The sequence below is a fragment of the Azolla caroliniana genome, unplaced genomic scaffold (assembly GCF_043228905.1).
Source record: "Azolla caroliniana isolate FFs.n. ecotype wild unplaced genomic scaffold, voAzoCaro1.0.p SCAF_18, whole genome shotgun sequence".
Lineage (NCBI taxonomy): Eukaryota > Viridiplantae > Streptophyta > Polypodiopsida > Salviniales > Salviniaceae > Azolla > Azolla caroliniana.
In genome coordinates, this window is record NW_028230453.1 from 6,629,051 (window position 1) to 6,701,139 (window position 72,089).

Genomic DNA, 72,089 nt, shown 5'->3' on the forward strand with positions numbered 1-72,089 from the left:
CAACCGATTTCTATTCAGAGGTCAATTAGACAAGGATGCCCGGTAAGTTCTTTACTATTCACTATTGTGACACATCCTATTCTTGTTAAGTTACACAATATGGCTATGGAGGAAGAATTGCTTGGACTAAGGTTGCCATCAGGGAAGCCATGTATTGTTCAAGCTCTTGCAGATGACCATATTATTGGCACCTAATCGGGAAAATATTAGTAAGACAAGAGATGTGTGGGAATTGTTTTCAAATGCTTCAGGGTTGAGAATTAATATACATAAATCTGTCCTCATTTCATGTACGGAACAAGATGTGTTAGGGTTGGGGTGGTCAGGAAGGATAGTACATCGTGGTATGATTTGTCGTCACCTTGGATATCCAATTGGGGTGGAAGTTTCTCATGTGAAACTTATTGAGTGGGTATCCAAAAGGTTGGAGGATAAGTTTATGTATTGGAGGTCTCAGTTTTGGCCTTTCCATGTATGACTTAAGGTGGTCCAATTGATTATGGTCTCTATGGTATCTTATTATCTTCCTTTGATCCCATGGTCAAAGAAAGCTCTTGAAATGGTGTCACGCTCTATGCGAATGTTGTTATGGAAAAGGAAAGGGAAAAGTACCTTGTCATGGTTGGCATGGGATCATGTTTGTACTCCGAAGCGTCTTGGTGGGGCATCAATATTGAATCTATATGAGCATATGGTGGCTCATCGATTTACTTTCATTCAATTCATGTTTGAAGGTGTACAACCTTGGACAAAATTGGTGGCATACTTTATAGAGAAGAACGGAATAAAGCTTGGAAACATGAAGGTTGAAGCGAATTGGTGGAATGTAATTAATTCTAAAAGGGATGTCAAATGTACAGGGTCTATGATAGTTAATCATTTGTTGACATCTTGGCAAAGTATGTTGGATTTTGTGGAATGGGATCCCCCACAAGACAAGGGATGTGCCAATTCATTACAAATGGAGGTTTTGGCAACATCAAGGTTGTTAAGGTGGGAAGGTAAACAAATTCTTAACCTTCAATTTAATCGGATGGCTAGATTGGGTTTGGTAACAGTTAAGGATGCTATGTTGGTTTCACAAAGAAGAGTAATGGCTTTTCGAACAATAAGATCAACATTTCGTATTCCAAAAGGTTATAAATTTATTTGGGATAAGTTGCAACAAATACTATCTTCGCATGAGCCAATTCCTAATTTAGATGGGCGATCTCAAGAGCTTGATTGGAGGTTTGTTGGAAATAAGAGATTGATTATGATCTCAATGAATGTTGCTTATCACAAGTTGATTGACAAGCATAAGTGGTTGGAAGAAAGGATTATAAAGATATGGGGTTTTCATAATCCCATTAATTGGTGGTTTCATGTGATCAAGGCAGGTTGTTCTCGATTGATGCTACGAGCCAAGGTATTTATTTGGAGAGTTATGGTTGGAGCTTTACCATTAGGGGATGCATTAAAAAAAAGAAACATTACTAAAGGATTGTGTTTCTTTTGTTCGGTGGAATTGGAACATAGTAGGCATCAATTTATTTCATGCCCGATGGCAAGGATGGTTTGGAGGTGTATCCTAGGCCTTGGGTTTCAAGGCTCAACTTTCACGCCTTTATTATGACATATACATTTTCTTAAATTATTGGATGTCATCGTGGAATGTTACTATGAGCATAATTGTAATCGTAGTTGTGGGTTAATTTGTGTTGAGCGAGCAAGCTCAACCGGATCCGGATTGGCTGAATAAGCTAGAGCCGGATCGATGTCCGCATGATATTCGGAACCAGGAGCCGGATCGGAGACCTAGATCAGATTGAAACGGGTAGGCTGTTAGAGGCCTACGGATCCTTGGGAGTTAGTTACAGTCGCTCGTGTGAGCATTGAAGTACCTGTTAGTCCTTTATGGACTTGTATAAAAGTGCTCTCTAAGCACAGTCTATGTACAAAGTTATAGAGTGTTATTTTTTTAATAGAGTTTTATGTTCTGCTCTCTCTCTCTCTCTCACTCTCTCTCACTCTCTCTTGTGTATGCTTATTCTCTATGTTAAGCTTCCATTAAAACTTCTTCTCTTTACTGTTACTATCCGGCAGAGCCCGTTTGGCATACGCTTCCGCACAGTAACTTTCACATGGTATCAAAGCGCGAGGGTTGAGAACTGTAGAAAGTAGCGTACGGAAGCAAGTATGAAGACCGAACTGAAGGAAGAACGCTCAGGTTTAATGGAGAGCTTGAGCTTACACAGTATACGCGGGAGAGACAGAGAGAGTGAGAGAGAAAGCACAAGAACTATATTCAACAAAAACAACTCAATCTCTATTCACCACTCTTTACATATGTGTGTTCAATGAACACTTTTATACAAGTCCTAGAAGGACTGACAAAAGTACTGATAGTACTTCAATGCTCATTAAGAGCTCCTACACTAACTCCCAAATATATTCCTCACGGAATATCTTTCCTAATGGCCTCCCGGTTTACGCACCGATCCAGCCCTACCTATGCACCGATCTGCGTACCGGTTTACGCACCGATCCGGCTCTACCTACGCACCGGTCTGCGTACCGGTTTACGCATTCGGCCTAACTGATCGGTCCCAACCGATCCGGTCCTCAGCTTCTTCAGCCGATCCGGCCGATGTTGAGCTTGTCTCTCAACACTCCCCATCAAGCTCAACTTGAGGCTCTTCGGGATCTTTGGGCTCACAGCTCCGGTTCCTCCTGGCTTCACGCCTCGCTCGCGCTCCTCGACCTGTTCGACTCCGCGCGCTTCGACCCTTCCGGTCGGCTTGTCTGCTCATGTGGCCCTTATCAGCTCTTCTGTTGTTGCGGTGTTGACGCTTCTCCTGCTGCCTTTTCTTCCGTTTGGGCCTCAGTTGATTCAGCGTATCTAAATCAAACATCCGAATCGACTCGTTTACCTCTGATCGGTTTTCGCTCTCGTCCGAGTTGGCTGTCTCCAACTTGTCTTCGGTCTTCTCGCCCTCGATGACGTCATCTTCCCCATGCGTGGTTGGCTTCGGCTCTCTCCTTCGGCTGTTCCCCTTCTGTCCGCTTCCGGACTTTTCCGCGGGTCCGCCCTCGGCTTCTTCAGCCGATCCGAAGTCGAACTCGACAACCGAGTCAACCGACTTGGTGTCGCGGTCTCCGCTCCTTTCTTGCTGCCTTGCTTGGTCGTTCGGGACTGTTCTCCCCCTCAAGTTTGGCACGTCGAGGTGACGCAACCCGAGCGCACCTGAGAATTGCCGCAACTTGTCCAGACCAAGAGGCTTGGTGAAGATGTCGGCAGTCTGCCGATCCGTCGGAACGTACTGAAGTTCGACTTCACCGGAAAGGACACGCTCACGGACGAAATGGTAGTGCACCTCAATGTGCTTGGTCCGTGCGTGGAAAACGGGGTTTTTCGCGAGCTGGATGCTGCTGAGGTTGTCGCAGTAGATCGTCGTCGGATCTGACACCTCCTCTTGCAGGTCCTTAAGTAGCTACTTCAACCATATGGCTTCGCATGTCGCGATAGCCGCTCCTCGGTACTCAGCTTTGGTGCTTGACAGTGCAACTGTCGGCTGCTTCTTACTGCTCCACGCGATCGCGGCACTCCCAAGGGAGAACGCGTATCCAGACGTGGATCGGCGATCGGCGGCGTTGCCAGCCCAATCAGCATCGGTGTAGCCAACTAACTGTGCGACTGCACTGGTCCGATATAGCAATCCCCGGTCCTTAGTGCCGTTGACATATCGAAGTATGCGTCGCGCACACTGAAGGTGCTCCTCGGTAGGTCGCGCCATGAACTGACTGATCACCCCGACCGGATAACTGAGGTCGGGTCGGGTGATGGTCAAGTATATGAGGCTTCCGACAATTTGTCGGAACCTCATCGGGTCGCATACCTTTCCCATATCGGGACGAAGCTTGACGGTTCTGTCCAGAGGAGTCAAGACGGACTTACAGTCGGCCATCCCGAATTTGAAGAGCATACTCAGCACGTAATGACGTTGGCTGATCAATATGCCTTCGGGGGTACGAATCACTTCGATCTCGAGGAAGTAATGAAGGTCCCCTAGATCCTTCATGTCGAACGATGTCGCAAGCTGGATCTTCACGCGGTCGATTTCACCTAGGTCGGCGCCGGTGATGACCAAGTCATCAACATATAGTAAGATACTAACCGGTCCGAGTCGACCTTTCCGGATGAACAAGGAGGAGTCCGATTTGGACGTGCCGAAGCCCATCCAACGCAGTTGTTGCATGATCTTCGCGTTCCAGGCACGCGGGGCTTGCTTTAGTCCGTAAAGGGACTTCTTCAGTCGGCATACTGCCGAGGAGTTCGTTCCGGAGTGAAATCCGGGGGGTTGTACCATGTACACCTGTTCCTCAAGGTCACCTTGAGGAACGCATTCTTTACATCCATATGATGTAAGTGCCACCCCTTCACCGCAGCTACTGCGAGCAAAACACGGACGGTCGTCATTTTCGTGACCAACGCAAATGTCTCATCGTAGTCGATGCCGTGTTTCTGCGCGTAGCCCTTTGCCACTAGCCGAGCCTTGTACCGGTTGACCGAGCCATCGGTGTTGTACTTGACCTTGTACACCCATATACACCCGATTGGTTTTACCCCTCTTGGTGCGTCAACCAGGTCCCAGGTGTCGTTCTCCGCCAATGCATGCATCTCTTCCTCCATCACGGCACGCCAATTCGCGTCTTTAGACGCTTCTACGTAGCTCTCTGGCTCATGCACTTCCGCTACACGGGTCATGTACGCATAATGATGCGCCATGTACTCGTTGTATCCGAACCGCAAAACAGGATTCTTCTGGCGGGTAGATCGGCGTAATCTCGCATTAGCCGATGTCGAGGCCTTCTCGGTCGACGTGGACTTCACCTTTAAAGACCCGTCACCGGTTCCCTCGGAGTCGGGCTCATCCGGAGGCATCTCGGCCTCGCTGACCTCATCGTTAGAGCTCGGATTGGAGTCGGGTTTCGGAGTCGGGGGCTGGTACCAGGACGCGGACTCGTCAAACACAACGTCGCGGCTAACACGCGCTTGTTTGGTGCGAGGGTTATAGCACTTATAACCCTTCTGCTCGTCCGAGTTACCAACCAAGATGCATTTCTCGGCCTTTGCATCCAGCTTCCTCCTTTTCTCCTTCGGTACATGCACATGCGCAATGCTACTGAACACCCTCAAGTGTCGCAAGTTCGGCTTCGTTCCGAAATATAGCTCGTGCGCCGACACTTTGTCTCCGATCCGGTTCTGGATGTATACCGCGGTCCTTACCGCCTCGGCCCAGTAGAACTTGGGCAAGCTCTTCTCCTCCAGCATTGCCCGTGCCGCTTCCACAACTGACCGATTCTTCCTCTCGGCCACGCCGTTCTGCTCCAGCGTGTATCTACAACTGAATTCGCGCCGAATTCCCATTTGTTATAGATAACCGTTGAATTGACCGGAAAAGTACTCTTTCTCGCCATCCGATCGCAGGCACTTGATCTTTCGTCCCGTTTCCGTTTCCACGAACCCCTTGAGGTCCCGGAAACAGTCGAAGACTTCGCTCTTTCTTTCAATGAGGTAGATCCACGTGTGCCGCGTGTGGTCGTCGATGAAGGAGACGAAATATCGGCTCCCGCCAAGACTAACGTTTTGTGCCGGCCCCCACACATCGGAGTGTATAAGGTCGAGCTTGTTCCGGCTCCGGTTTCGCTCATTGGGGAAAGGAAGTTGGTGTTGCTTCACGAGCTGGAAGGCTTCACAAATTTGTGCCTTTCGGCCACTAAATTTGGGCAATCCGAACACTACCTGTTTCGATTGCAGATCTTGAAGCCGCTGGTAGTTGATGTGGCCTATCCGCTTGTGCCACAAGTCGATGTCCGACTCGGATTTTCGTCCCTTCGCGAACATTGCGGTGCTGTCGTCACTGGAGTCGAGGATGAATATCCTCCCGTCTCTGTGCCCTTGCACAATCACACGGCCTTCTTCCTCAATGAAGCACCCGAGGTGTGTAAACCGAACCTCCATCCCTTGGTCGACGATTTGTCCGACCGAGACCAAGTTCTTCGTGATTGTCGGAACGTGCAGCACGTTCATGAGTTTCCCTTTCTGCCCGACATGGAAGTGAGTGCCCGAGCAGGTACTGGTGCATCTTGTAGGACCAAGACGTGTAGTTGGTTCTGTCGAGCTTCTCTGTTGGAAGTGAGCTCGCCATGCCTCTAGCCATCGTTCTTCTTGTTCTTCTTCGTCAAGCTGTGTCGGCTGCAGAGAGGTTCTCAACCCTCGCGCTCTGATACCATGTAGAAAGTAGTGTGCAGAAGCAAGTATGAAGACCGAACAGAAGGAAGAATGCTTAGGTTTAATGGAGAGCTTGAGCTTACACAGTATACGCGGGAGAGACAGAGAGAGTGAGAGAGAAAGCACAAGAACTATATTCAACAAAAACAATTCAATCTCTATTCACCACTCTTTACATATGTGTGTTCAATGAACACTTTTATACAAGTCCTAGAAGGACTGACAAAAGTACTAATAGTACTTCAATGCTCATTAAGAGCTCCTACACTAACTCCCAAATATATTCCTCACGGAATATCTTTCCTAACGGCCTCCCGATTTACGCACCGATCCGGCCCTACCTACGCACCGGTCTGCGTACCGGTTTACGCACCGATCCGGCTCTACCTACGCACCGGTCTGCGTACCGGTTTACACATTCGGCCTAACCGATCGGTCCCAACCGATCCGGTCCTCGGCTTCTTCAGCCGATCCGACCGATGTTGAGCTTGTCTCTCAACAAGAACCTTTGTAGTCGATGAACAACTAGTGAAGACAAATCCTAACACCCGGTGAAGAACAGAAGAGAACCGAAGATGGACAGAGGAATGACAAGTTCACTTCTGACAGAAACGCTCGACCGGAGCAACTATGCATCCTGGTCATATAAAATGCACCAATACCTGTTGGGGCATGGATATTGGAGCTATGTTGAAGGAACCAACGAGATAGCACCGTAGCCGACACACAAAGACTTCTCGGCATGGGAGCAAGAAGCGAGCCAAGTATTGTACTATCTCGCTTCTAGTGTGCACAATCAGATGCTCGGCTACATCAAGGATGCAAAAACGCCAAAGGAGGCTTGGGAAAAATTTCGGAAGATTTTCACCGCAAGTACCACAACCCATTGTCGTGAAGAAAACCGGCCAGAAGCGGAATCGGCGAAGCAGGGCACATGAACCAGCCCTACACTTTTCCACACTAGTTAATACCTTGTACATAACTAGGAGTAGGATAGGGGGGAGGTGTAAATGGACTAGATGTGATGCATTGAATGTCTAGGAAATCAAAGAGTATCTCTGTCCAAAAGGACAGAGAATAAATTGATGAAAACGAGGGTGCGACGGCCTGCCCCTAAGGCCTATAAAAGGGAAGGAAGAAGGCGGATGAAGGGATCGCGTTTTAGGAGCGAAGACGAGGTGCTGTCGGATTGGGACTGGGCTCTCTCCTCCATCGTTGGTCATTCTCTGCAACATTTTGGATTGAGTTGCCTCTGCTTCGTGGACAGCCCGTGTGCTTCCGGCAGAGGCTCCATAGTGCAATTGGTGTTGTGTGCGTGCGTGAGCATCGTGTGTGTGTGTGCTCGCTTGAGTTGGGTCCATTGCCGGCTTGCCGGTTGTAATGGTTATTGATTTTGTAATTAAGACTTTGTTCTCTCTTTCTCCCTCTGTGTTTCTGCAATCTCTCTCTCTCTCTTCTTTCTCACGCTCCTTGGTTCAAGGCCCCCACGGTCCCCCCTCTTTCCACACGCGAAGAGTGTAACAACTCGATATATTTGGTGAACCTGACGTGAAACAGGCGGCAAAGGAGTGAAGGATGAGGGGATCCGAGCTTGCTGAAGCTATGGCCATAGCCATCGACCGGCTAGTGAGCGCTCGCGAGGGAACGGGTGGCCTCGACAGGGCCATTGAGTTGATCATCGGCACCATAGGTCGATTCGGTGGGAAGAATGTCACGAGCTACTTGGAGGCCTACCAGGCCGAAATGATCATGAGGGATATCTCGGTGGACAGGCGGCTATTCGGATTCCCTCGGGTGGTGACGCCGAGCATCTACACAGAGGTGCTCGAGGTGCTGGCCGGATGCCAAACTTGGGAGGAGTTCGAGTTGCGGCTCCTCGAGAGGTATGGTTTTGATGACTCGCTTCGGATGTCGAAGCGACACTTCATGGCATGGGTTGAGAGCCCTAGGAAGGGGAGGAACATGTCGGCGCTCCTCCAGAAGTTCGAGAAACGGTTCGCATGGCTGTCAACGCTGGACCGGACCGTGCTCGACACAAGCCGAGTACTACTATTCGTCAAGTTGGTGGATGCCGTGGACCGGGAGAAAGTGGGTCTCCTGTTGGAAACGGATGAAGGGCTCACGACAGACTGGGCCATTGTAAGGAGGGTTTGCGGTCGTTTCGATAAGCGGCGCGAATGGAGCGACGAGGGCTCCTCGGCGCCAAGGCCGGTCCCAACGAGGGAGCTCGAGGAGCCGGTGACGGTACCGACTAGGAAGGAAGAAACTTGGAGTTGGCTTGAGATGGGGTCAACCCTGAGCGGAGTGGTCAAAGATCCCTTTGGAGGCGCAGCTCTAGAAGAGTTGTCGCAGATGGTGCGAGATCTCCAAATCGCACAGGCCCGGAGGGACAACGGCGAACAATGTTGTGACCGAAGGACGCCGCCGGGGCAGCGGTGCATGTGGTGTGACGCGATCGGCCACATCCGGAAAGAATGCGTGGTTTTCGCCAAGCACTCAGGACCAACGTGGTGTACCTCTGGAATGGGCGGGTGCATGCCAGCGAGACCCGGAAAGCCCTAGAGTTGAATACGGGGCGCGGCAGAATGAAGTGATTGATGGAAGAGGCCGCGCCACAACATGTAGAGGTCGTTAACTACTTGGCATCGGCGGGAATCCGGGTCGGGGGTGATGAGGCCCGGAAAGCGAAGGACTCCGGATTCTGGCCATTGGTGCTAGAGGGTCTCTCTGGAGTACGGCTGAAGAAGGAGGAGGCAGACCGCGCGGAACAGCAGGTCCGGGAGGTCACTGGATGGGACGACCCGGTGGAAGAAAAGACTGGCTTCATGGCAGCCGCATGCCAGAACTACAAGGTTCTGGTAGAAGACAAGTGCGTGGGAAAAGCCGGAGGGGGCAGCCCCTTGCAACGGTACGAGACCCGGTTCAGACTGAAGCCGAATGAGGCCGCCAATGCCGGTGCACCGGAGAAGAAGCAGCAAGTCGGTTTCCGGCTAAGCACCGAAATTGAACGAACAACGGACCTGCGGAAGGTCCTGGAAGAGAGAATTCTCGACAACAAGGTCGAGCTGTCGTTATGGGAGGTGCTGGGAATCGCCAAGAAGGAGTTCCACGACTCCATCGTGGACTTGGTGAAGCGGAAGAGGCTCTTGACGGAGCCGGAACCGGAGAGGCCGGTGGAAGTGCAGAAAGCCACTATGCGAAGCCGCATTGGGCTAGGGCTACTACGGAAACCCCTGTTCGGATCGACGACGTCTAGGAGCTAGTGGTGGCATTGGTAGACCACGGTTCAGAGATCAACTTGATGTCCATGGACTTCTATAAAAAGGGGAAATGGCCGATTAACATTAAGCACGGGTGGAAGATACGTGCGGCGACGCGCGCTACAGAGGAGCTGCATGGTGCGTGCCCGAACGTACGCGTGAAGATCGGTGACGTCGAGATAGATCAACATTTCTTCGTGCAGGAGACTTCCTCACACCTTGTAATTCTCGGCGAACCGTACATTACGGCAACACGCATGGAGATGAAAGTACTAGACAATGGTTCGACGTATGCGCGCGTCAAGAGCCAAGACGGTTGGCATTCCGTCCAATTCATGACAGTGCGACCCAACCACGAGCGGAACCGCGGGACCCTCGGCGGCAATAGCCGAGGGGATTTTTAGAGAGGGCTATCAAGGCGTGGGGCCACGATAGTCTGGACACCCTAGAAGAACCCCACACATGTATTATAGGTAGGAAATTTTGGCTCTCTGAAAACGGAGGTTGTACGTTAACCGGCATCAGTAGCCAGGAGAGGAAGCGGGCGGAGAAACGACTTAGGGCGTGTGGAGTGCTCTCCCCCGACGAAGAAATTAGCGGCGTCGTGGAGGCGGTCTCTTTTGATGACACCTTGGGTGAATTACAAAAGGTGGTCGGTGAAGGCATTAATGAAGATCGGACCGTTCCGGTTAGCTCGATGGGAATGTACGAAGTCATCGCGAACTTCGGGGAAAGGATCGGGTCGGATCGAACGACCCGGGTGGATATGAAGTATAAGACTGTGGACCGGAAGGTAAGGCCAGTTGCGGCACCCTTGCTGGAGGGCAACGGAGAGCGGATAAAAGGGGTCGCGTCGGACCCAAGTTTACGGAATCCAGCCGGCATAGGGCACCAGTTCACCGACATAACGCTACGGGAGCTCAAGGTTGGTGGGGGTGGCTTCCTACTGCCGGAGGAGGAGGACCGGTTTCGGAGGATGCTCGGAAGGCACGGGAAGGCCTTCGCGTTCTCGCCGGAGGAGATCGGGTGCGTAGACCCGACAATCATTGAGCCAATGGTGATCTTCACGGTACCGCATGTGCTGTGGAATCTCAAACCGATTCCAGTGCCCAGAGCTCACATTCCGATGTTGATGGAGCTACTGAAGCAGAAGGTGGAGATGGGCATCCTCGAACCGTCGAGTGCCCCATACTCGAATCGGTGGTTCATGGTGCCAAAGAAGAACGACACGTTGTGCTTCATACAAGACCTGCAACCGGTCAACAAGGTGACCATCTGTAACACAGGAATCGGGCCGACCGTAGATGAGTTCGCGGAGGCCTTCGCCGGAAGGTCGATCTATTCGGTCGGTGACTTATACTCGGGGTACGACCAGTTCCAACTAGCCGTAGAGAGCAGGGACATCACGACAATGCAGACTCCTCTCGGCTTGGTGCGGATGTGTACCCTACCGCAAGGAGGAACGAATTCGGTGGCGCACGTGGTGAACGCAATGAACAAGGTGCTGAGGGACTGCATCCCGGACATCACTGTGTCGTTCCTAGACGACATACCGATAAAAGGGTGTCCGGTGGAGGATGCAGACGAGACGGTCGGGCCGGACGGATGCCGGAGGTTCATCGTGAACCACATCAACGACTGCGATAAGGTGTTGCAGAGGCTCGAGAGTGTGCGGCTCACCTTCTCCGGAGAGAAATCAGCGTTCGGGCAGATGGAGATCCTGGTAGTCGGACACCTGTGTGGGCCCTATGGCCGGAAACCATCCCCGGCAAAGGTAGAAGCCATCCCCGTGATGAAGGACGATTGCGGGTTGGTTATGGAGGTCCGCAGATTCTTGGGTGCGTGCGTGTTCTACCACATCTGGATTCCGCACTCGCACATGTCGCGGAACCGCTCTACGGGCTATTGAAGAAAGGGCGTAGGTTCGGTGGAGGACGGAGCACACGGAGTCGGTCCGGTGACTAAAGGAGACGCTTGTTACGGCACCGGCTCTCCGGAAAGCGGTTTACGGCAAGGAAGTCCCCATCTACGTGACGGTGGACATGAGCCCGACCGGGATCGGGTGGGTGATCAATCAGGAGGACAAGGACGGTGTACGGTTCCCGATCCGGTTCGGGGCGAAGGTATTGAGTGAGCGGCAGCGAGGATACGCCCAAGTTAAGTGCGAGCTATGGGGTATCATTTCGGTAGTCAAGGCCGACAAAAACTATTTGATCGGGACGGAAGTAATCATTGAGATGGATTGCCTACCGATTCTCGGTATGGTCTCCGGATGCACGACGTCGGACCTCGCAATGCTCCTATGGATAGCGTACGTCAAGTCCCTGAACTCGGAGATGCGACACATTTCCGGAAAGGACAACGCCATGGCCAACATGCTTTCGAGGGCACGGTTCAACGACGAGGACGACATGGTTTCGGAAGACGAAGAAGTCGGTGAGGACTTCTTCGGATCAACTGGCGTGACAACTGGGACGGGGAGCACTCCGGCGCTTAACGAGTTCGACGAAAGCGAGTACGACGGAGAGTGGCTCCGAATTGGGAGGTTCCTACGGACGATGACGCCGAACGCGGCGTGGATGAGAGAAGAGGCTTGCCGGGTGCGGAAGAAGGCGTACCGGTTCTTCCTACGGGAAGGGCACATATGGAAGCACCCAAAGAAGCGAAGCAACACCCCACTCCGCGTAGTGGCAAGGGAGGACGAGCAGAAAGCGTTGCTTATGGCGTACCACGAGAGTCCTTGGGCCGGACACCACAGGACATGGGCCACATTCGAGAAGCTGAAGGGGAAGTACTGGTGGCCGGGACTATACCGGGACGTGCATCGGTTCGTAACGACTTGCGAAAGCCGCCAGATGCACTCCATAGTCCAACATCGAGACGAGCTTCACCCAACTTACCCTCCGACCCTCCACTTCAAGTGGATGGTGGATTTGGTGACGATGCTGATTGGGGTAGGATAGATGCGATATCTGGTGCTGGCTCGGGAGGACCTAACGAACCAGGTGGAAGGCCGAGCGCTGCAGAACAAAACGACCGCGACCGTGTGCCGGTTTCTAATCAAAGATGTGGTATGCCGGTACGGGTGCGTCGGCAAGATTGTGGCCGACCGCGGAGAACTAGACGCGCAAGAGGCTGAAGAGGTGTTTGACCGACTAGGGGTTAAACTCTCACTCACCACGGCGTACAATCCGGAGGCTAACGGGAAGGTGGAACACAGACACGGACCGATCGTCAAAGCGTTAGTATGGGCGTGTGTAGGCCAAGTCGGAAGCTAGCCGCGGCTCCTACCCTATGCGTTGTGGGCGGACCGGACTACGCACAGTTCGGTAACGGGGTTCATGCCGGCGGAACTAATGTATGGGCAGAAGTGGATCATGCCGGTGGAACAAACAATTTCTTCATGGGCCACAGTGGGCTGGAAGGACGAAATGAGCCGGGAAGATTTGTTGGCGACGCGGATCCGGCAACTTGAGCGGAGGCCGGAGGACGTGGAACGGGCGAAGGAGAAGCTGCGCGCAGCAAGGGAACGAAACAAACCCCGGTTCGACCGGACGCACCGGCTACGACCGAGGAAGATCGAGGAAGGCAATTGGGTGTTGCTTTACGATAGCAGCCTCGACAACCAGCACAAGGCGACCCGCAAATATGCGAGGAGATGGTTCACGCCCTACACGGTGACGAGCACAAACAACAACGGCACGTACCATCTTGCGGAGCTCGACGGGACACGATTGGCGGTGCAAGTAGCCGGGAAGCGGATTAAAGCGTTCAAGAAGCGGTACGAAGAGGAGCCGAAGCGGGGGAGCGACAACGACGACGATCGGTTCGGGGACGCCGATAATTCGGAAAGCGACGAGTGAACGCGAGCCGGTTTTCTCTGGTGTCTATCCCTCTCCGGCGCATACCGGTGGATGCGCGGTTTGGTGGGGGTGGATGTCGTGAAGAAAACCGGCCAAAAGCGGAATCGGCGAAGCAGGGCGCATGAACCGGCCCTACACTTTTCCACACTAGTTAATACCTTGTACATAACTAGGAATAGGACAAGGGGGGGGGGTGTAAATGGACTAGATGTGATGCATTGAATGTCTAGGAAATCAAAGAGTATCTCTGTCCGAAAGGATAGAGAATAAATTGATGAAAACGAGGGTGCGACGGCCTGCCTCGATGGCCTATAAAAGGGAAGGAAGAAGGCGGATGAAGGGATCGCGTTTTGGGAGTGTGGACGAGGTATTGTCGGACTGGGACCGGGCTCTCTCCTCCATCGTTGGTCATTCTCTGCAAGATTTTGGACCAAGTTGCCTCTGCTTCGTGGACAGACCGTGTGCTTCTGGCAGAGGCTCCATAGTGCAGTCGGTGCTGTGTGCGTGCGTGAGCATCGTGTGTGTGTGTGCTCGCCTGAGTTGGGTCCGTTGCCGGCTTGCCGGTTTTAATCGTTATTGATTTTGTAATTAAGACTTTGTTCTCTCTTTCTCCCTCTGTGTTTCTGCAATCTCTCTCTCTCTCTCTCTCTTCTTTCTCACGCTCCTTGGTTCATGGCCTCCGCGGTCCCGCCTCTTTCCACACGCGAAGAGCATAACAACTCGACACCGTAAGTTGCGGCTCCGATAGGAGCTGAACAACATCTGGCAAAGAGATATGTCGGTTACTGACTACACCACTAAGATAAAGGAGATTTGTGACACACTCGGGTTCATCAATGTGATGGTGGATGAAGACAAGATGGTCCAGATCTGTCTCGGTGGTCTAGCACAACGGTACGGGCCAATCCGGATGGCAATTTGCACCCGGGAGAAACCACCATCCTTCTTCGACTCACAGTCAATGTTGATGGTCGAAGAAAACCACGTGAGTGGGTCGAGGACCACTCAATCAGACACCTGGATGCTGTACACAGAGGTGGATCCGCCCCGTGGGCGTGGAGGACGAGGTGGGTCGGCACGCAATGGAGGCGGCGGGCAAGAGCATAACCGAAGGCACAAAGACAATGCCGACAGCAGTTCCGGACCCTCCACAAGCAGGGGGAGTCAAGCCAGTGCCGGAAACCAGCAAGGAAAGGACGACACAAAATGTTGGTATTGTGGTAAGAAAGGCCACAGAGAAAGCGAGTGTTGGAAGAAGCGCGCCGATTCGGATAAATCTGGATCTAGCAAGGCGGGACAGGGAAACCAACAAAGCTCCCACTACACAGAAGGATCCGGAACCGGGAAGAACGAAAAGGGGCCAACCTTTGTGATGAAGCACAAGGCCAACTCGATGAAGAAGACCACTTCCGGACCGGAGGGACTGTGGTATGTTGATTCCGGAGCATCTAACCATATGACGAGCCATGAAGAGTGGTTCTCATTTTTAGAGAAACCAGAACAACCGAGGATTGTCGAAACCGGAGACGACACCCTCACCCAATTGTGCATGTCGGAGAAGTCCCTTTAAGCCATGTCGGACAAAAGGGAAAGCTGATGAACGTACTACACGTTCTGACAATCACAAAGAACCTGGTGTCAGTCGGACAAATCGTCGACCAAGGAATGTAGGTGCGGTTTACGCACCTCGGGTGCTTCATCAAGGAAGAAGGCCGGATAATTGCGCAAGGGCGTAGAGAAGGGAGGATGTTCATCTTCAACACAAATGACGTCGGCACTACCATGTTTGCCAAAGGACAGAAGATTGAATCGGACATTGATCTCTGGCATAACCGGATCAGCCACGTCAACTACTGGAGGATTCAAGATCTGCAATCGAAACAAGTCGTGTTCGGATTGTTGAAGTTTAGTGGCCGGAAGGCCCATGTGAAGCCTGCCAACTCAAGAAGCAACACCGACTTCCATTCCCCACCGAACGAAATTGGAGCCGTAACAAGCTTGTGAAAAGAACAACGTGCGGAAGCAATAGAGAGCAGAACGCAGGAAAACACAGGTTTAATGGAGAGCTTGAACACACACAATATGCGGGAGAGAGAGAGAGAGAGAGAGAGAGTCAATACACACAAATATAGCCCCAATGGGCTCTCTGGAACATATTTACATATATGTCCCTTCATCCAATGAGAGGTTCTCACCGGGTCTTCCTTGCCGGGTACTCATCATCCGGTTCTCACCGGGCCTGCATCATCCCATCCGGAGGGACCAAAATCCTAACACTCGTGCACACAAACATATGTGGGCCCATGCCAGAGAGATCACTAGGAGGCTCCTAGTACTTCATCACATTCGTAGATGACTGTACACGGAAAGTTTGGGCATACTCCATCAAGTCCAAAGATGAAGCGCTCGAGGTCTTCACTCAATGGATATCTGAAATGGAAAACCGGTCGGGACACAGAGTGAAGACACTCCACTCCGATCAGACAACGGAGGAACCAACAAAAAATAGTGGGCAAGAAGGTATCCTTCGAAGATGAAAGCATTGACGTAGAAGAACCGACCCAGCAGGCCGACTCAGAGAGTCAACAGACAGTCGAACTCCAACCCGCTAACTATCTTTCTGCCAACACCGAATCGACAACAAGTTCCAACGTCGAACTCAAAGACAAAGTCATCAAACACAAAGCCGAGTCGACAATGATCGACAAAGGCAAAGTCACCAAGAGACAAGTCAGAAAAGAGTTGACGATACCCATAGGGGAGAACACCCAGACACCGTCGAAATCCCAAACCGGGGGCGGAACACCTAGCAAGACTCCTGACACAGATGGTTCATGAAATGCCGATCGTCAAACAGAACCGATCAAAGGATGTGAACCAAACATTTCGACACTTAGGAGATCTGGATGAGTGCGAACACAAATAGAGTTTTATCAACCGGGCCTCGACTACGTCAACTACACGGATGCAGGCGAACCAAGCACATATGAAGAAGCTATGGCCGCACTGGATGCCAAAACATGGCTACAAGCCATGAAATCTGAAATGGACTCGATTCATCAGAATCAGACATGGGAGCTGGTCGAACTACTAGCAGGACGAAAGCCGCCACCTTGCAAATGGGTATTCCGATACAACTATGTGTCTGATTCAAAGAAACCCAAGTATAAAGCTCAACTTGTCGTGAAAGGGTTCAAACAAGAACATGGGGTTGACTACGAAGAGATATTTTCACCAGTAGTAAAGATGACCACCCTCTGACTCCTACTAGGAGTTGTGGCGACAGAGGACCTAGAGCTAGAGCAGATGGATGTAAAGACAACATTCCTCCACGGAGATCTGGAAGAAGACATATACATGTCTCAGCCGGCATGCTTCACGGTGACGGGGGAGAACAGTCACCTCATATGCCGATTGAAGAAAAGTCTCTATGGCTTAAAACAAGCACCGAGGATGTGGTACCAGAAGTTTGACTCCTACATACGGTATCTTGGATACAATAGATCATACTTTGACCCATGCATGTATGTTTGGCAACTGGCCGACGAGTCTAGGATCTATCTCATCCTATATGCCGACTACATGTTGATTGCAGGAAGCAATCAGGCAAAGATCGGTAAGCTGAAGCGGAGCCTTCATGCAAAATTCGCGATGAAGGAACTAGGACAATCCCGACAGATACTAGGCATGAGGATAGAGCGAAATCGGACGACCAGGACTCTCCGACTCTCCTAATCTGATTACATCCGCAAAGTGCTGATGTGCTTCAACATGGAGAATGCGAAGCCAACACCGACACCGCTTCTGACGTCGATCAGACTATCAGACAGAGATTCTCCTTCGACGGACAAGGAGAGAGAGCTAAATGGAAAGATACCCTACACATCGGCAGTAGGAAGTATCATGTACGCAATGGTGGCGACTCGACCCAACCTAGCCTATGTTGTAGGGGTGGTCAACCGGTACATGTCAAACCCAGGAAAGAAGCATTGGGAGGTCGTCAAGCACATCCTTAGGTATCTGAAAGGAACCACAGATGCACATTTGACTTTTGGACTGATAAACTTAGTCGAAGTCGAAGGCTATACCAATTTCGACTACACTGGAAATAATGACAATCAAAAATCGACATCAGGCTACATCTTCACCTATGGTGGCGGTGCAATATCATGGAGGTCAAAACTTCAGGAGTGCACGACTCTGTCTACTACAGAAGCCGAGTACATAGCAGCATCGGATGCAACGAAAGAATCGATCTGGCTTCACCGACTGATTGCCGATTTCGGAACTACAAGCGGAACCAACCGATCAGCGCTGACCATCCATTGCGACTCATAGAGCGCTATACACCTCATCAACAATCTCGTCTACCATGCGAAGACGAAGCATATTGAGGTGTGGTATCATCATATCCGGGAGCTCGTAACCGAGAAGAAGCTCGAAGTCCGGAAGATTGACACCAAGGTGAACATCGCTGATTGCCTGACGAAGCCACTCCCAGATCAACGCTTCAGAGCACTAAGGATGAAGATGGGACTACAACAAGTGACCGAACAGAAGAAAACCGAACGAGAAGCAAAAGGTAAGAGTTGATTGATAATCATACCATACCTCTGCCGACTTGGCTACTTGCCGACAAACTTGTAACATAAAATCTAGTTAAATTTGTAATCTAGGTTTACGGGGGAGACAACCCCAAACATTTCTAATTGTACAGAAGAGTAGTCCTTTTACGGGGGAGTTTGTTGGCATAAAAGGCCGACTCCTTCCACTTTGTATCCGTCCTAGTGTGAACACGTTAACAAGTTAGGGCTTAGTATATAAACGAATACCTAACATTGTATTGAATGATGAGTGTAATTCTGAGAGAAAAGAAAAGAAAAACACTCTATGCAGAAACAAGAAGCTTTCCATTAAAGCTCGTATCTGTGTAAGTCTAAATTTTCCCTTTCTACTTTTTGTTTACGTTGTTTGCTGTTCATAGCCGAACGATCCGAACAAACACTTCCGCATAAACACCAGCACTCACAACAAAATGAACAAGATATTCTCTGCACTTGTAACAACGGCTAAAGTACCCTTTTCATCGGGAATCTTCCTAGGTTCGACACCATTACTGACACCTTTGTCCTTCCTCATGTGTCGGCAATACTTCTGAAAGTGTCTAGGATTTACACAATAAAAGCATGTCAGCTTGCCTCTAGACTTGGACCTAGCTTAGGACTTGTCCCTTCTTTGTGGAATTCTTTACCGGTTCCTTCCTCTGCATGTATGTTGAGTCAAGTTTGACTCTGATTGGGACAAGACACTCTTGACCTTCATTCTTGTCTCCTAGTTCAAGATGCTTGTCTTTACCGCTTGTAGACACAACTTCTCTTCTTGACATGAAGTGTTGAGAGTCACCGCTAGATTCTCCCAACTATCTGGTAGGGTGCACAATAGGAGGATGACCTGCATTGCATCCTCAAGGGGAAACTTGGTTGCAGCAAGTTGGTTCACATACCCCATGAATGTGCTTACATGCTCCACTATGCTTTCTTCGTCCCTGTATTTTAGCCTCACAATCTTTCTCATCAAAGATGTTTTGTTGAGGGCGTTCTTCCTCTCATATAGACCTGAGAGCTTCTGCCACATCTCGTAGGCATTTGGATCGTTCTCCACATGCTGAAGGACACTTACATTGATGCATTGTCTGATGGTGACCACCACCTTTTTGTTTAGAAGTTTCCATTCAGACTCTAATACCCTCGTGGGTATTTCTGCTCTGTCGATGGGCTAGTATAGGTCTTTGACTATGAGAAGGTCTTCCATCTTTATCTTCCAGTCTGCATAGTTCTAAGAGTTTAGAACTATCATACCTAGGACGCCGTTAACACCTCCTTCCATGCTTGCACCTCAAGCTCTGATACTAGTTTGTTGAAATAGGATCGTAGATCTACAAATAGAACGCGCTGAAATGTACAGGCGAAAAATGCAAAACATCAAAGTACACAATGATACGCATAGTTTTACGTGGAAACCCCTAAACTAGGGAAACCACGGGGAACAGAGATCCACTATACAAGAGAATACAGAAAATGGTTACAAATCTTCTCTAATGATCTTAGAGGATAACCCGCTTAGGGTTCTTAGCAAGTTCATTGAACTTTGTCGCTGCTCTCTCTCGCTCACGCACCCTCTCTTCTCTATCACACACAGTATACAATAGAGGCTCACAACAACACTATCTGTTCTACTCTTTGCAGTACTATTCTATAGTTCTCACAGTTCTACATTTTCCCTAAGTGTACTTACACTTATACGTTGTATGTGTAAAGAAAACACCGCTTGGATTCACCTTCTTCAGTCGGCCACAGCCTATTAATCGCGGATCAATGTAGCAGAAAATAAGAAATACAGAGAAAGACGCGATACACAGGGATTAACGTGGAAAACCCTATACGGGAAAAAACCACGGGAGTACGAGACTCCGAACCAAACTATGCACAGAGAAATATACAATGGCGAGCTGCAAGGCAACGACCTTGAGCTCGCTGTCCTCGCCACAGGCGGCGGAAGTACACAGAGGCGTCTACCTCTTCGTCTCTCTCTCGCTCTATCTCTCTCTCTCGGCTGCACTCACTTCTAATGAAAAATAAGCAACAACATAAACTGTTTGCCCTAAGTCATATTTATACATATATGACTTTCGGGCTATTTACAAATATAGCCACAAGGGCTCTTAGCAAACATATTCACAAATATGTCCCCGCATCCGGATCCGTATCCGGGTACTCTTCATCCGGCTCCGTAACCGGGGTCTTCATCATCCGGATCCGTATCCGGGTACTCTTCATCCGGCTCCGTAACCGGGGTCTTCATCATCCGGATCCGTATCCGGGTACTCTTCATCCGGCTCCGTAACCGGGGTCTTCATCTTCCGGATCCGTATCCGGGTACTCTTCATCCGGCTCCGTAACCGGGTACTCTTCATCATCTGGACATCCCATCCGGAGGGACCGAAATCCCAACAAACTCCCCCTTCACTTCGGCATGGGATGTCTCTCCAACCCGATCCTCTTCCGGCATGTTTCCAGCTTGTCGGGCGTGAGCACCTTGGTCAGCATATCCGACCCGTTCTCGTTCGTGTGGATCTTCGTCAGCACGAACTCCTTGTCTTCTACCCTTTCCCGGATCCAGTGGTATCTACGCTGGATGTGTTTCGTCCGGGAATGGTAGGCCGCGTTCTTTGCAAGGTGGATGGCACTCTGACTATCGCAGTAGAGTCGGTACTCCTCCTGCCGGATTCCGAGCTCTCTAATGAAGTCCTTCATCCATATTATTTCCTTGCCGGCTTCAACAGCTGCCATGTACTCCGCCTCCGTGGTTGACAACGCAACCGTCTTCTGCAGCCTCGACTGCCACGAAACGGCTCCCCCTGCATACGTCATCACATACCCTGATGTGGACCGGCTGGTATCTGCATCAGCCGACATATCCGAATCGGTGAAACCGTCGAGTTCGGGTTTACCGGAGCCGAATCGGAGGCACACGTTTGCCGTGCCCTTCAGGTATCGAAGTATCCACTTGACCGCGTTCCAATGCTCTTTGCCGGGATTGCTCATGTACCGGCTCACCACTCCGACTGCGTATCCGATGTCCGGTCTCGTACACACCATGGCGTACATCAGGCTCCCGACAGCTGAGGCATACGGCACTTTCATCATATCCTCCTTTTCAGCCTTTGTCTTGGGACTTTGCTTGCTGGACAACTTGCAGTTTGCCGGTAGGGTTGATCCGACCGGTCTTGCTTCCGACATGTTGAACCGTTGAAGCACCTTTGTCACGTACTTCTCTTGTGACAGCCACAACTGCTTCTTGCTCCGGTCCCGGATGATGTGCATCCCTAGTATTTGTCTCGCCGGACCCAAGTCCTTCATTGAGAAGGTTCGGTGAAGAGCCTTCTTCAGCATCCGAATCTTGACCTGGTCCCGTCCGACGATCAACATGTCGTCCACGTACAGGAGGAGTATTAGAAAATCTCCTCCTTCGAACTTCTTCACAAACACGCAGTGGTCGGACTGCGTTTTGAGGTACCCTTCGTCGGTCATGAAGGAGTCGAACTTCCGGTACCATTGCCGGGGAGCCTGCTTCAGTCCGTAAAGGCTCTTCTTCAACCGGCATACCAGGTGCTCCTTCCCTTTCTTCTCGAATCCTTCCGGTTGCTGCATGTAGATCTCTTCTTCGAGGTCACCGTGAAGGAATGCCGTCTTCACGTCCATCTGTTCTACCTCGAGGTCCATGCTTGCCGCTATGCTCAGCACCGTCCGGATGGAGGTCATCTTTACTACCGGGGCAAATATCTCGTCGAAGTCGACGCCCTTCTTCTGCTGGAACCCCTTCACCACGATCCTGGCTTTGTATCTCGGGGGGTTTCCGGCATCTCCCGGTTTCAGCTTGAACACCCACTTGTTACGGAGTGCCCGTTTTCCTTTCGGCAACTCCACAAGTTCATATGTGTGGTTCTCATGCAGGGAATCCATCTCGTCCTGCATGGCACTCAACCACCTGCGGCTCTGGGTGTCATGCTTTGCTTCTTCAAAGCTCTCCGGCTCCCCCTCGTCGGTTAGCAGCACATGCTCTGGTTCCGGAAATCTCCGGGGGGCCCTTCTCTCTCTTAGAGGATATCTCCGTTCCGGAGCTTCGGTAACCGGTTCTCCCGATTCTTCTTCTTCATCCGAATCCATTTCGGGATCGGGGCCGATTCCGGTATCATTTTCATCTTCTTCGGCCGGTTCTGTTTCTTCACCGTCTTCGGCCGGGTCCTCGAGTGCTAACCGGTCCCTTGCCGGTCGGGACTGCTCCTCGTAGAGTTTATCCTCACCAGTCGACTTGGAGCTCTTCATCTTCTTCTCCGACTCCCAGTCGGCGAGTGTCTTGTCCTCCATAAAGACGATATCTCGACTCCTGAATATCTTCTTGTCGACCGGGTCCCATACTCGGTAGCCGAACTCGTCGTCGCCGTAACCGAGGAATATGCATGGCCGGGTCTTTGGATCTAGCTTTCCTCTCCGGTCCTTTGCCACATGCACGTATGCGAGACACCCGAACACCTTCAGATGCCGGTAGGATACTTCCCTACCGGTCCACACTCTCTGCGGCGTGTCTCCGTCCAAAGGTACTGAGGGTGATCGGTTTATCACATATGTCGCCGTCGACATTGCCTCAGCCCAAAACCCCTTGGGTAATTTCGCATGCGCCAGCATACTCCGGACCCTCTCCATTATGGTCCGGTTCATCCTCTCGGCCAGCCCGTTCAGTTCCGGCGTCTTCGGCACAGTAAACTCGAGCCGGATTCCCTTCGAGCGACAGTACTCCTGGAACTGCCCCCGGTATTCCCCTCCGTTATCCGCTCGTATCGCTTTCAGCTTCTTGCCGGATTCCCTTTCCACTCTCGCGTGGAGTTCTTTGAAGACGCACAACACTTGGTCCTTTGTCTTCAACGGCGCCGTCCACAGCTTCCGGCTATGGTCATCTATGAATGTCACGAAGTACTGGGCTCCGCCATGTGACTTCGTTTCTACCTGACACACATCAGTGTGCACCAACTCCAATGGTGCGCTACGTCTCGTCGGTGGCCTTGAGTGGAAGGAGGTTCGGTTCTGCTTACCGGCCAGGCAATCGGTGCACTTCTCCAGGTGCACATGCTTCACTGGAATGAGGTTGTCTTCTACAAGCCTCTTCATCCCCTTCTCACTCATGTGGCACAGTCTCTTGTGCCACAGCTCACCGGCAGTGTCGGCTGCCACGTTCAGCTCCTCCGGACATAGCCGGGAATTCATCAGGTACAGTGTGTTGACCTTCCGGGCCCGAGCCACTATCAGGCTCCCCTTGCTGAACTTCATGACACCGTTCCGGATGCTACCCGTGTAGCCTTCATCATCTAACCTCCCGGCCGAGATCAGGTTCAATCGGACCTCCGGAACGTGTCGCACATCCTTCAGCAGCATCTTGCATCCGGTTGATGTCATCAGCCACACGTCTCCTATGCCGGCAATCCGGCATGTGCCTTCATTTCCCATCCGGACACAGCCATGTTCACCGGCTGTGTAGGATGAGAAGTATTTCTTCTCCGGGGTCAGGTGGAACGACGCTCCGGAATCGACCACCCAGGTCATCTCATCGCCGGCAATGTTTAGCTCACCTTCTTCGGTGATGAGCATAATTTCTTCCTCACTTGCCGCGAGTGCCGTCGTTCCTTTCCGGTCCTGCCCTCGCCGATCCGAACCTCTCCGGTCCGTGGCTCCCCGGTATGCACCGTTTCTCTCCGGTGACTTCTTCGAATCGGTGTCGTCGGCTCCGTTGTCCTTTCGGTAATGCCGACAATTCTTCCGGAAGTGCCCCGGCTTCCCACAGTGGAAGCACGTGGGCCTTCCTCTTGACTGCGACCGGGTCCCCGACTTCTCCCGTCTTTGCGGACTCCGGTTCCAGTGTCTTCCCCGTTCCGATTCGGTAAGCAGCGCCTTCGAGTCGGAGGCCGGTTCTTTGTCTCTCCGACGCGCTTCTTCGTTCAAGATACTTGTCTTTACCGTTTGTAGGGACAAGTTGTCTTCCGTGCAGGAGGTGCTGAGAGTCACCACCAAGTTCTCCCAGCTGTCCGGCAATGTACACATCAGGATGATGGCTTGCATTGCATCCTCCAACGGGAACTTGATCGCCGCAAGCTGGTTCACGAATCCCATGAACGTGCTTACGTGTTCCACCATACTCTCGCCGTCCCGGTACTTGAGATTCACAATCTTCCTCATCAGGGAGGTCCGGTTCAACGCATTCTTCCTCTCATAGAGGCCCGACAGCTTCTTCCACATTTCGTATGCGTTGGTGTCGTTCGCCACATGTTGTAGGACGCTTACGTCGACATATTGTCGGATCGTCGCTACGGCTTTCCGGTTCAGGAGCTTCCACTCCGACTCAAGTACCCCTTTCGGTATTTCCGACCTGTCAATCGGTTCGTACAGGTCCCGAACAATCAGAAGATCCTCCATCTTGATCTTCCAGTCGGCGTAATTTTGTGCATTCAGCACCATCATCATCGGCTGCCCGCTGCCGCCGCCTTCCATTTTCTGCAACAGTCGCTCTGATACCAGTTTGTAAAGAAAACACCGCTTGGATTCACCTTCTTCAGTCGGCCACAGCCTATTAATCGCGGATCAATGTAGCAGAAAATAAGAAATACAGAGAAAGACGCGATACACAGGGATTAACGTGGAAAACCCTATACGGGAAAAAACCACGGGAGTACGAGACTCCGAACCAAACTATGCACAGAGAAATATACAATGGCGAGCTGCAAGGCAACGACCTTGAGCTCGCTGTCCTCGCCACAGGCGGCGGAAGTACACAGAGGCGTCTACCTCTTCGTCTCTCTCTCGCTCTATCTCTCTCTCTCGGCTGCACTCACTTCTAATGAAAAATAAGCAACAACATAAACTGTTTGCCCTAAGTCATATTTATACATATATGACTTTCGGGCTATTTACAAATATAGCCACAAGGGCTCTTAGCAAACATATTCACAAATATGTCCCCGCATCCGGATCCGTATCCGGGTACTCTTCATCCGGCTCCGTAACCGGGGTCTTCATCATCCGGATCCGTATCCGGGTACTCTTCATCCGGCTCCGTAACCGGGGTCTTCATCATCCGGATCCGTATCCGGGTACTCTTCATCCGGCTCCGTAACCGGGGTCTTCATCTTCCGGATCCGTATCCGGGTACTCTTCATCCGGCTCCGTAACCGGGTACTCTTCATCATCTGGACATCCCATCCGGAGGGACCGAAATCCCAACAGTATGGACTATTAACAAATGTAGCCTCTACTACTATTATTCCTATTATTATAGTAACAGTCAATAAGCTGACTCATGTGTCGACTGTCCGGTCGGCTCGACTAGTCGGTCATGCCTTTGAGTTGAGATCCACTATACAATAGAGAATACAAGAAATGGTTACAACTCTCTCTCTTGAACTTAGAGGATAACCACTTATTGACTGCCACTGCTCTCTCTTGGTGAACTCTGCCACCACTCTCTCTCTCTCTCTCTCTCTCTCTCACACACACACACACACACACACACACACAATCTACACAACACTTTGTTATGTTTTGCTCTTTCTGTTCATCAACTACAACAACTCTCATAACACTTTATGTTTGCCCTAGGTGTATTTATACTTATACATAGTATGGGCTATTTACAAATATAGTTGTTATTATTTTTATCTAATAATAATAATAGTCGTTAATCAGCCGACTAATCGACTAGACAATTTGGATAGCCAACTCTTGTGTCAATTGTCCAGTCGGCTAGACTAGTTGGTCTTGTCATCGACTTGGGTCACTTATTGTCAACTCTCCTAGTCGACTATCTCTCAGTCGACTCTTTGTGTCTTCAACTGTCAACTCTCAACCCGACCATTCGTCTACTCCTTGTCTTCGATTGTCGGCTCTCATCCCGATCATTCGGCTCCTCCCATAGGAGGGACATATTCCTAGCAGGGGTAACCGATCAAACAATTAATGGCCTCATTTCCAAAGATATTTTTTAATACAACCTTGAGATTAATGTGTGGTGCAAGGCCAAGGACTCATCGGCCTATGTGTGCTTGTAGTGAAGAGAGCATTCAAATAGGGGTAGGTGTGGTGCCAGTTTTGACCCGAGAGCACGATGAAAGAAATAAAAGGAAACTTGAAGGGGGGCTAGGGAGGGCATCCACGGAAATAAAAGAAATCCAATGGAGGCTATGCATACATACATACATACATCTGTAAAGAATCAAGAGATGGATTCTGTGTAGCAGAATAGATATGAACTGTGTGTGTGTATGAGGGAGAGAGAGTGAGAGAGAGAGACAAGGAGTAAGACACAGAGAATACGCAAGGTAAAAGTATATTAACAAAGGAGAAAGACTCAACATTATACAAGGTGGGAGGAGGGTGCTTTATATAGTCACCCTCTCTCTTCATTAACTACAAGACTCATGGAGCATGGGTAATGTGAAAGCTCATAAGTTATGTGTCATAGAATATGATTCTATGACTCATACTAAATGCTAGAATACAAAGTGGTGACATAATGGTGACTCTTGACCGTTGGAGTGTCTATTCACTCTCAAGGTGAGTTCACACACTAGACCAAGTTGAGCTTTATTCCCAACACGCCCCCTCAAGCTCAAGTCGGGTCGGTTTCAGACGGTATCCGAAATCCGCTTCAACTTGCGTTTCGGAGTCTGCGTCGACTCGCATTTATGCAGAGTTGCGGAATCCGTGCTCCAACTTGCGTTGTGCGTAGTTGCGAAGTCTGTGCTTCGGCTTGCGACTTTCTTCGCGGCTTCATTGCACAGTTGTGGAATCCACGTGTTATTGCGTAGTGTCTTCAGTACTCCCCCTCAAGCTTGGTAGGTCAGGGATCGTCAATCCGAGATCGGTCATGAATTGCCATAACTTGTCCGCTACTAAGGCTTTAGTGAAGATGTCGGTCGTTTGAAGATTTGTGCTAATGTATTGTAGGTCGACATCACCAACTAGAACGCGCTCTCGGATGAAGTGATAGTGCACTTCGATGTGCTTTGTCCGCGCGTGGAACACCGGGTTTCCAGCCAGACAGATATTGCTCATGTTGTGGCAGTAAAGGGAAGTCAAATCCTTGATGGGTACGCCCAGATCCTTGAGTATCCTTTTGAACCATACGACTTCACATGCGGCCACTACCGCGCCCTTGTATTCCGCCTTTGTGCTCGAAAGAGCGACGATTGGTTGCTTTTTGCTGCTCGAGGATATTGCTCCACTACCGAGGGAAAAAACAAATCCGGAGGTTGATCTTCTATCGGCTTTGTAGCCGGCCCAATCGGCGTCTGTGTACTCCTCGAGTCGTATTGGCATTGCTGTCTTGTAGAGGATGCCGCAATCCATTGTGCCGTTCACGTATCGTAGAACTCGCTTAGCACAATCCAAGTGACTAACACGCGGTGCTTGCATGAATTGGCTAAGGAGACCGACCGGATAACTGAGATCGGGTCGTGTGATCGTGAGGTAGATGAGACTCCTAATGAATTGCCGATACTGAGTCGGCTCACATGCTTTGGTGCCGGAGTTTGCATCTAGTTTGAGATTGCGATCGAGCGGGGTTGTCGCGGATTTGCACTCAACCATACCGAACTTGTATAACAAGTTGAGGATGTAGTGCCGTTGAGAGATCATGATTCCAGCCAGAGTCCGAATTACCTCAATGCCGAGGAAGTAGTGGAGCTCCTTCATGACCGTCATCTCAAACTTGTCAGAAAGGAGGGATTTGACTTTATTGATTTCGACGAGATGCTCACCTCCAATGACTAGGTCATCCACATATAAGATGATGACGATCGGACTTGCGGAATCGCTTCGTATGTAGAGGGAGTTGTCCGAATTTGTCATACGGAAGCCGATTTGATGAAGATATTGTGTTATCTTCGAATGCCAAGCACGCGGTGCTTGCTTGAGGCCATAGAGTGGCTTCTTGAGTCGGCATATAGCTTTCGGATGAGTGCTCGAGTTGAAGCCGGGTGGTTGTACCATGTACACCTCTTTTTCTAAGTCGCCTTGTAGAAAGGCGTTCTTGACGTCCATTTGATGGAGGTGCCACCCTTTCACCGCGGCAAGCGCAATTACGGTCCGTACCGTCATCATCTTTGCCACCGGGGCAAAGGCCTCTTTGTAGTCAACTCTGTGCGTTTGTGCGTAGCCTTTCGCTATGAGTCGCGCTTTGTAGCGATTGACGGAACCGTCGGCGTTGTACTTCACTTTGTAAATCCATCTGCATCCGATCGCCTTTATGTGTGGTGAGGTGGGAACGAGATCCCATGTCTCGTTCTTGTGTAGTGCCTGCATCTCCTCATTCATGGCTTCGATCCATCGCGGATCCTTGGCTGCTTCGGAAAATGTTTCCGGCTCGCGTACTGTCGCCACCTTCATCATAAAGGCATAGTGATATGCCATGTAGTCGTTGTAGCTGAATCGGCTGACCAGATTCTTTTCACGGGTGGAGCAATGGAGCTTTTCATTTGCAGAGATGAGGGCTTTCTTAGCTCTTATTGGTACATCAAAGCCGCCGAACTCACTATTGAGTGAGTGAGTCGACTCATCGTCGTTGAAGCGATCGTCTTCGTATTCTGACATTTTCGCCTTGCCTTTGTCCATCTTCGGGCTAGGCTGTGATGTGCTTTGATCACTCAAAGGCTCTTGTGGTCCGCTCAGTCGGGTCGTGCTTGGAATTTCTTTGAACATGCGCGTAAGGTGATCTTCATCCTCTATCTCTTGTTCGGCGGATTCCGGCTCGAGCAGAGTCGGAGTTGAAGTTGTCTCTGGTGTGTACCAAGATGCGGACTCGTCAAAAACGATGTCTCGACTTACTCGAGATTTTCGAGTTGAGGGGTTGTAGCATTTGTACCCCTTTTGCTCTAGTGAGTATCCTACGAGGATACATTTCTCCGACTTCGGATCAAGCTTTTGACGCTTCTCGTCGGGGATGTGTACGTATGCTATCGCGCCGAATATCCGGGTGTGCGATAAGTCCGGCTTCTTCCCGAAGTATTTTTCGTGTGGAGTGACCTCGTGCACTCTGGATGTTGTGCACCGGTTCATTAGGTAGACGGCCGTGTTTGCAGCTTCGGCCCAATATGACTTGGGCATATGCTTCTCGTTCATCATGGCCCGCGCTACTTCGAGGATGTGCCGATTTTTGCGCTCGGCTACTCCGTTTTGTTGCGGAGTGTGTTGGCAAGTGAATTCTCGTCGAATTCCTTCCTTTTGGAGATACTCCGTGAAATCGTCCGAGAGGTATTCCTTGCCGCCATCCGATCGAAGGCATCGTACATGATGACCAGTGGCTTTTTCGACTTCGTTTTTAAACCTTTGGAAGTGTCCGAACACTTCGCTCTTTTGTTGTATCGGATAGAGCCAAGTGTGCCTGGAGAAGTCGTCGATGAAGAGCACGTAATATCGGCATCCACGGAATGTAGCCATCTACGCCAGTCCCCATACGTCGGAATGGACTACGTTGAGTAGACCTTTGCTCACGTTCCGCTCTTTCGGGAATGGGTGTCTGTGTTGCTTGCCGAATTGGCACGCTTCGCATACACCTTCAATCTCCTTCTCTTTGAATGTCAGGAGTCCGATGACGACTCCTTTCGATTTCATTGCTTTGAGTTTGTTGAGATTGATGTGGCCGATTCGCTTGTGCCATAGCTCTATGTCGGAGTCGGCTTTCGTGATTTTTGCGAACATGGCGGATTTCATCTCGTGTGAATCGATAATGAACATCCGGCCCTCTCTTCTTCCACGCGCGATGATTTAGCCCTCTTTTTCGATGAAGCACCCTTTTTGATCGAATCGTACTTGCATCCCTTGCTCAACCATTTGGCTGACCAAGACCAAATTCTTCGTGATGGTGGGAACATGCAAGACATTTTTAATGTATGTTTGCTTACCTCTTTCGCCGAAAGGAACATTGCCGATGTGCCAAATCGGGTGCGTAGTGTCATCTCCGGTTTCGACATAACCGGGTCGCTTCGGCTCTCGAAGTTCGAGAAACCATTCTTTATAAGATGTCATATGGTTTGAGGCTCCGTAGTCAACAAACCATACGTCTTCCGGATTGAGGGTACTAGTTGAGGTAGAGGCCGACATAGAGTTTGCTCTATGTTTCATCATGAACATTCCGCCACGGTTGGAGTTGTGTGCATACATTCCGCCATGATCTTCGTAGCCGGAGCTGTGCCTGTACATTCCGCTATACTCTTCGTAGTCGGAATTGTGCGCGTAATTCGTGAGTTGTCGGCTTGTGGAAGCCGATTCGTGCATCTTCTTTCGGCACTCTTCTTCGTGGTGGCTGAGCTTTCCGCAATATCCACATTCAGTTGCGTTTTGACGGCTCGGGCCGGAGTGGAAGTTCCACCTTCTTGCAAAGGTTCCTCGTTGGCTTCCGTTTTGCGGCCGAAATTGAGAGTTGTTGTCGTAGGTTGGACCTCGTCCGCCTTGTCCTTGGCCGAATCGGCCTCTCGCTTGTCTGCGTCCTCTTCCTCCGTTCGAGTGCGTGTAGAGCATGTGGCCTTCCGACGCATTGCTCCTTGTACGCACATGGTTTTCTTCGACCAATAGCATTGATTGTAGCTCGAAGAAGAAGGGAGATTTCTCCCTTGCTAGAACGGCGATTTGCATCACGTTGAACCGTGGTGCGAGGCCGCCGAGGCATACTTGCACCATCTCATCATCATCGATATTTACACCTATCGAGCCGAGCGAGTCGCAAAGCTCCTTGATCTTCAAGGTGTATGTCGTGATGGACATGTCCCTTTGTTGAATGTTGTTTAACTCTTGGCGGAGTTGAAGCCTTCTTGCGGTTGTGTTTGTCGCGAAAATCTTTCGTAGATTTTCCCATGCCTCCTTCGGCATCTTGGCTTCGCGAATGTAGTCGAGCATGTGATCGTGAACACATGTCGCCAAGCAATACATCACGCGTCTTGTGGCTTGCTCCATGTCGCGTATCCGGGAGCCGTTTCGACAGGTTGGTCTTCGTGCACTCCTTTGATGTAGCTCCAATAGCCTTGTCCGACAAGGTATTGGTGCATCTTGTACTCCCAAGATGCGAAGTTGTTTCGACCCAACTTCTCGGTAGGGAGAGCGCTCCCCATTTGAGTATTCATTATGTCGATTCTTCTTCTTCTTCTTCTCTCTTCGAATGCGAGCTATGTAGCGAAGCTACGATAGCAATGGGCCGGTTCTTGGTCGTCGGCGTAGGACACAACGCACGCGGATGGGCTAGATCGAGCTACCAAGTCGCTCTGATACCATGTAAAGAATCAAGAGATGGATTCTGTACAGCAGAATAGATATGAACTCTGTGTGTATGAGAGAGAGTGAGAGAGTGAGAGACAAGGAGTAAGACACAGAGAATACGCAAGGTAAAAGTATATTAACAAAGGAGAAAGACTCAACATTATACAAGGTGGAAGGAGGGTGCTTTATATAGTCACCCTCTCTCTTCATTAACTACAAGACTCATGGAGCATGGGTAATGTGAAAGCTCATAAGTTATGTGTCATAGAATATGATTCTATGACTCATACTAAATGCTAGAATACAAAGTGGTGACATAAGGGTGATTATTGACCGTTGGAGTGTCTATTCACTCTTAAGGTGAGTTCACACACTAGACCAAGTTGAGCTTGATTCTCAACAACATCAATGTGACTAAGTACTAGCAAATATTAAAGAGGGCAATTGAGGGAATCTTGAGCACGAATGGATGCATGTTGTTCAACGAAGGGCGCGAGCAATCTACACTGTTCGATGTGGATAGAAAAAAAGTGTACGCTTAAAAGTTCACTTTTTGGGGAGCCCGACGAGCTTGACCACTAACATTACTTGAGATTGCAAGAGCCCTACTCACTATTTTGGGAACCAGAGGAGTCTGACTGACCTTATTGGGAGCCTGAGGAGCATGACTCGTGCAAATTGCCGTCTGAATCGGCCCGTATTTCTGAGCTAATCCACCACGGTAGATTTGCACCATCTCATCTTCGTCCACAATCACGTTGATGGAACCAAGTGCATCACAGATCTCTTTGATCCTTGTGGTGTAGTTAGTGATCGACATACCTCCTTGTCTGACGTTGTTGAGCTCCTACCCGAGCTGCAACTTACAGGTTGTGGTGCTAGCGGTGAAGACCCTCTTCAAGTTCCCCCAAGCATCCTTTGAGGACTTCACATCTTTTATGTTCCGGAGATTCTGGTTGTGGACACACGAGGCAAAGCAGTAGAACACTCAGGTTACTACTTGCTCCCAAGCTGGGAAGTCTCTAAGTGCTAGCTCTGGTGGTACTTCGTTTGCTCCTTCAACATAGCTCTAGTACCTGTGTCCGAGCAGGTACCGGTGCATCTTGTATGACCAAGATGCGTAGTTGCTTCTGTCAAGCTTCTCCATTGGAAGCAAGCTGCCCATACCTCTATCCATGTTCCTATCTATACTTGTCCGGAAGACAAAAGCTTGTTTCTGTGTTTTTCTTCGCTTTATTGATTGCAGAGGATCCTTAACCCTTGCGCTCTGATACCATGTAAAGGGTTGTGTATGTGGAAGCTCGTAAGTTGACTAACACAACCAGCTAGGCCGGACAATAGAAGACGGTTAGGAATACACAAAGAGTGAGAGTGAGAGTGAGAGTGAGAGATAGATAGATAGATAGATAGATCTTCTTCTCTTCTTCGGAGGTCAAATATGACCTATGAGACCAAAAATATTACATTTCACGTGATACGTGTGAAAGTGAGTAGTGACTCTCGATGTTCAAGAACTTTACCAATGAATGTTGCAATTGAGTGTGCACATTGTGGTTGTGAGAGGAATTCATGCAAAGATTGGGCTCGATCGAAGAGATGTGGAAAGCATGGTCAAATATGATCAAAGGCAGAGCATTGTATCAAAGTGTGATACTCAGACTCGCGAACTTGTTTAGGGAAAAGTGTGCATAGCCGACCACTCTCATCACTTGTACCCCAACGCCCTGTTTCACATCGCAATGCATGTGAGCTAAGTCGCATGGAAGTAATGGTTCGAATGGCAAATAACGGTATGGGCTCTAACATGTATGGATGTGTATGATTTCCCCGTTCCGCAATGAATATGGTTTTGTAGTTAGGTGCAACATGTGTAGTATAATGTGTGAAGCATGAGCCTCCACATTTGTCCCATGTCATGATACATTGGCATTGCAAAAATGCCTCATTTACAGAGGAATCTAATGATGCATCATGAAGCAAGTGTCTCGCATCCCATCTACCAAACCATTTTTCTATATCTTGCATCCAACCGGAACACAAAATTTTGCTTTTATGCGTCTTTTGGATCTTTTTGCTTGCTTCCCACGCAATTCTAGGAAGTCGATGTGAGGGACTTTTTTGAACCTTAAGCATGTATTCAACAACCCTTTCCATGGCCAGGATCTCAATGGGAAGTGATCCCGTCTCAAGGAGGAGGAGGGTGTAGGGCGTTTGTTTCTTAACTTGTAGAAACTTGGTAAGAAAATGCTTTTGGACATTTTCAAACTCTTTCCACATAGATTTAGGGATACTACCGCCCCATACTTCCACCCCATAGAGAAGAACCGGTGTCACCAAAGTGTCGAAAATATATTTCTTGAGGACCCAACACTTAATATCTCCAAGATTGCATGTGTTCTCAAATGCATAGTATGCTTGCTTGCCTGCCTCTAAGCGGCGTGTAGCACATTCATTCCATCTATGATTTGAAGGAACTTCAAGGCCAAGATATTTGAAGCTTTCCACACATTCAAGTGGCTCATTGTTGTACATAATGCATGGTTTATCTCTTTTTTGGCTCTTCACAAGCATAATCTTTGTTTTAGAGCTATTGACACTTAATTTGGTATGCATGCAAAAAAATTCCAATCCCTTCATAAGCTTTTGTGCATCTCCTAAAGTATTTGCAAAAAGCACTACATCATCTGCATATAGCAAAAGCATAATTACTACATTCCCAATGGCAACTTCTTCAACACATTCTTCCTTTGCAAACTTGGTAACCATTTCTTCCAATTCATCAATGCATAGACCAAATAGTGTTGGTGAGAGTGGGCATCCTTGCTTAACACCAATAGTGCTTTTGAAAAAGTCTGAAAGTTTATCTCTCATGCGCACACAACATATAACTTGCTCATAAATTTGGGAAATTGCAAGCATATATTCACTTGGCACCTCAAGTTCTTCAATTCGCCTCCAAAGATGCTCACGAGGTACCATATCAAAAGCTTTCTTGAAGTCTACAAAGCAACAATATAAACCTTTATCTCTAAGGCGACTTTCCTCCATTAGTACTCAAAGGGTGATAAGGTGATCAATGGTGCCATGGTGTTTCTGAAAGCCAGCTTGTCCATAAGCTCTCTTACCACTTTTTTCAGCCCATACACTTATCTTTGATTCCATTATACATCCAAATAGTTTTGCCATTAATGAGCCAACCATGATGGTTCGATAGTTGTTTACATTATTTATATCTCCACCTTTATGTAAAGGTTTGATCCAATTTGTAGTCCAATCGTATGGCATACCATGTTGCAATGCATCATTAAACATATCGCTTATCCATATATGTGCTTCCTTTCCCGTCCATTTGAGCATTTCAGCCTTTATACATTGAAGATCGCTTGCCTTTCGAGAGGCCAATTTCTTAAGTCCTATGCATATATCTTCAATTGTAAAGAAGGGAGGCATATGGGAAAGAGAACCATAACACATCATCTTTCCGGCAAGAGAGAGAGAGAGAGAGAGAGAGAGAGAGAGAGAGAGAGAGAGCAGAAACCAAGAAAACTTCTATTAAAAATGACTCAATACAAAACAATGTGCTCATAAACAAAACAAAACTTTTATGTAACATTTTCATGGCATGTTTTTATTTTACACTTAGAATCTTTTGGAGTTTTTGATGTATGTTTCTGAGTCGGGCTCCTGCCCTAGGTTTGGGGCTCCTGATATGAGCGAGTCGGGCTCCCAGTGTCAGAGGTTGTTAGAGAGTTGGGCTCGTGGTGACCAAGGTTATCAGAGTCGGGCTCCTTGTGACAGACATTGTTAGCTTTTTTTATCCACATCAGACGGTGCAGATTGCACATGCCTGCAGCTGAGCAACGTGCACCGCCCGTGCCCGCGATGCACTCGTTTGCGCTCTTTAATATTTGGTAGCAGTTAGACGCGAGCATACATACATACAAACATACATACATACATGAATGCATGCATACATACATACATAGTTATACATACCATATATATGTATGTATATGTTAATTTAATTACTCTTATTCTTCATGTATATAATACGCAGGTTTCTCTGCAGTCAAGCTTTTTCCGCCATAGTCCCACGGTAAACTCGACGAAGGACGAAGGACGGGCAGAAGGCAGAAAACACGACATGGCAGAGTCGAGTGATGCGGGAACTTCTGTAGATGCAGACCATCCTCAAACGAAGAAGACGAACAAAATCCAAGTCTCCTATAACAAGAAGCCTCTCTACTTCTATGTTAACCTTGCTGAGGTCAGACACATTTCTCTCTCTCTCTCTCTCTCTCTCTCTCTCTCTCTCTCTCTCTCTCTCTCTCTCTATTTCCTTTTGAGATTCTCTGTAATGATCCGATGTATTAATTTTATGTGTTTATTCATCCATCTTCGTCTATAGCTTTTTTCTGATTCTCGGCTCTTTTCTGGTTATTTCTTGTAATCATCTGATGCATTAGTTTTATGCGTTTATCATCGATCTCCGTTTATGTCTCAACCTATGAAAAAAGATGGTCAGAATCTCTCCCGCACTCTCAATCCTTCTGGCTTTCTCATTTTGCAATAATCTGATGGATCGGTGAATATTAATTAGAGAGATCATCAGATACATTAATGCTTCCTACATACACATAGTAATGTTGTAGATTTTAAAACTTTTCCTTCGTCTGTGTTCAAAAGGCTAGACTATTATCAGACTAGACTTCAATCAACTTCTGTGTATGATCAGATGTTAAGCTAGATGTCATCTATTTTAACTATTATCTTGTTGATCCGTTGGATTCAAAGATCTTTTTAATTCTGGCTCGAGCAAGTTTCTTCTCACTGTGTGGCAAATAAAAGAACGGCATTTGATATGTATGAACCTTGTCGAGATGAGAGAAGACTTAAACATCAACTTCTGAATATGATCAGATCTTTATCTAGACCTCCACAATTTTAACTATAATCTCGTTGATCCTTGCCATGAGCAGAATTCTTCCAATTTGGAATTTTCCAAATAAGGGGAAGTATTAGAAATCAGAAGTATCATCTTCAAACTTTAGTTATGTTTGACTAACAGAGAAACTTAATGTATATCTAATAGTCTTAGATTTGGAGGAAATTTCCTACTATTACTGCTATATACTTGTCATTGACATTTAATGAACAGATAAACATCTAACTTTGAAGCTTCTACTGTAAATGGCATGTTTCATTGATTGAGCTTTTAGGAGAAAACAGGGCTCTTCATTTACTACAAGACTATTCAAATTTATAAAGCAAGCACAAATGCAGATGAATATGTAAATTTGTGTATTATCTGAAGGATGTTTAAATTTAAGGTTGAGTTTTTGCGTAGCAAAGGATCTGTGAATCAGCACCTAAGATCATTGTTGTGGTTGCAAAATGTTTCTTTTTTGATGAAAAATGAAATAAACCATGGAGATCCCTCAAAAGTAGTCCTATATTGGTGTAAGTGTAAAGCTAAATAAATGATGAATCCAACGCCATACAGGAAGAGATAAATCCTTGTATACTCTTTTTTTATGTAGCAAGATTCATGTCTCTCCTTGTTTTCTCTGTTTCTTCTACTCATATCCCCATTGCTACTCAATAGTTATTGGAACTAGCTCTCCCTACTCCAAATAGCATTGTTTAGAAGTTTGTAGATCATTAAAGATTTGATGATGAGGCAAAACCAAGACCTTCCTTGCCCACAAGAAACCAATCATCCCCGAAATGTCCCTTATGATGAGTAGAAATATAGTAGTAACTCGCCTCTTGCTCGCTGACATCATCTTTTATATGCAGAATTACAATGTACATTGTATGGAATGAATAGAGGTTAAATCTCTAACTTTCCCATGTGAAATTGTCCACAGAGATATTTGCAACAATATGGAGAAGTGGAACTGTCAGGCCTAGGGATGGGTATGTTCTGCTTTCTGGCGCAACTTCTCTGAATTATTGTCAGTAATTTCTCATACACCATGAAACATTATTCAAACACTTACAGAATATATATTTTTTGCAGCTATTGCTACTCTGGTCACTATAGCACAGATTCTGAAGAAAAATCAGCTTGCCGTTGAGAAAAGTCTCACCTATTCCTCTCTCATTTATTTACACACACACACACATATGCACATGTATACAGCTTATATGTATAGATACACACACATAGAACATATATATGTAGCATATGCATGTCAATGTTTTCTATTTATGTGATATATACACACAACATGTAGGTGAATTGCTTAGATATTTGACATGCTGCAGGAATTGAGACATCTATTGCTGATTTCAAAGATGAATCAAGAGATCGAATGGTGCAAAAGCCAAAGGTAGTGAGTCTATGATAGAGAACTTAGATGGAACTTTTTTTAAATGAGTTATTTTAGTGTGATTTACAACTTAACACACATCAAATGCTGCAGATCATTATAACTCTGGCAAAATCAAGTCAGTTTGATGAGCTTATGGGATCAGTTGTCACAGATTACGATGATGAGGATGTTGATCACTACGAAGAAGTAGACTAGATTAATACGTGGTGAAATCAAGTTAATACAATTTCTTCTTATGGAAAAGAGTAATCGAGAAGAGGGATTTTGTTTACCAAAGTTATTTCCTCGTTTGGTACATCTATACATCTTGTTACTTTCGTCAAGCCTTGTAAAATGTTCTTGGCATTTGATTAAGAATGGTAGAAAGAAAATGCCATCATATAAGAATTTAATGTGTGGAATGAAGAGAAGTCTATGAGAGTAGAATGCTCGGCGTGTTACCTACTAATAGAAAGAAAAATTGGAAGGGAAAAAAACAATCTTGTTATGCCATCTATCAACCTATTTTTTGTAAGAAAAAACAAAAAAAAATCATATTAAAGAAAAAACAAAAAAAATCATATTAGACACCACAATGACAATTGACCATGGGCGTTAAAGAATGTCGAAATGAGTATTAGAATCTAAGTCTTCAATGTTTTATCTATGTAGAGAAAATCCTAGAAGGTTTTATGTTTTATATTGGCACCTATTGTGAATCATTCAAACTCATCAATAAAATGCTTCATAAATTAAAAGGGTGTATGGAGAGATTACCTTTGACATGCTTATTGTGCAAAACTTGGTTACAAACAAGTTTAGTATCCACTATGAAAGATTTATTGGCTTAAGAAAATGTTAAGGTGCATCCTCAAGAAATACAAATTGGTATTGAATACACTTAAGGTGCATCCTCAAGTTTGTATGACAATGGTATATCAAACAAATCATTTAGGAATCAAGTAAGTTTGACAATGCCATAGAGACATGACTTTTGTGTAGTTATTATTAGAATGTGACACTCACAATTACAATCTGAAAAGTGATGCTCTCATTTAATGAATTGAAGAGGTTTTATAATTTGGATTCTTGTGGTTTTTCCATCCCCTATTGATGGTGACATAAATTGACACATACGTGATATTCGTAATATTCGAGAATGGAAAATTACCCCAAGAATATTATAATATTATATTAAAACGAATTATTTAAAATAATTAATATAATAATAATTCATTAATGCATTATGCCCACTAATAATTAATTAATTCAATATTAGAACAGTATCCGTTATCAATCTATGTTATTCCGTGAAGTTTCTGAAAGAGTTTCACTTCGATTCGAAATCAGAAATTGAACTTAGACGCAAACAGGAAATAAGAAAGAACACACAATTTACGTGGAAAACCCTGATTTAGGGAAAAACCACGGAACAGAGCTTTCACTATGAGAAATGACAGAATACAATCATAGAACAATGAAACCTGATTTGGTATGAGCATGTACTGAAACCACGATTTCAGTCAAGCTCTTCAAACTCTAGCACGCAGGTGACTATTCCTTCCGAAGCTTCCGAAGCTTCTCTGTCTTTTTCTCTTTTGCTTCACACTTCTTTTCTTCTTACTTAGCTTCTGAGTACGTATACTCTTACACAGCCACTACTGTGCAGAAAACCAGTCGTTCTCAGATTTACCACACACACACTACTCGTTTTTCTCTCATATATCTATATCTCACACCCTCACATACGCTATGTAGGTTTTCCCCTTTTCTCACTATTTCACTCTTAGTGAGTTATCCCACATACAGGCGCACTACCAGGCCTGTCAGCATATATATACTAAGTCATTTTCTTCTTTGAATGTAGAAGACATATGTATATGTATATGTGTGTCTATTCGACTGAGTATGAATTTGACTCTCTCACCGAATTCGATCAGCTAACCCCCGATTCGGTTCTTCGCAACTGACTATTCTTTTACTTTCCGAATTTTGACCAAATTCGGTAATTCGGTTTTTCGGCCGATTTCAGTGATTCGACTCTAATCAGCTTTTCGACCGATTTCGACCAGTCGACACTCAAGTCGACTTTTCGGCCGACTCCCCCGCAAGGAGGGACGCCTTTACACAACAAACTCCCCCTTCACTCCTGTAGGGGGAGAACCAACCAAGCCAATCTTATTCCGGCATGCAACAAGTTTTTCCATAGGCAAAATTTTTGTGAGCATGTCTGAGCCATTTTCTTCAGTGGGGATCTTAGATAGAACAAACTCATTTTCTTCCACTCTTTCTCTTAACCAATGGTACCTTCTTTGAATGTGCTTTGTACGAGAGTGGTAGGTAGCATTTTTAGCCAGATGGATAGCACTTTGATTGTCACAATGAAGTAAGTACTTGTCTTGCTTCAATCCTAGTTCGTTCAAGAACTCTCTCATCCAAATCAGTTCTTTTCCGGCTTCCACTGCAGCCATATACTCAGCCTCGGTGGTAGACAAAGCCACAACCTTTTGCAATCTTGATTGCCATGACACAGCTCCCCCTGAATACGTCATCACATACCCTGATGTGGATCGGCTAGAATCTACATCACCCGACATGTCAGAATCTGTAAAACCTTCTAGCACAGGTTTCCCGGAGCCATATCTAAGACCTACATTCGAAGTTCCTTTGAGGTATCTAAGAATCCATTTCACAGCTTCCCAATGCTCCCTTCCAGGATTTCCCATGTATCGACTAACTGTCCCGACAGCAAATGCAATGTCCGGCCTTGTGCAAACCATAGCATACATAAGGCTACCAACCGCAGAGGCATACGGCACTCTTCTCATCTCTGCCTTATCTTTCTCAGATTTCGGACATTGTCCTGAATTTAACTTACAGTCCATTGGCAATGGAGATCCGACTGATTTTGCATCGCACATATTAAACCTTTGCAAAACTTTTGTCACATATTTCTCTTGTGACAGCCATAGCAAGTTTTCAGTCCTGTCCCGGACTATATGCATTCCCAAAATCTGTTTTGCCGGTCCTAAGTCTTTCATAGCAAATGATTTGCTCAATGATTTCTTCAAGCTTGCAATCTTTTTGACATCCTATCCAACAACCAACATATCATCCACATACAACAACAGAATAAGAAAGTCACCCTCATTATACCTTTTCACAAATACACAATGATCAGCTTGTGTTTTGTGGAATCCATGTTCCAACATGAAGGACTCAAATTTCTTATACCATTGTCGTGGAGCTTGCTTTAAACCATACAAGCTTTTCTTCAACCTACACACGAGATTTTCTTTTCCTTTTACCTCAAAGCCATCCGGTTGCATATAGATTTCCTCTTCTAGCTCACCATGCAAGAAGGCTGTTTTAACATCTAGTTGTTCAATTTCAAGATTCATACTAGCGGCCATACTCAAGACAGTCCGAATAGAGGTCATTTTTACAACTGGGGCAAAAAATCTCATCAAAGTCAACACCCTTTTTCTGTTGGAAACCCTTTACGACGATACGGGCCTTATACCTGGGTGTACTACCATCTTCACCAGTCTTTAATTTGTAGACCCATTTGTTTCTAAGTGCCTTCTTACCATCAGGCAACTCCATCAGCTCATAAGTTAGGTTCTCATGCAAGGAATCCATTTCTTCTTGCATGGCATTATACCATTTCTCCTTGTGTACATCAGTCATGGCCTCTTCATAGCATTCTGGTTCCCCTTCATCAGTCAAGAGAACATATTGACTGGCTGGATATCTAGAAGAGACCTTCCTTTGTCTTCGTGGATATCTTCTCCCTTCAATAATTGGCTGATGGCCGTTTTCTTCCAGCAACTCATCTTCCGACTCCAATTCGTGTGTATCAGTCAGATGTTGGGTGTCGACCGACTCAGATTGTTGTTGGGTGTCGACTGACTCAAATTCAATTTCATTAGCCGATTGTTGTGTGGGAGTCGGATCGACTAGTATTGACTCCATAGCAGTGATCGATTTGGGAGACGACTCTGGTCTTTGTTGCTCCCAGTCCTCGATTGTCTTGTCTTCCATGAATATGACATCTCGACTTCTTATCACTTTCTTGTCAAGGAGATCCCACATTCTGTACCCGAACTCGTCTTCCGAGTACCCCAAGAATATACAAGGTTTGGACTTGCTGTCCAGTTTTGACCTCTGATCTTTAGCAACATGTACATAGGCCAAACATCCAAACACCTTTAAGTGCTGATAAGACACATTTCTTCTTGTCCACACTCTTTGTGGTACATCCCCCTTCAAAGGCACTGATGGAGACCTGTTTATGAGATAAATAGCCGTCAACATTGCTTCAACCCAATATGATTTTGGCAATTTTGCATGTGCCAACATGCTTCTTACCCTTTCCATTATGGTTCGATTCATTCTTTCTGCTAGACCATTTAGCTCAGGTGTCTTCGGCACCGTATACTCAAGTTTGATGCCTTGAGTCTTGCAATACATCTCAAATTGGCCTCTATATTCACCACCGTTATCTGTCCGGACAGCCTTCAGCTTCTGTCCGGATTCTCTTTCTGCCCTGGCATGAAACTCTTTAAAGACCGACAACACTTGGTCTTTAGACACCAGCACATAAGCCCACACTTTCCTACTGAAGTCATCAATAAATGTGACAAAGTATTGTCCTCCACGATGAGATGGGGCATCAACATAACATACATCGGTGTGAACCAACCTAAGGCATGCTCTCTCCTCATTGGAGGCCTAGAGTGAAACGCTGTTCTATTTTGTTTTCCAGCCAGGCAATCCACACACTTTTCCAAATGCACTCCTTTCACCTCTGGTAGGAAATCCTTTTCCGCAAGGATATGCATTCCCCTTTCACTCATATGTCCGAGCCTTTTATGCCACAACTCACCATCTGAGCCAGCCACTACATTTGCTTCCTCTCGACACAACTTCCCATGCATTACATATAGTGTGTTCTGTTTTTGGGCTCGAGCCACGATCAGGCTCCCTTTACAGAACTTCCATGAACCATTTTGGAAGCCACCGCTGTACCCTTCATCGTCTAGCCGTCCAGCCGATATCAAGTTCAACCTGATATCCGGAACATGACGTACATCCTTCAACATTAACCTGCAGCCTGTAGATGTTAGCAAGCACACAGTTCCTATGCCCACAATCTTGCATTCCCCGTCATTTCCCATCTTTACATGACCATAGTCACCCGCTGTGTAGGATGAGAAACATTCTCTTTTGGGAGTTAGGTGAAATGATGCACCGGAATCCACTACCCATGAGCTCTCAGCACTTGCAAGATTCACACTAGCTTGTTCACATATGAACAACATCTCTTCCTCACTAGTTGCGATGGCTGAGGTATTTTTATCATCGGAGATTTTTCTAGGTTCGATCTCATCAGCCATGCCTTTGTCCTTCCTAAGGTGTCGACAATTCTTTTGGAAGTGGCCAGGCTTCCCACAATAAAAACATGTAGGTCTTCCTCTAGATTTCGACCTAAACCTATCCCCATTTTCTAGACTTCTATGTTCTCTTCTACCTCTACTAAATTCTTGGGTCACATTAGCCTCCGATTGAGATAAAGCACTTTTATCCTTTCTTCTTGTCTCTTCATTTAGAATAGTCGTTTTTACTACTTGTAAGGATAAGTTGTCTTCTTTACATGAAGTGCTGAGTGTTACTATTAGGTTTTCCCAACTATCGGGTAGAGTACATAATAATAGTGTGGCCTGCATACAATCATCTAATGGGAACTTTGATGATGCTAACTGATTCACTAGTCCCATAAACGCACTAATGTGCTCTACTATACTCTCTCCGTCTACATACTTCAGTCTCACTATCTTCCTCATCAAGAAGGTCTTATTTAAGGCATTTTTCCTTTCATAGAGAGCGGAAAGCTTATGCCATAGCTCGAAGGCATTTGTGTCACTCGCTACATGTTGTAGGACACTAATGTCTACACATTGTCTTATGGTCGCCACTGCCTTCCTATTTAGGATTCTCCACTCCGAATCTATTACCCCCTTTGGTATATCCTTGTTTTCTATAGGCTCATACAAGTCTTTTACTATTAGGAGATCTTCCATTTTGATCTTCCAATCTGAATAGTTTTGTGAGTTCAAGACAATCATCCCAGGAAAGCCACTCACGCTCCCTTCCATCTAGAACCTATGCTCTGATACCAGTTTGAAAGAGTTTCACTCCGATTCGAAATCAGAAATTGAACTTAGACGCAAACAGGAAATAAGAAAGAACACACAATTTACGTGGAAAACCCTGATTTAGGGAAAAACCACGGAACAGAGCTTTCACTATGAGAAATGACAGAATACAATCATAGAACAATGAAACCTTATTTGGTATGAGCATGTACTGAAACCACGATTTCAGTCAAGCTCTTCAAACTCTAGCACGCAGGTGACTATTCCTTCCGAAGCTTCCGAAGCTTCTCTGTCTTTTTCTCTTTTGCTTCACACTTCTTTTCTTCTTACTTAGCTTCTGAGTACGTATACTCTTACACAGCCACTATTGTGCAGAAAACCAGTCGTTCTCAGATTTACCACACACACACTACTCGTTTTTCTCTCATATATCTATATCTCACACCCTCACATACGCTATGTAGGTTTTCCCCTTTTCTCACTATCTCACTCTTAGTGAGTTATCCCACATACAGGCGCACTACCAGGCCTGTCAGCATATATATACTAAGTCATTTTCTTCTTTGAATGTAGAAGACATATGTATATGTATATGTGTGTCTATTCGACTGAGTACGAATTTGACTCTCTCACCGAATTCGATCAGCTAACCCCCGATTCAGTTCTTCGCAACTGACTATTCTTTTACTTTCCGAATTTTGACCAAATTCGGTAATTCGGTTTTTCGGCCGATTTCAGTGATTCGACTCTAATCGGCTTTTCGACCGATTTCGACCAGTCGACACTCAAGTCGACTTTTCGGCCAACTCCCCCGCAAGGAGGGACGCCTTTACACAACAGTTTCCTCAACCAAATTAGGAGAAATTAATTCACTAACAATTAAATAATTAGGGTTTCAACCGAAATTAGGGCTTCTGCAAAACCCTGAGTTTGCAGACCGAATATCGCTACATCCGTCGCGCAGACAAGGATGCAGAAGGAGGCGAGGACACAGGCTGAGAAGAGAAATATGGTTGAGATTAGGGTTTTCAGTCGAAGCCCTAATTTTCAGACCAAGAACAGGATACAAGGGAGGCAAGGATGAGGCGTCGCGCACAAAGGACGCAGGGGGAGGCGAGGATGGAGAGGAAAAAAAAGGATTTTTTTGTCAAACAAAAACAAAGAAAACGAGTACTTGTAGAAGCATTCGTATGCATTCGTGGGGCCTTCCCCACGAATGAGAATATGTCAAACCTAGGATGGTGAATTCCCAAGCCATTCTTCTGTTTTTTTTTTCCCAAAAAAAGGCCATTCTTGTGTTTTTCTTTTCTTTTTTCCAAAATAAAGGTACTTTCCCATTAGTTAGGAATCTTGTGTTTTTCTTTTAACTTGTCATAGTTATATGTGTTTGGACACAAAAGTTTACATTTGTTTTTGGACGTATTGCAAGTTATATAGAATCTAGATTGTTGGTGGCTTTTTTCTTCCATCCCTTATTGTTGGTGAATTCTCAAGCCATTCTTGTGTTTTCCTTTTAACTTGATACAGTTATAATTTATAAAAGTTTACATTTGTTTTTTAGATGTATTGCAAGTTATCTAGATTGTAGGTGGTTTCTTTTTCCTTTTTCCTTTTTTTTTTTCAAAAAAAACTCCGTCCATTTAGTTGTAAAATTTTACTGATGAGAATGTTATATACAAATTCCAAGTGGGACGCAATAATTCCATCTTATGTGGAGGCCCACTTACTCAAGAAAGGGAGAGGACAACCATTGTTGGATGAAGGCTAATTGTTGTCTTTCGGCTCCATTGGTTCTGCTCGTGAGGCCATCATATTGGCTCTTTAGTGTGGCGACAACTTCACTCCATATCTCCTGCAGTAACATTGCCTGATGCACGATTTGATTGGAGAAGACTTGCCTACACTACTATTTCCAGAGAATCCAAAGTATTATTGGTCTTACCAATTCCAACACAACTTGAACTTTGGCATTAATAGGAGTTGAGTAGATATTGTCGGTGGAGGAAAACAATATCTCTTGTGCCTTTATCACCAATGTTATCCCCTCCTCCTAATGTTTATGTTTGTCAACTAGGGCCTGCCATGATATCCAACATACATTCCCCCACTTGATTGCACCTTGCATTTGGCATAATTGCATAGGCAACGAACCCCCCACCATATTTGATGGGTCTATGAGTAGTCCCACTGAGCGTGTTAGATTGATTTTGTTGCATTTGGGCACACTATACAATTAGGAGAGCTAAGGCTCCCACGCTGCCATTGGAATGTGGTAATTCGCCTACTGTGTTGTTGTTTTCCACAATTGTTGCCAAAACTTGGTAATAGTTGTACGGGGAATATGATGTGTGTCATATCTTTGCAACAACCGACACTCTGGTTGTTTGAGCAGCTACGATATGCCGATCCAATATAGTCGTAAATTGGAAGAAATGAATGGTTTTGTTTCCTCGGCCCGCATAAGGATCATGCACATCCATTGCAAAGGGTCTCAACTGACCTTACATAGCCATGTGTTTTCATGAGTACATGTGTGCCATTCTGGTTGTGCTTTGATTGGATTGTGATCTACAATCTACTTACGACCTGTATACGCGAGTACTCTCATTGCCATGTTTGATGTTGGTGCCTCATTATCTCTTAGTTCATGGCCTTGGATCCTATCCAATGTTTCCCTACCTCTTGAAATCAGAGAGCCCCTCCTCATTGCCTATCCACTTCTCAATTGTCATCCTTTAATTAGTAGCTTCCCCGAGCAATAGAGCATTCGTAATTTCCGATCTCATAGTCCATCCGCCCCTGATTCCATGGATTGTTGGTTTGATCTTGTAGTGGCAATGACATAAATTGCCTCCAACACTCTATACTCTTTCTTGGCCCTTCTGCATACCTTCAAAATTAAAATGAAATTAAATAAAGGGTGGTTGTCAATCATTCCTTACCCATGAGTGTGATGTTAATAACCTCTCATGAATTCTTCATTCAAACTATACACCTCTAAATTAAAGAGTTAACCAAAAATCAAGTGAAGATACTTGATAAGCTTGTCTACACACTTCAATAAATTAAATGTAAAGAAATCACAAAGGGTCAAACATCCTGCTTCACTTGGTTATAAATCATGCTAATACACGTGCATAAGGACTTATATTAAACCACTTAAGCCTTAAGTAACAATGATTAAGATAACAATGGAGATTAAGGAGATTGCGAACGAGAACTCTAGTCTAAGTGATGACAAAGTGAAGATGAAGCCCTTGGAAGGCACTAAAATGACCTTTGTATTCTTTTCCATTGCTTTAGGCCTTTTTACACTAAATGGCCACCATGCATTACATTCTAGGTTTTCATTTCTTGCCCTCATTTCCTAGAACTTAAGCTTGCATCTGAATGTATGCAATCCAACTACCAGAAAATGGCTACATGATACATACCCTCGGGCCTCAATACACCTACATTATCAACATTCTTTGCAAGAATGCTTCATAATGCATACATTTATGCGATCCAACTAAATTTCATATTGATCTATATTGTACAGATTAAAAGATATGACCACAAATTTGTTCAACTATACTAATTTCATGCATCATAATTTAAGAGTTCTACTATGAACATATCCTTTCTAGTGAGACATGTCCTTTCCTTCACTAATGTTGATAGTCAATGCTTTAATACCTAATACAAAGAAAGATCTTTATTACCTCTTATTGTTGTTAGTGTATTCTTTTTCCAATTTACGTTGATGCTTGCACTGTAGAGCAAGAATTATAATACAATTTTCACAAGTTCTGATTATAAATACAACCTCACAACACTAAAGCTAAGCTAGTGAACAAGCACAAGTATTTATCATCAAATTTATTTCAACAGATGATGAAAACTATAGTCTATGGCATATAAATGGTAATAGAACCAAAATGCCAAAACCATAGCTTCTAGTTTTCATGCTTTGCACAATCATTTATTTGATTATGCAGAAAGCATATAGTTCTACAAATATTAATTACACAAATGCCAACCATTTCTTTTTAGCATCCCTTGGAACCCTTTTTGGTGCTCATAATATAGACTTATTTAAAAGAGTAGATAGATGGAAAACATATAGTTTTACAAATAGCTGTTTACAAATGCCAACCGCAGCCTTTCCAGCACCTTTCTTTCTGATGCTTGAAGTGCCAAACTTTGAAGGTATTTGTGTTGCTTTTGAGTCAGAGGAAAAGCAGGAGTCTGCCTTCGGCAAACCTGAAAAAGCATGTCATAAAAAAAGGGGCAGTTCTTTGAACCAATCCCTCTTATCGAATGCATACAATCTTTTCTTAGTATGACTACGTGTTTGATTTACCTATATATCAAAATACATCTCCTGATACATATGCTCATTCCGCACTGGACCAGGCTCTGTATTGGTCAACTGAGGCTATTTTTACAATTATGTAAAACATATGCCCCTCAACCATAACCAACAAAAATGATAAAAAAAAAACCACTCCAACATTCTCCCTTGTTTGCTTAAGACATTGCAAACAAATTCTGTGGTGCTTTTCATTTTTATATCTTTTATTACAAAGCTCTATTGAACTCTCATCCTTTGAGGTTGCTTAATCGTCCTTGAGCAGTCTCTCGAGAGGCTTTAGAACACCTGTAAGCTCTGAGAAGGATGGGCGTAACGTAGGCTCACTGTTCCATAAAAAGATGGGTTATTCAATAAATTTCAGCCTCTGCTCTGTCATGCATTATGTATGTTGTGAACGACGAGAATAAAATAGAAAAGTACTATCCATGCATCATTGAAATACTAAACCAGAAAAAATAATTGCAATCTATAACGGACCTTTGCCAACAGCTTGAAATGATTCGAGATACACACGGATCGACATTGTTTGGAATTTCAAGCCGACGATTCTGGAATCCAACTGCCCCAACCACTTGCATGGGATTCATTCCATTCCAAGGTTGTTGTAAGGTGCATAGTTCCCACAGAATGACACCAAAGCTGTAGACATCACATCTGCAGAACAAACAGCGGAAGCATGTGTGTCATTCAAACTAAATTTCTGGTAATGCAGCAGGTGACTTTTAAATGTTTTGAGCAAATGTCAACGTAAAAGAAAGCAGAGAGATATTAATATCTATTTAAACAAACAAAAAACAAGAAACACAAACCTCAAGTCACAATACTCCAAAACAAAGGACCATACCTTCCTCAGATTTTAATAGCGTTTCTGGGTTACAAATTAAGTGCATGTGAGTGAGAATTAATGGAAAAGAGACATGCCAGAGGCAAGGAAAAAGAAGTATAATTGGTTTTCTCAACCATTTCATGAATAGCACATGGAACCCCTATTCTAGTCACATGGATTGCATCATCAGTGTGCTCGAGTAGGTGAAGCTTCATATATTTCTAAGTTTATCAACCACGGTCGACCACATTAAGTCTCTTTCATTTCTAAGGAAACTCATGCAGAATGTTGTACGAGTTTGAGTGCTTTTTAAGGACAAATGATAAAAGAAGAAAAGCACCACAACAAAACAAATAATTTGTTACATGAAGATCACACAAAAAACGCAATGTTTTGGAAGATAAAAGTAAACAACACACAAACACAAATGCATAAATATGGGGTGCTTCCTTTCCTATTATTTAATCAAGCAAGAGTAGCATTTGAAAAGCAATGATAATTTGCTCACTCAAATCGGTCCTCCCTAGTCCCCAACCTACCTCTTGCTCTAAGGGAGATTGTTTGGTCCATTTATTAATCATGGAAAAACCCCAACAAAATAACTCATCGCATGATAATAAGCATCCCTAACCATTGATGCATCTGGCCCAAGTTTTTCTTTACTCTTAATGGTGCATTACCCATTTACTAGCCTGTGGAAAACTGTGACAACACAAAATAAGAAAGGCTTACTTCTCGTTTGAAGGCTCATTCCGAAGTACTTCAGGTGCCATCCACTCTGGCTGTATAGCAAACAGATAAGATTAGTATATTTCAATTAAAAAAAGTTGGGTGCAAAACAAATGTCCTGAAAACTATGAGTCTTGGCATTAGTTCAAATGCAACATACAACTTTAGCAAAGAATTCCAATACGAGAATTGCTTACAGTTCCAGCAGTTGATTTTGTAGAGAGGAAGGTATGGTGTTTCAAGCGGGACAAGCCAAAATCACACACCTGCAATATGATACAAAATAAGAACGAGAAAGGAAGAGAAAGACATTTGTGATCAGTTGAAGGATTGATCATTAAAGACCACAGAAATTAAATGAAGTAGACTGACTTTAGCTAAATATCAATTAGTTCCCACAATTACTCAATTAATCTACATAAGACACCATCCCATCTCTAGATATAACTTTACTACCTTCGATATGCAGATAATTCAAAATGAATTTTTCTTTTATTTTATTCTCTTGCATGAGAATGCACATCTACAAACTGACTGCAAGATAATTTCAAAAATGCTTTGAAGTGAATGCAAACTTAGCAACAACAAAAGTATGCACAACAGCAAATTTCAAGCTCACAAACCTTCACAACCCAGTTCTTATCAACAAGAAGGTTTGGAGATTTCAAATCTCGATGAACAATAATGGGCTTGCTTGTGTGGAGATAATTCATGCCTTCAACCTATCAAAGATGCACGTGATCAGAGTGTAGGAAGCGTAAAAATAGCACCAAAATTAGACAGTTCAGCATACAAAAACCTACAACATCCAGAGCCATCTTGAGCCGCAATTTCTCATCAAGTTGACAGTTAGGTCGATGTAGCAATCTGAACAAACTTCCCCTGTTCAAATTTGAACTTAATAAGGTCAACAAGTTTAACCTATTTCACAATGAATAATTGATAGAGGTATACCTAGGCAAGTATTCAGTCACAATTGAAAGGTTAGGAGGGCGAGTTACAGCACCAACAAATAGTACTACATTGGGATGTTGCATACGACGCATTATTCGAACCTGAAGAACACAGAAGTATAGATATATGAAAGCAACTCTACAATGTCTTCTATAAAACTCTATTTAATACAGCCAACATTTCACCTCACTAATAAACTCATCAAGAGCATCTCCAAGAAAGTCTTGGTCAAGGAATTTTTTAACAGCCACTTCCTGCATGAGACACATCCACATCATCAACATGATTGAACTATCATCCCGTTGCATTATATTTTGACCAAAACGAAGTTTATTTCTAAGCAAAATAGAATTACTGCTCATTAGATGCTTATCTCAATATATGACATCCAATATGCTCATTAATCTATTCAGTAATTAGTGATGTAATGAATCCAGGATTGAACATAAAAACCCAGAGCTGTTAGACAGTAAGAGAGGGAATACCATCCCACGCCAATCTCCATGATGGACCTCGCCATATGAGCCTGTCACCAAAAAGAATTAAAGATTCATTTATACAAGAAATATATCCGATGCTTATCTATAAAAAGAAATGCATGCTTGCGCAGAATATTACCTAATCCAATCCTCATCCCAATCTCAATCTCTTCCCATGGAATTTCCCACCCTGCTACATCTTCTAGCATGGTATCTCCATTTTCATTGACACGCCTCTTCCTTAATCTTTCATGAATATTCTGCATCTGAATTTCTGCCTCATCTTCACCATTCATGTTCTGAATAAGATTTCTATGCATGCCCCATTCTTTGTTATTACTGGAACTCATATTAGCTACTGAAGTATCTCCAGTAGCACATGGGAGAAAAGGTGAATCTACAGCTGAGTAACAATCTGAGAACTTAGATGTGGATTTTCCTGCTGAAATAATGCTTGTTTCAGAGGCATCATCTGGATACTGAATGGTATTTCTTGATTCACCAGACAGAAAGAGAATTCCTTTTTCCTGATGTCCATTTGAGGTTACCATAGTGTCATTTACTAGTTTCGCTCTGCATTCCCTGTTATACAAGTCAGCAGTACTCTTAGGTCGGTGTCCACCAATTAAGAGATTCTGAGCCTTGTCTATTTGAGAAAAAAGCTCTTCCACAAGAGCAGCGTTCTCAAAAAGATCAATAGTTGTTGCAGTTCCAGCTACTTCAGCAGGTAACAAAGTGCCAGGTGCACCCATTAAGTCAATAATAAACTCCCTGCATTTCAAATAAGTAAAAAAAAAATTAGTTTACAAAAAAATTTCAAGAGCTTATTTTAAGTGAGTCGTGTTTAAGCTGGAGTAAATTATTGAATATATATATATATATGAGACCACACCCAAGTATTAAATATAATCGGCATTGAATATGATGGTGATGATATTTATTTATCACTATAATTAGTTATGCATACCTTCGTCAGAAAAATCATCAATGATAAGATCATGCCATAAGAAAGGGAACATCAACTACATTTATACAAAAGTAATTTCTGATTCACCAAATGCTTCACCCGAGAACAACCATATGAACCACCCCCATACAATAACTTCCACACGTGGAGGGAAGAGGTGGAGTGGGCATAAAAATTTAGCGCATGAAAACAATCAAAATTTATTTCACTATTACAAGGTACTAAAAATCAAGCCCCTAATCTTAAAGATGGAAGATGCTTTGAAAAAAAAATCGGAAATCCAGAAGACATTGATATAACATCATGCTTCATGATTCATCATCTACCTCAAATTTCAACTCCTTCATTCTCATCAACACATTTAGAATTTCAATCTGCCCATAGTTGCAGTCATCAATAGTATTCTCGAGTAAATCATACCAATCATGTAGATAAAGGATTCTTATACAATCAACATTTACTGATTGACCATGTACATTTAAAAGTATGAATCCAACTTCAAGCAAGGCCAATCACTCCATTTCATTTCAAGCAAGCTCCAATAAAGATATTGTCAAATTTCATTTCCAATACAAACTGCATCACAGAAAAATTGTGTCATATGAAACTTAACTGTTTCGTATGAAGCATGAAACAGAATAAACTTTTACTATTTATTTATTTCCTAGGAGGGAGTGGCAATCTCAATTTTTTCTCTTTCTTTATCTAAATCCTATAGACCATTAGGAAATATCATACATAATGTTATTTATTTTATGAAACCATGTCTTGTATGTTTTGAAACAAAAGGGGACTCTGAAATGAAACCTCATAACACTGGAGACGCAACACAGACACACACACACTCAAACAAATTTTAAGATGTGAAGAGTCACAATCACAGTTCCAAACCTTTCAGACTCGAGCTTGATAATATTGACTGCTCCTTCATCTGTTCCCGTGTAATGACTGCCTTTAACTAGTCTGCATGGAATGCCCACATGATCTGCCAACACCTGAACCATCAAAATACCATTAGCAGAAAGCCTCCGCACAATTATTAATTAAATTAACAAATTTCTTTTTATAATTGAAAGTCTAACTTTTAATAGTTATGAGAGTCACTGTATAAAATACTAGTAATAACAGTATCATAAGTACCTTGAACAACAATGCTCGATGTCGAGACATCCCGATTTTAAGACTCCCAAGAGGTAAAACAATATTATTCAGCGATGTCCTCAGCTCATAGCTTTTACTCACCCATCTTCTATGGATATCATTTGCATCTACAACAGGTCCTCCCATATGTTGAACAACAAGGTCTGCAATATTTTGAGCAAGGTCACTGGATTGTGGACTAATCCCACTCATTCCACAATCAAGAGCAAGACAAAGGGCAGCTTGTTCGAGATGTACAAGATCTGGATCTATTGCTCTGTTGACTAAAACCACTTCATAACCAAGAACCCCTGTTGAAGGAGTATTTTGAAGATGCACCAGAGAGGGCATTTTCTCAGTGGTACCAAAGTCTGAAACCACTCCATAGACATCATAAAATCCATCCACAACCTTCTCACCATAGTCGAGCACATTGTAATTCTGCACAACAAAAACCTACAAAGGTCACCTTCCAGCCATGAAAAAATGACAAAAATTATGTCAAGATTACAAAAACCTAAAATCCTTGATTCCTCTCCTTTACTGGTTCACTCTTGTAAATCCAGTTGGATGAACACAAACTTCATACCTTGACGCCCTTAATGAAAAGTTAAACAAAAACCTCAAACAGTGATTTTGCAGCTTCTAGAAATGACTAATTTACATTTATTTCAACTATACAACCCCAATCTCAATTCATGTTGCTTTAACTAGACCCAAAAAGATGCACGCTTGATGCAATTCATGTTGCTTCAGAATTAGGATTTCAAATTATCAGAAATCTTTATGCTGATTTATTCACAATGCTATCAAAAACTGTGCTCATAAACCACCCAATTCCAGATATACTTATCCGAATGAAAACTACCATTATGTTGAAACATTCAAAATATCATGAAACAAAATGTGCATCACGCCCACAATTCAAGATCAAGGTTTCAATCAAGCACCCTCACATTGGGATATTGTCAGATTCAGAAGAATAGCATTAGAATATGTGCCCTTCAAAGACACTATCCGAGAATTGGCAAACGAAAGCCTCTGTATTAGAGGCATTATAAGATATAACCATCACCAAACACACTATTTGGAAGTAGGGTTTCGAATGAAGGAAGATCAAAAGTTTCGGACTAATTTAGAACAAAATACTCACTAATTTAGAATTAGGGTTCTTAAACAAAAGAACCTTTACAATGACTGTATTTACTTACCCAATATCGATGAGCAGTGGATTGAGCCGGGGCACCACGGGGAGAGGGAGGACGTCCAAGACTGATCCTTTTGGCCGCCCTAATCTGAAATGACTCAGGATCATCCACCTCATTCTGGCTAGACATACTAAGAGCCAAAGCTAGCTGAACTTGGTATTCTTCTTCATAGTAGTTGAAATTCCCGGGTTCTTCTACTGTTAAACGCGTTTGACTTGCACCCTCATTCCTTCCTTGAGAACCAGTTGAATTAGATGAAGAAGAGCTCGAATTCGCAGAAGGAGAAGAAGAATTCGATGGCCTAAAGCTGTGCCGGGCATTAGTTAACCATCCAGAGAATCCTGATGAGGCAGTAGCAGAAGTAGTGGCTGAAGAAGAAGAAGAAGATGGATCTTGATGGACTGCGATTGCAGGATTTCGCCCATCAAATGGTTCATGGCCCCCTCCTCCTCCTCCTCCTCCTCCTCCTCCTATGTGAAGCTTCCGCAGTATGTGTTTCATCAGAACAGAACAGAAGAAAGAAAAAAAAAAAGCACCGAAACCCTAAGTAGCTATCTATCCCCTGTAAATTCCTCGACTGTGCTTTTTCGCATCTGTTCCTTTTCTTTCTCTTCTCATGATTCTTTCTCTTCTCATGGTATTCAGTTGACTGTGTTTTGAAGAGGAGATAGCAATGGATCTGATGCAGGATAGAGAGAGAGAGAAGAGAGAGAAGAGAGAGAAGGGGGAGAGCTTTCAAAATCTTGCTTTTCTGTCTGACCTCTGAGAGAGAGAGAGAGAGAGAGAGAGAGAGAGAGAGAGAAACAGAGGAACAGAGAGAAACAGGGGAAGGGAATTTCATTTCATTGTCTTTGAAGTTTATATATAATTACATGGCCTGCCCTCCTCCATCCCTTCCAAATTTATACACATACCCTTCTTATAGTTCAAGAAGAAATTTTATATACATATGTATGTATAGATATATAGATATATAATATATGTATATAACCAGCACACCCTTGGGTCAACAAGCTTTAGCTAATATGTATGCACTCCACCATAAATATATGCATATGGCTTATCATGTCATTTACCATTCACGCCAAGCCACATTCATACCCCTCGGCCTGTAGTTGATTTTCGTCCACGCTGTTTTTTTAACACAGTCGTTTTTATTAAGAATCTTGTTAACCGTTTATCGATCCTGCATTCGTTGTTCCAAGATCTAGGATAATAGCTTGCAATCCGTTTATCGATTATGCGTTCGTTGTTCATGATTCGGGATATAGCTCGCAATCTATGGTATATGACGTTGAGTAAATCTACGCAATGAATGTAACCTAGACCACCAATGCATATGATAGACGACTTTCGTCAATGCAGTGATTATGAGCATGATTACCGACTGTTATTGTCAACATGAAATAAATGCAAGATAATTAGCTAAATTAGTGTTACCATTTATTGGACTAGGTTTTCATGCGAATAAAAAAAAAACTTTGTCAGCTATAGTTCATAAAACATAAAACCACTGTAATTTCTTCCACGTATAGTTACTGATGATATTTGTCCGTCCGGCTACATAGGCATACTTTTTGACTTTTTGCAGGACACGAGACGTGTGTTGTGATGTTAATTTTTTTAATGTGCATGTAATGATTTCAAGCATTTATTGATTTCTTCCCCGATCTCTTGAGAGTATTATGTCTGCCCAGTTGATGATTTCGAACATCGATTGTTTTCTTCCTTAATATGTGTTGATTTCAAGCATTTATTGTTTTCTTCCTTAACCTCTCGAGTATGTCCACATACTTACTAATTTGTTCATTCTCTCCCTCACTCCTCTCTCGACTACTATTACCAATCACCACCACTACTAATCCTCTGTCACATGATGTGGAGAAAACCTCAAGATTCCTTGTGCAGCACAAGAAATTCAATTTAAGTCATGTCTCGATCATAAATCCAACATTAGGCCTGACATAATTTCCATCATATTTGTTTTATTTCATTTCTTGCTATGAATTTGTGGTAATGAATTAAGAAACACCACAACATTGTGTACTAAAGCATAATGTCAAAGCGTGGCCTTTATACATCATGATCATACAAGACAATTTAGACATTCGTGCCAATAGAATCATTACTAGATAATCAATATTTATTTAAATATATAAAGCGACTAAACTTGTGGTGCTTTGCAACCTTAAAGATTATGGCTTTAAGTCTACGAGAACAACATGTTTCTATGATACATTTTGTTCGCGGTTTTCAATTTGTGGTGGTCATTAATAGTTTGCTTTGAAAACGTGGCTTTAGGAATCACTTCCAACAACCCAAGTGTTGAAAGAACAACATTGCCACATAATGCGTAAAAAGAATGTTAATGATGAATAGCAAACAAGCACATGAATAAAAATAATAGAAAAATGGGTTGTGCCCCACATAAAGGAGAATGTATTGGAGAAGCTTCATCGCTTTGATATGAGATGTTGTGCAAAGCTATGATGATCCCTTTAGGGGAAATATAAAGACATTATGCAATAACATCGATCATTGATCATGATATATAATATTTTTAAAAGGGATTAAGTTTGTTGGTGGTGCAACCGTAAAGACCTGAGCTTAAATTGTCAAACTATTAGTTCATAATGGAAAAACAGTACATTAACTCATGCTTTGATAGTAACGTGTTTAATTTATTAACTCCTTTTAATGCTTTTTGGTGTACACGAAAGAGAATTTGTTCAAAGTTTAATGTAATTGTGTAGGTAGACAAGATTCAATTGCGAGTTTTCTTATTATTATGAGGTCCACATGTACACGAAATGACTTCTCGCACATGCCTCGTATGGTAGGTTCATTTTAGTTCTCTTTGTAGGAAATGGTGGGTAGTGTGCTTGTAATCCATGCAAATTGGATTCAAATTTATTTATTTTGCTTGGCTAGTGAACAATGTACTCCTGCTCGCATCACATGCACAAATGATTTATATTTTCCAAAGTATGAAGTCAATGATAGATGCCAAGGTCATATAACTAGAACTAGCTACTTGAGGTTGTATGATGACGAACATATTACATTGTGTTCGATGGGATGATGATGTCATAATTTTGCTACGGCTATAAACTCGAGAAAAAAAAAACGAATCTATAATATTTAAATTGTAAAGCTGAGCTTGCAACCTTGAGTTGTTGAGTCATTCTGACACCAAAAATACTATTCTAGATACAAATTATTAGTATATCCGTTGTGATCAATACGAGCAACAACATAGGGGATGGGTTTCCCATTGTTTTAAGGATTTTGATTTCTGATATTAAAGATTCTTATTAGTATCATTTTACAGTAGAGTGTGTGATGCATTATAACAACCAAATGACACAACCAACATTCCTTTTTTAAAGGAAATTTATCATTTTCAACCCTTAGATTATGGAGATTGAATTTGTAAAACCATTTTTTGGGAGCAAACCGTTAGCGTGCATCATCACGATTTTTTTAGCATTGCCTTTTGAGACAATGTTATTGTTTTCAATGCTTGCATTGAGGAAAGTAATTTTGAAAAAGCTAATTTTAAGGAACATATAGCTAATATGCATTATATCAAAGTGAAAATGGGAAGAATTGTTATAAAGGACACAACATCAAACCAATTGTCCACAACTTTAACTCTTCATTTTAAGGTTACAACAACCAAGGTGAGATATAATCTAAAATAAAGAAACTCATTAGGTCAAACTTGTGGGTAGGGATTATGTATATTATATTATATACATACATGTGACATGCTATATGAACCCGAAGGAGCATGGATAGAACAACTATACGACAAGGTGAGAGACAAATGAATGTGGATGCATGCACTCATGGTGAGAAATGGTGGAAATTGAACAAAGATTGCACACTCACCAATTGTGAGTCCAAGCATTTATGTGAGGCACTTACATGCAGAAAGGAACTCCTCACCATCACATCACCATGGTAGAGATTGTCTCTTTGTCATCACATCATCATATGAGAGCTTGTCTCCTTGTCATCCCATCCTCATGGGAGAGCTAGATCATAGAGTTCCTATCAAAGGAGAGCCTAGGGAAGCAAAAAGAGAGGCCAAGGAGGAGCATTGTAATTAGGATACGGTATAAGGAATGAGTTTTGCGTTAGAAGCATGATTTGTACATGAGCTATGATAAGTTACATAATAAAATCATGATGAGTCTAGAGAGAGGAAGGGAAAGAACTTATCAATGTGTGGCGGTGTTACACTTTGGCTAGACATAAAGCATAGAAAACCTTCTCGATAATGCACCCCCCCTAAAAAACCTTAGAAAATAATGCTTATACTCAAACATTTGCCAAAAGGCACAAATATGTAAATGACCAAATGTAAAAGAAGTATAAAAGTGAATATGTAAATGTTTCTTCTTGATTTGATGGATTCCAATATGTTTGTGGTCAAGGAACGAAAGGCTTGATTGTTAATATACTTTTGGGATTTCCTAATGTTTTATTTGATTCATGAATGATTCAGTATCTAGGTTAAGTTATCAAGAACTAATGTTTAAGGTTAAGAGTAAGAGTTATTAAGAGCGTTGGCTAGCTGAGGCTATGTAGTTAGTATGCTTGGAAATGGATTGACAAAACATTCTTCACCACTACCCATCTACCCATTTCCCATCAATGATCAAACAAGAAGTTAACCATGTGACAATAACATTGTTATTAGGGACTAAATAAATGCTTGTAAATGATTAGTTGAGTTTTTTGTGAGCTTTAGAGGCCATGCATTTTCTTTATGAAGCCTACTTTTTCATTAAATTTTATGTTATTTTGGTTAGTTTTTTTCTTAATTCCATATATCTTGTGAGTAGAGTTTATTAAAAAATTTATTTACTATTTTTTGGTTAATTTAGGTGGTTGTTGAAATTCCCCATTTTGAGGGGGAGGTGAGAAACTATAGAAAACAAAATGCAAAGGAGCAAATGAACATATTGAGAAAAGGTGCCTAGAAATCAACATTTTTTTTTGTCTTGGCTCCTTACTCCTTTCCTCACTGGGATCCCGACTGATGTCGAATAGTGGATGACTTTGATATGTTGTGCTTTGGTCTCTTCCATTAGCTTCAGGTGAAAGCATGGGAATGAGAGCAAATTAGCCGTTTCATTGACATAACTAATTAGCTATACAAAAATCTGAATTTAATTTAGTTGTTTGGCAATTATCGAGATTTAAAAAAAAAAACTATCCTCCATTAGTATTAAATTTAAAGTGGCCCAAGGCAAGATACAAGATAATCCAACATTACAATGAATATTGTGTAGCCATGTTAACTAACCGTAGCCAATCTTTCTAGATAAAGATAAATTTTTTTTTTTATTAGCCAATCTTATTCATATTCGGCATCCAAGAATAATGTTTCATCCAAATAGCCCCTTTCTTTCAATCTCAACATGCATCTCACGTCCCTTCAGAATCTCCTTGCATTTTTAGTGTCTTTGCACTTGCAATATATGATATGTTATTTTCTTTTCAACTTCTACACCAGAATTCGAATGAATCCTCCAAATTTCTCGCATCTTACCAAACTTGGTTCGTAAACACGAACTCCACAATCGATGAACTTCTCCCTAAGTAATATTGTTGCCCTACTAGTGTCCATATCACTAAGTAATGTTGATGCCATGCCAAAAACACGTTCACGTTCACAAGTGGAAGGATCGCGCATAAATGGAAGGATAAGGAAAATTTTGGTTGATTTTAGGGCTTTTTCAATGATTTTACAAAACACATTGATACCAGTATCATACATGTTCAAACATACTATAAAAAAGGTTAAAAATCCACTATTTTCGTGATTTAGAAGTAACTAAAAAAAGAGGAATTTCAAAAAGTTACATTCTCAATTTATATCACAAACTTTACAACCAATGTTATTTTATAAGAAACGATTTTTTAGAAATCATAAGAATTCAAAACACATGCTTTTATATTACTCGATTTGTTACAAGCGGAATGTAGTTACACTTAATAGCCAAAAATACATTCGTGATCACTCCTTTATGGAGAATCACTACTATAACTAAAATACAATGACGATTCCTCCTCGTCATCCTCGGATGTACCAATTAATGCATTATCTTCGTCATAAACCAAATGGTTTGACTCTAGATTATATGTAGCAGATCTCGTTTGCCTTTGACTCAAGCCACCTTGTAGACCTGGTAATTTTTCTTTTATTATATCTATTGTTGACTTCCTTAATTGTCTGACTTTTGTAAGTGTGAAGTCGTACACGATGATATCCACATCAGAGATATCAAGGGTCGAGGTGTTATGAATGTTTCGCTTCCTCTTCCTACCTCCCCTTCTTGTTGGGCATTCAATCATCTCCAATGTATACTTACCTGTAAAAGCATTTGCACTTCTAGTGTTGTACCAATGAACGTTTATAGACTTGATCGTGTTTTCTATTTCATGCATTAACACTTCTAGAATTTTACCAACCCAAAATTGGTGGCCATGTGAGTTCTCATCAGCCGGCGTTGCAATCAACATCCCCGCCGTGAGCTCTTGCAAATTGCCTTGCCATCTAGCTTCGGCTGCTTTGGTCATCCTTGGTCCCACATAAATGTCTCTTTGTTGTGGATGGACCAAGCTGTCATTAATTGCATTTGTTGGTTGCTCCGAAGTTCTATTTACACGATCATGTTGCAGCGACCATGTGAATGGCGTTTCCAAATTCCAATTATCACCAAATACACAATTGTCTATAATTCCTTTCTGATCACTATAAAATACATCCCACCATGACGTGTCTTGTTGTGCGGCATATTTCTTGGCGGCCTCAATATGCTTTCTTTTTTCTTCTAAGGCTTGGAGCCATGACCGTTTTTGTTCTGATACCAAGTCACTCTGCAACTGTCCTTTCTTCTCAATTGGCATTTGCTTAGCTCCATGGACAATTGTACTCGGCATACAAAGTAATAACTGGCAACCACCTTCAGGTTCCCATGTTGTAGAAGATGAATATTGTTTAGCATACAAAAGTGTAGAACCACTTATTCCATTTTTCTTTATCATAAAAATGTGTTTGAAACTTATATTGTTTAACTGGGCAAGCACTTTAACATTCCCACCACCCCCATCTGATATATATCTCTTAAAGTCATATACCTCCATCAAGTGTAACACTTTTGGGCGTGGTGTATATGCATCACAAATGACATCAAATAGTTTAGGCAATGTGAAAGCCTCATGTTGAGACAACTGTCTGGAGAATGTGCTAAACATCTGATCTATATGGTCATGTGTGTGGCCAACCAAAAGAAAATTGACTTTCACTTTCCTAAACAATCCTTGGTTGACCAACATACTTAGATAGCCAAACACAGTTGAATTTTTGTTCTCTGTAGCAGTATTGTCCAATTGAATGTATAGAACAGGGGGGAAAGGTTGGCCCCAAGACATCAAAACTTGGTGAATCACTGTAACTGTTAGGTTAGGGTCATTGTGAACATTGGGGTATGTAATGAAGACGTGAGGTCCAACAGACCTATTATAAGCCAAGCATCCCACCAAGTGCATTTGAACAAGGCACTCATCATTGACATCTTTGGGGAGCCTCCGCATATGCGGCAAGCACGTCTTCTTCTGGTCCATGCCATCTATCATTAAGCACATGTATTGTTCGGGGCTCTTCAAACACTTCTCTCTATGATGCATCGCCTTCTTTCGTTTTAACGATTGTGCCTCACGATGCTCTTGTAGTACCTTCTTACTCATATCCTTTTCCATTGATGTCTTTGCACCTTTAGCCAAACTTTTAAGATTTGCACAAATGGAGCAATACCCCATGCATACTTTACATGGAATGATAACATTTGAAAACCGAGCTCTCCATAATCTTGTGAATTGGCTATATGTGATAGACTTATTACGTGAGCCCACCATATCAGATCGATAGACATCATAAATTTCCCGACGTGTATAATTATCAGAAAGGTGCATCCTACTTGTAGTGGGCATTACTTCATAATTTAACTGAAAGTAACTTTTCATCCAACCAATAGCATGTCTTCCAATTGCACCTTTCATACTTGGAACCTCTTTACAATTGAGCATTTGATCCCCGCTAAGTAGACGTTGTTGTACTCTATGTAGTCGCATGTTACTAACACATAACGCAATTTTGAATGTAACTCTACATATCTGTTGCGCATGGAAGATATAATACTCGAATGATACTTTGATCCCCGTACATTTTTCAGATACTAGTTGCATATGTGACCTGAGGTAAGTGTCTTGCTCATCACCAGTCATCGAAAAATAGTATCGCCTTAATTCTCGCAACTTTGATTTTCCAATAATAGACATACAACCACGGGCACAACATATTTTTTTGACATCAAATCCAATATGTTTATCTGATGTCACCAAGCTAAATCTAGCTAGACGAATTCTTCGTGGGATTCTTCTAATATGCATAGGGCTTCCAGATTTCTCTTCCTACATAGAAGTTGGTGTAACCTTGTTACAATCCAATTCTTTGTTGTGACCATCACCAATGTTATTCGGCGTTTCATTGTCACTACCTTCATTCTCCGTATCTTTATTAATATCGTATTCTTCAATAGAGAACTCTTCACATGTGTCATTATTTACATTCCTTGTAGGTGAAGATGAGCTCAGACAATACTCTTCAATAGAATATGGTGAGTCTTCCGATAGACAATATTCTTCAATAGAATATGGTGAGTCTGTCAACAAACAATACTCTTCGGTAGAAAACGATGAGTTTGATGAAAAACAATATTCTTCAATCAAGAACGGTGAATCTTCACTCATGGCTTAAGGTCTAGATGGGGCTCTTTAAGTTATGTGCTTAGGCTAAGGCAAAAAACTAATAAGCTCCTCTCTAAACATATACTCCTCTCAAAACATAAACTCCTCTCTAAACAAAAGCTCCCTCAATATAATGTCTATATTATTTAATATTATATTAATACAATACATAAAAAATATTATTTTTAATATAGTAATTGTATTTAAAATATTAATAATTACTTAAACTAGGTCTATATGAAGTTAAATAAAGTATAATACAATTACAATCATTACCAAGCCATAAATATGTTGGATTAAAGTTAAAATCATTGGTTAATTAATGGCACCCATATTTTAATATAGAACTTCTCAGTCATTGGTTCATTAATGCCCACCATTTTAAATATTAGACATATCAATCATTGGTTCATTCATGCCCACATCTTTAATACAAAGCAATTAAGAGTCATAAAAATGTTGCTTTCAGTAATCAATCATTGGTTCATTCATGAACCTCTATCATTGTGTCCTTCATGACCTTCAAAGTCATTGTAAGTTATTATGACTATAAAATATTCATCAATATATTAGTTTGACTGTGTAATCATTAATGCAATCATAAGTTACTCTGGTTAATGTGATTGTGGTTACTAACTAACTAACCTCAAGCTTACCAACCCTGGTTAAGGTGATGGTGGTTACTTTAACCATTGTGGTCAATCCCTATAAATAGGAAGACCTCGTTATATTTCACTCACAAGAGCACACAGAGCGAACAGAGCGAACAGAGCGAACAGAGCGAACAGAGCACACAGAGCACACAGAGCACACAAAGCACACAGAGCATGAAGCACGAAAGCATGATCTCCGCCTACACTTCGACAAGATCAACCATGTCTTCAAGGAAAATCGAGCGCTAGGACTCCAGGTAGGCCTCTAACACTGTGGACATTTTTGTAAATATGTTTTGTCACTCAAGAACTCGATACGCCGTATCGAGTTCCTGTTTAAAGTTTAGGTTTTAAACAGGAACTCGATACGCCGTATCGAGTTCCTCTATTTTCTTTGCTTTTTAAACAGGAACTCGATACGCTGTATCGAGTTCCTGTATTATGTTTGCGTTTTAAACAGGAACTCAATACGACGTATCGAGTTCCTGTATAATATTTGTGTTTTATACAGGAAATCGATACGGCGTATCGAGCTCCTGTTTAAAACACAAACATAATACAGGAATTCGATACACCGTATTGAGTCCCAGTGTTATGTAACTCTTTTTTATGTATCGAGTTCTTGTGTAAAGTATGTGTTTGATACACGAACTTGATACCCTGCATCGATTTCATGTACATACACGAACTATATACAGGAACATGATACAACGTTGTCATAGTGTATTTTGTACACTACGTGAAAAACGTATATAGTATTAGATTCAATAAAAAATGAAGAAATAGAAGAAAATAGCAAAATAAATGGAACATGCATAGGGCAAGATTCGAACCTTGCACCTCCATGTTAATAATGTAATGTCTTACCATTACACTAGCATTTCATTAGTGTTAAAGTATAGATGTCCCACATAGAAAGGTAAATTCACGCTAGGATAAACATTAGAAAAACGCATAACAAAAGAAAAAGCTACACATACACATCTAGCGTGCATGATAAAAAACGCACAAGTTAGAAAAAAGCATGATCACTTTAGATAAAGCATATAGTCTATCTATAGGAAAAGCATGGGGTCTATAGTTAGAGAAAAAGCATGGATTACTAAGACTTTCTCATCACTACATAAGGATGGGGAGCACAATGTAATAGGCGTGTGAAATATTTGGAAATTGGATATATTTCCGAAAACACCAACCGATTAATATAATCGTGGGATTCACGAAAATAATATAATCTATACTTGTGGGATTCACAAGTTTCTTATATCTTTCTTTCAATCTAAATACATATTCTTATCTAAATATTGATTAATCGAATACAATACACTCGTGGGATTCACGAAATTTCTATCTCTCTTTCTAATAATCTATTCATTACTAGCCTCATCTCATATTCTTCTTTCTCCTAGACCAAAACCCCAGTGGTTCCCACCCGACTCACGCAACGATCCGCAGCCGAAAGGCACGACACAGTTGGTGAACCCGACGTGAAGGCGGGTGGCAAGGAGATGGAGAATCAACAAGAGGCAATGAGTATAACGATGATGATGATGTTCGAGCGGATGCTACAAGAACAACGAGTGATGTCGGAGATCACGGCGGTAGTAAAGCGGCTCGTACAACGAAACGGACAATTCAACGGAAACGATCTGTCACGCTATCTACATGACTACAAGGCAGAGATGATACGATGTGGGATACCGGAAGGATTGCAAGTGACATCCTTCAATCGGGTGGCCACGGATGAGCTACAAGAGAGAATCCACAAGATACGGCAACAAAACTCGACATGGGGATCATTCGAAGAAGCTTTACGAGAGGCATATGATTACAAGAGATCGAAGGGAAAAGATCGGCGAGAATTCGACGAATGGGTGGCATCGGAGAAGACCCACCGAAGTGCAACACAAGCATTCCTAGAGTTCGAGCATCGTTTTGCTCGACTCTCGGAGCGGGAACGAAGATTGGTGGGAGAAGATAAAGTCTTAATGTTCGTAAGATCGATCGATCGGAAAGAAAGGATGGACATTGGGATCGAACTCGAAGATGATGACGGTGCGAACGGCCTTACCGAAGATTGGGCCGAAGTCCAAAGGGTATGCCGGAGACATGATAAGAGGAAGATGAGAATCTTGTCAACAACATGGCCGATGAAGGATGGTCGATTGAAGACAAACGATGGAGCCGATATGAAGGCCGAAATACAACATGATGGTGCGACGGAAGAGGGTGTAAAACAAGCTACCCTCTTGTCTTGTGAAAGAACGATGGCGAAGGATAAGGCCGATAATTCAAGTGTAGAAGGAAATTTCGGGATACAAGTGCCCGAGACATCGGGTCAAAAAGGGGTAAGCATAATAGATGTTTGCATAATTGATGCAGATAAAGAGTGTGAAGCGGATGTGATTAAGGAGGTAGCCACAAAAGACGAAATCGAATCGGAGGTGGCTATGGACGAATCAATGGCGGATTGCCATATCGAGACTTCCCCAGCACTGATTCCAGAGACTCCGGCGGTTGCGATCGAAAGGCAACGTGAGACCGAAGAGACGGAAGGTGGTGGAGAGAAAACGAATGTCGAAGCCGACGAATACGATGAAGAGATAGCCGAGAAGAATGCTAAGGGTGAAACTACGAAAGAAGGTAAAACCGAGGATTCATGCCAACAATATCTAGAGACTTCGGCGGTTGTGTCCGAGAACCAACGTGAGACCGGAGAGACGGGAGATGGCGGCGAGGAAGGTAAAGTCGGAAGTCGGTTCGGATGGAAAATGATCCATCCGAAATTCCAATCTAAAAGAAAGTGTGACAATGCGGAGGTCGGGTCTACGACGGGAGAAGCGCGTAATACAGAGCACGCTCTACGGCGAATAAAGAAACGCGTGTTATGGCGAATAAAGAAGCACGCGCTACGGCGAGAAAAGAAGCATGCATTACAACCACACGAGGACCGAACAACGAGCACATATCGGAGGACCTACGTAGCGAACAACGGAAAGAAGTGCCGAAAGTCGAACCGGACAAGGCAGGTGAAAACGAAGAAAAGAAAGCAAATCCGGACGAAAAGAAAAGAAAAGAAACCGACCCGAAAGAGCACTGAATCGGTAAAAACCGATCAACCGAGTCCGGATCGACCGAATACAAATCGGAAAGGAAGCCGAACTAAACGAAAGACGATCCGACGAGACCGAATCGGAAGTAAGCTAATCCGACTAAACCGAAAATCCGAAAAGAAGTCGAGATTGATGAAGAAAAGAAAGAGGGCGAGAAAAGATACTACCGCGGATGACAAGGACCAAACGGGCCATGCAAAAAGCGAACGAAGACTATGGTGGATCGGATGTCGACAATGGTTCGGGTGGAAAGAATGGATGTGCTCCAAATGGAGAGACAAAGTCAACATAACAAGAGAAGTCGAGGGTACTACGAGCCGGCAACGAAACCAATCGGGTAGAGACCGGACGGAGGAGACTAACAAACACCAACAACTTCGGCACATACCGGAGGATGTGCGGGTTTGGAGGGGGTGAGTGTCATAGTGTATTTTGTACACTACGTGAAAAACGTATATAGTATTAGATTCAATAAAAAATGAAGAAATAGAAGAAAATAGCAAAATAAATGGAACATGCATAGGGCAAGATTCGAACCTTGCACCTCCATGTTAATAATGTAATGTCTTACCATTACACTAGCATTTCATTAGTGTTAAAGTATAGATGTCCCACATAGAAAGGTAAATTCACGCTAGGATAAACATTAGAAAAACGCATAACAAAAGAAAAAGCTACACATACACATCTAGCGTGCATGATAAAAAACGCACAAGTTAGAAAAAAGCATGATCACTTTAGATAAAGCATATAGTCTATCTATAGGAAAAGCATGGGGTCTATAGTTAGAGAAAAAGCATGGATTACTAAGACTTTCTCATCACTACATAAGGATGGGGAGCACAATGTAATAGGCGTGTGAAATATTTGGAAATTGGATATATTTCCGAAAACACCAACCGATTAATATAATCGTGGGATTCACGAAAATAATATAATCTATACTTGTGGGATTCACAAGTTTCTTATATCTTTCTTTCAATCTAAATACATATTCTTATCTAAATATTGATTAATCGAATACAATACACTCGTGGGATTCACGAAATTTCTATCTCTCTTTCTAATAATCTATTCATTACTAGCCTCATCTCATATTCTTCTTTCTCCTAGTCCAAAACCCCAGTGGTTCCCACCCGACTCACGCAACGATCCGCAGCCGAAAGGCACGACACAGTTGGTGAACCCGACGTGAAGGCGGGTGGCAAGGAGATGGAGAATCAACAAGAGGCAATGAGTATAACGATGATGATGATGTTCGAGCGGATGCTACAAGAACAACGAGTGATGTCGGAGATCACGGCGGTAGTAAAGCGGCTCGTACAACGAAACGGACAATTCAACGGAAACGATCTGTCACGCTATCTACATGACTACAAGGCAGAGATGATACGATGTGGGATACCGGAAGGATTGCAAGTGACATCCTTCAATCGGGTGGCCACGGATGAGCTACAAGAGAGAATCCACAAGATACGGCAACAAAACTCGACATGGGGATCATTCGAAGAAGCTTTACGAGAGGCATATGATTACAAGAGATCGAAGGGAAAAGATCGGCGAGAATTCGACGAATGGGTGGCATCGGAGAAGACCCACCGAAGTGCAACACAAGCATTCCTAGAGTTCGAGCATCGTTTTGCTCGACTCTCGGAGCGGGAACGAAGATTGGTGGGAGAAGATAAAGTCTTAATGTTCGTAAGATCGATCGATCGGAAAGAAAGGATGGACATTGGGATCGAACTCGAAGATGATGACGGTGCGAACGGCCTTACCGAAGATTGGGCCGAAGTCCAAAGGGTATGCCGGAGACATGATAAGAGGAAGATGAGAATCTTGTCAACAACATGGCCGATGAAGGATGGTCGATTGAAGACAAACGATGGAGCCGATATGAAGGCCGAAATACAACATGATGGTGCGACGGAAGAGGGTGTAAAACAAGCTACCCTCTTGTCTTGTGAAAGAACGATGGCGAAGGATAAGGCCGATAATTCAAGTGTAGAAGGAAATTTCGGGATACAAGTGCCCGAGACATCGGGTCAAAAAGGGGTAAGCATAATAGATGTTTGCATAATTGATGCAGATAAAGAGTGTGAAGCGGATGTGATTAAGGAGGTAGCCACAAAAGACGAAATCGAATCGGAGGTGGCTATGGACGAATCAATGGCGGATTGCCATATCGAGACTTCCCCAGCACTGATTCCAGAGACTCCGGCGGTTGCGATCGAAAGGCAACGTGAGACCGAAGAGACGGAAGGTGGTGGAGAGAAAACGAATGTCGAAGCCGACGAATACGATGAAGAGATAGCCGAGAAGAATGCTAAGGGTGAAACTACGAAAGAAGGTAAAACCGAGGATTCATGCCAACAATATCTAGAGACTTCGGCGGTTGTGTCCGAGAACCAACGTGAGACCGGAGAGACGGGAGATGGCGGCGAGGAAGGTAAAGTCGGAAGTCGGTTCGGATGGAAAATGATCCATCCGAAATTCCAATCTAAAAGAAAGTGTGACAATGCGGAGGTCGGGTCTACGACGGGAGAAGCGCGTAATACAGAGCACGCTCTACGGCGAATAAAGAAACGCGTGTTATGGCGAATAAAGAAGCACGCGCTACGGCGAGAAAAGAAGCATGCATTACAACCACACGAGGACCGAACAACGAGCACATATCGGAGGACCTACGTAGCGAACAACGGAAAGAAGTGCCGAAAGTCGAACCGGACAAGGCAGGTGAAAACGAAGAAAAGAAAGCAAATCCGGACGAAAAGAAAAGAAAAGAAACCGACCCGAAAGAGCACTGAATCGGTAAAAACCGATCAACCGAGTCCGGATCGACCGAATACAAATCGGAAAGGAAGCCGAACTAAACGAAAGACGATCCGACGAGACCGAATCGGAAGTAAGCTAATCCGACTAAACCGAAAATCCGAAAAGAAGTCGAGATTGATGAAGAAAAGAAAGAGGGCGAGAAAAGATACTACCGCGGATGACAAGGACCAAACGGGCCATGCAAAAAGCGAACGAAGACTATGGTGGATCGGATGTCGACAATGGTTCGGGTGGAAAGAATGGATGTGCTCCAAATGGAGAGACAAAGTCAACATAACAAGAGAAGTCGAGGGTACTACGAGCCGGCAACGAAACCAATCGGGTAGAGACCGGACGGAGGAGACTAACAAACACCAACAACTTCGGCACATACCGGAGGATGTGCGGGTTTGGAGGGGGTGAGTGTCATAGTGTATTTTGTACACTACGTGAAAAACGTATATAGTATTAGATTCAATAAAAAATGAAGAAATAGAAGAAAATAGCAAAATAAATGGAACATGCATAGGGCAAGATTCGAACCTTGCACCTCCATGTTAATAATGTAATGTCTTACCATTACACTAGCATTTCATTAGTGTTAAAGTATAGATGTCCCACATAGAAAGGTAAATTCACGCTAGGATAAACATTAGAAAAACGCATAACAAAAGAAAAAGCTACACATACACATCTAGCGTGCATGATAAAAAACGCACAAGTTAGAAAAAAGCATGATCACTTTAGATAAAGCATATAGTCTATCTATAGGAAAAGCATGGGGTCTATAGTTAGAGAAAAAGCATGGATTACTAAGACTTTCTCATCACTACATAAGGATGGGGAGCACAATGTAATAGGCGTGTGAAATATTTGGAAATTGGATATATTTCCGAAAACACCAACCGATTAATATAATCGTGGGATTCACGAAAATAATATAATCTATACTTGTGGGATTCACAAGTTTCTTATATCTTTCTTTCAATCTAAATACATATTCTTATCTAAATATTGATTAATCGAATACAATACACTCGTGGGATTCACGAAATTTCTATCTCTCTTTCTAATAATCTATTCATTACTAGCCTCATCTCATATTCTTCTTTCTCCTAGTCCAAAACCCCAGTGGTTCCCACCCGACTCACGCAACGATCCGCAGCCGAAAGGCACGACACAGTTGGTGAACCCGACGTGAAGGCGGGTGGCAAGGAGATGGAGAATCAACAAGAGGCAATGAGTATAACGATGATGATGATGTTCGAGCGGATGCTACAAGAACAACGAGTGATGTCGGAGATCACGGCGGTAGTAAAGCGGCTCGTACAACGAAACGGACAATTCAACGGAAACGATCTGTCACGCTATCTACATGACTACAAGGCAGAGATGATACGATGTGGGATACCGGAAGGATTGCAAGTGACATCCTTCAATCGGGTGGCCACGGATGAGCTACAAGAGAGAATCCACAAGATACGGCAACAAAACTCGACATGGGGATCATTCGAAGAAGCTTTACGAGAGGCATATGATTACAAGAGATCGAAGGGAAAAGATCGGCGAGAATTCGACGAATGGGTGGCATCGGAGAAGACCCACCGAAGTGCAACACAAGCATTCCTAGAGTTCGAGCATCGTTTTGCTCGACTCTCGGAGCGGGAACGAAGATTGGTGGGAGAAGATAAAGTCTTAATGTTCGTAAGATCGATCGATCGGAAAGAAAGGATGGACATTGGGATCGAACTCGAAGATGATGACGGTGCGAACGGCCTTACCGAAGATTGGGCCGAAGTCCAAAGGGTATGCCGGAGACATGATAAGAGGAAGATGAGAATCTTGTCAACAACATGGCCGATGAAGGATGGTCGATTGAAGACAAACGATGGAGCCGATATGAAGGCCGAAATACAACATGATGGTGCGACGGAAGAGGGTGTAAAACAAGCTACCCTCTTGTCTTGTGAAAGAACGATGGCGAAGGATAAGGCCGATAATTCAAGTGTAGAAGGAAATTTCGGGATACAAGTGCCCGAGACATCGGGTCAAAAAGGGGTAAGCATAATAGATGTTTGCATAATTGATGCAGATAAAGAGTGTGAAGCGGATGTGATTAAGGAGGTAGCCACAAAAGACGAAATCGAATCGGAGGTGGCTATGGACGAATCAATGGCGGATTGCCATATCGAGACTTCCCCAGCACTGATTCCAGAGACTCCGGCGGTTGCGATCGAAAGGCAACGTGAGACCGAAGAGACGGAAGGTGGTGGAGAGAAAACGAATGTCGAAGCCGACGAATACG

General features: G+C 44.0%; 2 protein-coding genes across 3 annotated transcripts; one reads left to right on the plus strand and one right to left on the minus strand.

Moving 5' to 3' along the window:
• Positions 1-35,272: 35,272 nt before the first annotated feature.
• Positions 35,273-38,080, plus strand: LOC147852277 (uncharacterized protein At2g34160-like). Its single transcript, XM_087333748.1, has 5 exons — positions 35,273-35,516; positions 37,120-37,168; positions 37,272-37,334; positions 37,520-37,584; positions 37,678-38,080. Exons 1-5 carry the CDS (start codon positions 35,394-35,396, stop codon positions 37,780-37,782), a joined length of 405 nt encoding a protein of 134 aa, XP_087189874.1. The 5' UTR covers positions 35,273-35,393; the 3' UTR covers positions 37,783-38,080.
• Positions 38,081-47,774: 9,694 nt separating this feature from the next.
• On the minus strand, positions 47,775-54,908 carry LOC147852278 (serine/threonine-protein kinase EDR1-like). 2 transcript variants are annotated; one of them, XR_015531430.1, is made up of 13 exons: positions 54,388-54,908; positions 53,177-53,617; positions 52,928-53,031; positions 51,209-51,840; positions 51,076-51,116; positions 50,776-50,844; positions 50,591-50,691; positions 50,440-50,518; positions 50,260-50,358; positions 49,834-49,902; positions 49,640-49,685; positions 48,559-48,735; positions 47,775-48,404 (listed from the first exon to the last, which is right to left on the minus strand). XR_015531430.1 is itself a non-coding variant. In XM_087333876.1 (13 exons), exons 1-13 carry the CDS (start codon positions 54,883-54,885, stop codon positions 48,326-48,328), a joined length of 2,439 nt encoding a protein of 812 aa, XP_087190002.1. In that variant the 5' UTR covers positions 54,886-54,908; the 3' UTR covers positions 47,775-48,325. The 2 variants fall into 2 exon arrangements, 1 of the variants encoding a protein (XP_087190002.1); XM_087333876.1 differs by having other exon boundaries at positions 49,640-49,689.
• Positions 54,909-72,089: the final 17,181 nt, after the last annotated feature.

Bases quoted from the DNA above. Each gene is read 5' to 3' on its own strand.
- LOC147852278 (XM_087333876.1), bottom strand. From the start codon at position 54,885: ATGAAACACATACTGCGGAAGCTTCACATAGGAGGAGGAGGAGGAGGA. The intron at 53,618-54,387 runs GTAAGTAAATAC...TTTGTTGTGCAG, and splicing joins CCACTGCTCATCGATATTGG to AATTACAATGTGCTCGACTA. The intron at 50,519-50,590 runs GTATACCTCTAT...AAATTTGAACAG, and splicing joins GTGACTGAATACTTGCCTAG to GGGAAGTTTGTTCAGATTGC.
- LOC147852277 (XM_087333748.1), top strand. From the start codon at position 35,394: ATGGCAGAGTCGAGTGATGCGGGAACTTCTGTAGATGCAGACCATCCT. The intron at 35,517-37,119 runs GTCAGACACATT...AATTGTCCACAG, and splicing joins TCTATGTTAACCTTGCTGAG to AGATATTTGCAACAATATGG. The intron at 37,585-37,677 runs GTAGTGAGTCTA...CAAATGCTGCAG, and splicing joins GAATGGTGCAAAAGCCAAAG to ATCATTATAACTCTGGCAAA.